The sequence below is a fragment of the Schistocerca cancellata genome, chromosome 6, assembly GCF_023864275.1.
Source record: "Schistocerca cancellata isolate TAMUIC-IGC-003103 chromosome 6, iqSchCanc2.1, whole genome shotgun sequence".
Taxonomy (NCBI): Eukaryota; Metazoa; Arthropoda; class Insecta; order Orthoptera; family Acrididae; genus Schistocerca; species Schistocerca cancellata.
The window spans coordinates 147,600,110-147,667,474 of record NC_064631.1 but is presented as its reverse complement, the minus strand read 5'-3'; the positions used below and the strand labels follow the sequence as shown (position 1 = coordinate 147,667,474).

At 43.1% G+C, this 67,365-nt stretch overlaps 1 protein-coding gene across 1 annotated transcript; it reads left to right on the top strand.

The window, feature by feature from the left end:
* Positions 1-11,579: 11,579 nt before the first annotated feature.
* LOC126088209 (ejaculatory bulb-specific protein 3-like) lies at positions 11,580-34,469 on the top strand. The gene is made up of 2 exons (XM_049906335.1): positions 11,580-11,775; positions 33,531-34,469. Exons 1-2 carry the CDS (start codon positions 11,580-11,582, stop codon positions 33,716-33,718), a joined length of 384 nt encoding a protein of 127 aa, XP_049762292.1. The 3' UTR covers positions 33,719-34,469.
* The last annotated feature ends 32,896 nt before the right edge of the window (positions 34,470-67,365 follow it).

The following is a 67,365-nucleotide window of genomic DNA, read 5'->3' as shown; positions in this document are numbered from 1 at the left end:
GCGTTACCTACCGCCACCTCAAACACTGCCCTCCCTCCTTCCTTTCCCTCCTTGCCACCCTCTACAATGTCATCCTTGCCACTGGCTTCTATCCCGACCTGTGGAAAACCTCCCGTATCCTGATGTTCTCCAAACCCAATAAGCCTCCATCTGATGCCTCTTCTTATCGTCCTATCTGTCTCACATCAGTGTTCAGCAAGCTCTTGGAATCCATCCTTTCCCGGCGCATTGATCTCCACCTTCACCAAAACCACCTCCTCCCAAGCACCCAATGTGGCTTTCGACCTTCCTTCTCTGCTGATGACCAACTCCTCCGCCTCACTCATCTCCTCTCCCTCCAGCTTAACTCCCATCGCTCCGCCATTTTTGTCTCACTTGACCTCGAAAAGGCCTACGACCGTGTCTGGCATCCCGGTCTCCTGTTTAAACTCCAAACCTACGCCCTTCCTATCAACTACATCCGTCTGGTGGCCTCCTTCCTCTCCCACCGCCCCTCCTATGTTACCATCCATAATGCCAATTCCCACACCTTCTACCCCTCTGCCGGTGTGCCCCAGGGCTCTGTCCTTTCCCCTCTCCTCTACCTCCTGTACACGGCGGATATGACCCAACCCCCCCCCTCCAGTACACCTCTTGCAATATGCTGATGACACCGCATTCCTCGCCCTCGCTCCTACCCTCCAACGGCCCCAACGCCTTCTCCAGAATCACCTTGACCTTTTTGCTGCATGGTGTAACCAGTGGCTCCTGAAACTCAATCCTTCCAAGACCCAGGCAATCATCGTAGGTCGTACCACTCGCTCCTTCCGGCTCCTGGATTTCTCCCTTACTGTCTGCGCACGTCCTGTCCGCCTCACCCCCACCCTCACCTACCTTGGCCTCACCATTGACCGTCACCTCACCTGGATACCTCATCTCTGCTCCATCCAATCCAAAGCCCACAACCGCCTCCGACTCCTCAAACTCCTCTCTGGCCGGACGTGGGGGTTGCACCCACCCCGTTTAGCTGGCAGTATTGGCGCTCGCTGTATTGTAGTAGTTCGAGTAACGAAGATTTTTGCGAGGTAAGTGATTCATGAAAGGTATAGGTTATTGTTAGTCAGGGCCATTCTTTTGTAGGGATTATTGAATGTCAGATTGCGTTGCGCTAAAAATAAAATAAAAAAAAATATTGTGTGTCAGTTTAGTGATGATCAGAATAAGTAAAGAGAGAAATGTCTGAGTACGTTCAGTTTTGCTCAGCTGTTTGAAAATCAAATAACGTAAGAGGTTTATCAGCATAGTTATTTATAATTTTTCTAAGGTGACGTTACACATATAAATTAATAACTTTTGTAAGAAATCTCACTGCCAGCTTAGCTTACAGAGGTTGGCGGCATTGCTTTTTCACCTCAGATGGGGTCATTGACAAGCAAATTTTTGAATTTGTTAGACTTTTACTTTCACATCAACAGGACGGTTGGGAGGTAATAGGTTGCAATTATCACATACGTCTGTGTAAATTTTAAACGTCATTAAAGATTACAGCGAAACAATCCTCTCATCAGTGAAGAGCACTGGAGCAAGTTTCTTGGCGCACTGATAGTTGATAGAGTACTAAAGGAATTTAAGGATAAGAATGATGGATCCTGCTCACTCTTACAGAAATTTAAAGAATAACTTCAATGGAGATAAGTTCTTATACCTGTTTACTTCCATGTCATGCTTAGAGTTTCTTTCAGTAGCTCATATGCAGTACCGTTTTGTATACATACACTCAGGGAAAATGCAGTTGAAGACTTGAAGTTAGATGAAATACGGATGTCGACTTCGCGCCAACAGAATGACAATCGATTATTTTTAATCGAGAATGATGACGCCATCCAGAGATACTCACACGGTCGACATCACGTGACTTAGGGTATCTTGGTGCCGTCTATACACTCTATAACCTCGGAAGTTGGAGACGAAACGTCAGAGAGCAGTTTTATACGTCGACAATGGTTTCTCAGGCCGGAAGTTTTAACTGAAGAAGACGCCGGCCGTGAAAGCCTACATTGTATGATTTGTAAATATGTTACTATGTTGACTCGACGTGATTTCAGCCTATGATGACCATTTTCAGACCCGACTACATTATTACGTTATTCGGTCACACTGAGCTAATATATTTAAATATAGTGCGTATGTTGGTTACATGTGATAGATTGTTTTTGCTCATATATGACGATGGCCATGACAGACCAAAATAAATTACGTGATGCAAAGTATTGTGGTCTGTAACTGGAAATGGTTGTTGTGCAATAATATTTCTATTGCAAGACGCGGAATCGAGCTACCCAACCTTTCGGTCCTTTCCAATAATCTGCCCCAGTTACACCGATCGAGAAAGAGATTTCTCCCGCTGAACTCAGATGCAGAGATATACCGTTGCGCAACGGATTGAATAATGAGAAAGATCATTGTAAATGAGTCGTGGACGTCAATTATTACAAAATCACTAAGAGTTATCAGTTGGCGATCGGGGGGAGGGGTGGTGGTAGTCAACCATCTACTGAACTAAAACTTATTACCATCAGCTACTAAAACCATCATTCACTGTAGGAGCTACTTATAAAATTACCAAGAAATTCAAAAGGAACGGCATCAAAATAAGCTATTACACATCAAATAAAATAAAACATACCCTGTCTCACAGTTGCAGCAAACCTTACAAACATAAACAATGAAGTCTTTACAAGGTCACATTACCAAACTGTCCCACAACTTACATTTGTGGGAGAGGGTGATCATTTGCCGTACGATATACTGAACACATGTCAGCTCTTCGGTTAAATGTACATCATAAATCTGCACTCACAACTCACCTTTATGACGCCAATCACACCATTCCATTCAATAACAAAGATCTCACAATCTGTCATAGACAACTCAGTGTACAAGACGAATTTGAAATACACAGACAGAAGATTTTCCAACCCACTGCTGAATGAACAGACAGATAGTGAACACAACAGATTTCTTTCTGTATTTAGTAAAGGCTGTCTTTTAATACAACAGTCTCGAAAGAAATAATGAACTCAATTTCCTTATCCAGTATCGCGTCACATCACTGCAACACAGGTTAAATATGTGCAGATCGAGTCATGTACCACCGTCATAAACACGATGCAGTTTCAAAATGGAAATGCAAATGTGGAAGTTTTTCACTATTGCAGAAGAAGAATGTCATGCGGTCAGATGCAGGTAATGTGTCACTTGATTTTATTTCTCTCGTTAATACTCCCTCACGTATGGTTAATCTCTTTAAACCTGACAACTGCGTCGTTCTGTTACTCTTCGATAAAAAAGTGAAGCAGATATAACGCTCATTATATCCATACAGTCCTTAAAAACGGAGATGTAGCTTCGAAACGCGTGGAAAAATAGCTAGTGAATAATTGTGGCTGTACCATGCTACCTACATGAACTCATCTTCACGTTAAGCACACAATCAGGTAATACTTGAAGTATATTTGTCTTCGTCCGTGGTCAGTATGAAAATATTGCAGGTAACTAATATACATGATCACTTGTGCGAAATGGAAATCTGGCAGAAGAGAAAAACGGAACGACAAATTGCTGGGAAGGGAACAAGGGGAAAGGGAGACTGCATCAAGCCTGAGTACTTGCAACATTCCTCTGTTTGAATTTTTTTGGGGATTACCACTTTGGAGGAATCACAACATGGAAATTTAGTAATCTAATGTCTCGTCATAGTTCTTTGAAGTTGGACTTCAGACAGATATTCAGCGTGGAACAGAGGTGGCTTTCGATAAGGGAGCCTGTGTCTTCCAAGAAATGATCGAAGGGTTAAAAAATGAAGATATGCTTTTGATTTAGTTCCCTTTACGGTTAATATACTTTACCCAACTTTTTCCAATGAGCGTATGTTGGCAACTTAGACGTTTTTGCCTTAACGAATGTTCGCGTGCACCTCAACTGCCATTTGTTTACGCACTACTTCACCAATGTTTCTGAAGGAAATTTCCGGCATTTGACTGCTAACTTCTCATTTATTTTACACAAGCGCGGTTTCGGCTTCGTAGCCATTCTCAAATGCTTGTTGAAATGTTAAAATATGTCTGGCCTGCCTCTGACATCTCACCGTCAGACATATTTTTAACATTTCAACATTCATTTGAGAATGGCTACAAAGCCGAAATCATTATTGTGTAAAATAAATGAACAATTAACAGTCAAATTGCGGAAATTGCTTTCAAAAAATTCTATGTGACTGTGGTCGCCCACGAAGGAAATATCAGCAACTTCACTAATTATTAGACAGAGTCGGTTCGTGCTGAGGTTTAGCTTTTCTCACTATCGAATACCGTCTTCTTTATCTTCGTCGTGCTTACGTGTGTTACTGTGAAAGAGTGTCAGTGAACTTTTCCGGCGGCCTTACGGGTATCGTATTTTAGAACGAGAAAGGGTAAGCTATTCTCCCTTGTTAGTACATTCTTGGTTTTGTGAAAATGAAGGAGCTTTTGGTCTAGTCCATATAAATGACTAGTGTACCCTTCACATCATTTTTATAAACCACAGATTTTTTCTATTTACTATCGTAAAAACAACCAAATAACCAAGCGATGTGCTACATGAAGGCTGCTACAAGGTCCAACGTCCGATAATGCAGGATTTTATTTACGCAGTTCATGGACGAGCGCTAGACGAAACGAAGATAAGTGCTGCTGCAATGTTTTATTAACCAACACAGCTCAGTATTTTTGTGTTGTTCCCAGTATATCATGCACATGATGTAGAATCATACGAAAAATTCGTCTCTGTGACAAGAAACACACAGATGATGTAATTACCAATAAACGCCTTTGTTATAGATGTCTATAATTCTAGAGAAGCAGTTTGGTTACCACCGATTTTATTCACAGAAAAAAAGAAATAAGAAACACGGACGCAACACTTTAAATGTCGAATAAAAAAAAAGAAAAGAAAAGTTTCAGCAGTGTCGGGAAATACCTGAATGACTGAAAATATTAGGTAAAAAGAACCCAGTACGATGGCAACTCTTACTTCTTTTGGCAAACATAAATAAATGATTTCTTCCCATACTGCATAGTCATAGTAATGTCCATAGTACCCCTCGAAGTCATTAATAAAACGCAATATTTCGAGAAACTGTCAATATGCAGTATATTTAAAACCATACAGAGAAGCAGTTTATTGATTTGGCACTGGACTCGAAGTCGAGAGAAGCGAGGGTCAGATCCCAGTGTGGTCATTCAAATCTAGGTTTTCTCTGATTTCTCTAAATCACTTCAGGCAACTGATGAGATGATTCATATGAGAAGGTTACAACTGTGTTCTCTTCATCCTTCTGTCACCCAACTTTCTGCTCCATCTTAGTGACCACGCAATGTCATACATTACACTTCCTTCATTTCTTTGTTTGGATTCTTAGTATAATTCCTGGTAGTTACCTGCTGCAAGCATTTCTTCAGATACTTTAGTAGTTATATTCAATATCTTGTTTTCGATTGTCGACACAATGTGTTGTTGTAGGGGGTAAGGAGTGGGAAGGATGAGGTTTGATTTAAATCTCACTTTAAAGAAGAAGAGAATTGAAATGGAAAGTGTTGGCTACAGTTAGGATGGGAAAAGCCGACCGGTTAAAACCGATACTGGTAGTTTAGTCCTAAATAGCCGGTATTCTTTAAAAGAGTAATTAAAAACTGACACCATCCAAAAGTGACGATGCAGGGAAGTCATCGGCTTTTGATCTTATGATCTCGCTGTCAACTTGCCCATCTCCTTCACCTTCCCAATCTTTGCTGGAGACAATGAGACCGATTTCTACCGCAGCCTCAACCCCAAATCGATCATGACCTCCTACTCCTTCATCTCTAGTAGACATTTTCAGTACTTTTTCGAAATCTATGTTTATTACTGGAATAACAGCAATAAATTACCGAAGATAGGTTGTTTGAGAAACTAGGTTATTTTGAGCTGTTTCAACAATCAGGTTAAACTGGCGACGAAAAGAACTGGTGCATCCGAACACTGGTTGTATCAACGATGACCGCCATCCGTATGCGATAGCCATCCTACTCAGAAACGAATGCTACGTTAAACTAATTTAGAGAAATAAGTTAAATTTCCTTAGCTCAAAGAGCGTTCCAGTAGATTTTACGGCACATGTTCTCGCGCTAAATTAATACTGAAACTTAATTTTTATGTAGAATTTTTACATAATTTGTTTTGAGAAGATGATTTTATGGCGCTGTATGTGATTTACCCATCTATGTAAAAGTAAGTTTTGTAGATTCCGTACCCTGGCCAAATCGGAAATGAACAATATACTGACAAGCGCTGTGTAGTTAAAGTGCTGAGGAATTTCCATCTCAGATGTCTGGCGATGAATAAAAGGTAGTTGTATTCTTCTGGAACTGGTTTAGCGCAGAACTTGAATGGCAGTAGACGCGCTTTAAGCACAGTGTTAATAAAGTGTTGTTTACCACCAACTGAATGAGAGTCAACTGTAATAAGAAATACTTCTCCGCGCCTTTTATACCTGCCCCTGCTACCAGTGTTGCAAGAATCGGGAACATGTCCAAGCCGGTCAGGCTCGTCTGAACCTGCGCGCGGCCTTGAAACGGTTGCGCAATCGCGAAAACGCGTACTCGGCCCACAAGGAAGCTGATGACTGGTCGAGTCTTTGCGTAGCTGGTCCAACCTGACACAACATAAGAAGCCGGACTAGGTAATACACATGGTTGACGATATGTGGAAGTTTGCTGGCGCCGTGAGTCGTGCTCGGATAGCCTAACGGTAAGGCGAGCGCTCGAGATAAGCCGGAACTCCGGGTTCGAGTACCAGTTTGCCAGAAATGTTCATTATCGTCATTCCATTATACAGATGATGGTTGTCCATATTGGCAACTGCGAATACATTTCATAGGGCTAGACAATGCCCTCATCATTGTATAGCAACTATTATGATAGGATATTTGTATGGCTGCTCAGTGTAAGAAGGCTTCATGTAGTGTTCGCGGAGGTTGACATCACATTGTTCGAGACCGGCAGCGAACAGTTTAATAAGATATCGGATCAATAGTAATAATGTAGCAACAACATGTTCCAAGCCATTGGAAAAGAGCGCAGATTATCTGCGTTTTCTAGAAGTTATTAGACAACGCTAGTGATCTCTTGCTTCGGCGATTTGATGTGGCAATCGACTTCCCCCAGTTTAACAGCTTCGGCTTACTTCCTCTGGGTTTATGTGAGGGAAATGGTCTTTGCGAATCGTTTTCAGACAGCTGAGTAAGTTTAAGATTGCTATTCGTCGTCAAATAAGCGCCATACAGCGGAATATATGAATTCGTGTTATGGAAGCCAACCAACGAAACCATCAGCAGTGCATCCAGGCAAATGTGGGACGTTTGGAGGAAGTCATTTTCAAAGTGTCATGAGGTCTGCCGATATATATATGCTGAAGTAGTATGTCGTTGTATGAAGGCTGCTTTCTTCAACCTCCGATCGGTCGCAAAATGGAAACCACAAGGAAAATCAGTTGAAGCTTTGTGTAGATGTGTTGCACAGGGCCTCTAGTATGCCCATCTATCGCATCACGTCTTACTTTTCAGTTGTGAGCGCACAGTGAGCACATAAATATGCCTAGGGTGTCAAGTGCCTGATTTCATGCAGCCCACACAATGTAACTGTCATGCATTCCCTTACTCATTACAATTCTCTGCCACACACTGCAGGAGCAACGAAGATGCTCCTGCAGCGTTTTCAATGGGATATGTTTGTTCATCCACCAGTAAACCCGGACTTGGCGCTGGTTTTCTTTCCTTGCCCCAAGAATCGCTAGATATGAGGTCAGCATTTTGGCAAAGATAATGACTTGTAGACCAGCGTCGAAATTGGCGGAAATCACAGGCAGTTGCCTTCTATGACGAGGGTACTGGGAAGTTGGTACCATGCTACGACAAATGTCTGAATTGGAGAGGTGACTAAGTAGACAAGTAACTGTTGCAAATAAAACAGTTTCGATTTTCATGGTGGATTCCATTTTGCCTTAGTATTTCCTAACTGTACTGAACACATAATTTTTGTGTCATCATTTGAGGCTGGTAGATGCAACACGTTTGTAGATGCATGCACATCCTTTTTGGTGTTGCAGTTTTCATAAATGTTAACAAGCTCATGAAAATTCTGGAATACAGAAATACAAGTTGCTGAGGAATGAAATAAATAGGTGGTGCAGGGAAGATATGACGAAATGCCTGCATGAAAAATGTGAAGAAATCGAAAACGAAATGATTGTCAGAAGGACTGACTCAGCATCTAGGAAGGTCAAAACAACATTCGGTGAATTAAAGCAACGGGAATTCCACTGTTAAATGCAGAGAAGGAAGCTGATAGGTGGAAAGAGTACATTGAAGGGCTCTATGAGGGGGAATATTTATCTGATGGGATGGAAGAAGAACAGGAGTCGATTTAGATGAGGTAGAGATACAGTGTTAGAATCAGAATTTAAGTGGGCTTTGGAGGACTTAAGATTAAGTAAGGCAGGGGGGATGGATAACTGTCCAACATAATTTCTAAAATTATTGGGGAACTAGCGACAAAACGACTATTCACGTTGGTATGAAGATTGTATGAATCTGGCGACATACCATCTGACTTTCGGAAAAATGTCATCCACACAATTCCGAAGGCTGCAAGAGCTGACAAGTGCGAGAATTATCGCACCATCAGCCTAACAGGTTATGCATCCAAGTTGTTGACATATATAATATACAGAAAAATGGGAAAGAAAATTGATGATGTGTTAGATGACGATAAATTTGGCTTTAGCAAAGGTAAAGGCACCATAGAAGGAATTCTGATGTTGCGGTTGATAATAGAAGCAAGACTAAAGAAAAATCAAGGCACTATCATAGGATCTGTCGGTTTGGAAAAAGCGTTCGACAATGTAAAATGGTGCAAGACATAAGAAACTCTGAGAAAAATAAGGGCAAGCTATTGGAGAGACGGGTAATATTTAATATGCACAAGAGGCAAGAGGAAATAATAAAAGTGGACGACCAAGAACGAAATGCTCGGATTAAAAAGGGTGTAAGAGAGAGATGCAGTCTTTCGCCTCTACTATTCAATCTGTATATAAAGAAGCAATGATGGAAATAAAACAAAGGTTGAAGAGTGAAATTAAGAGTCAGGGAGAAAGGATATCAATGATACGATTCGCTGATGACACTGCTAGCCATAGTGAAAGTGAAGAAGAACTACATGATCTGCTGAATGGAATGAATAGCCTAATGAGTACAGAATACGGATTGAGAGTAAATCGAAGAAAAAGGAAAGTAATGAGAAACGGCAGAAATGAGAACAGCGAGAAATTTAACATCAGGATTGATGGCCACCAAGTAGATGAAGTTGAGGAATTCTGCTGCCTAGACAGCAAAATAACCAATGACGACCGGAGCAAGGAGGACATAAAAAGCAGAATAGAACAAGCAATGAGGGCTTTCCTGGCCAAGAAAAGTCTACTGCGCTACTGGCCATTAAAATTTCTACACCACGAAGATGATCTGCTACAGACGCTAAATTTAACCGACAGGAAGAAGGTGCTGTGATATGCAAATGATTAGCTTTTCAGAGCATTCACACAAGGTTGCCGCCGGTGGCGACACCTACAACGTGCTGACGTGAGGAAAGTTTCCAACCGATTTCTCATACACAAACAGTAGTTGACCGGCGTTGCCTGGTGAAACGTTGTTGTGATGCCTCGTGTAAGGAGGAGAAATGCGTGACCTTCACGTTTCCGACTATGATAAAGGTCGGATTGTGGCCTATCGAGATTGCGGTTTATCGTAAGGCGACATTGCTGCTGGCGTTGGTCGAGATCCACTGACTGTTAGCAGAATATGGAATCGGTGGGTTCAGGAGGGTAATACGGAACGCTGTGCTGGATCCCAACGACCTCGTATCACTAGCAGTCGAGATGACAGGTATCTTACCCGCATGGCTGTAACGGATCGTGCAGCCACGTCTCGATCCCTGAGTCAACAGATGGGGACGTTTGCAAGACAACAACCATCTGTACGAACATTTCGACGACGTTTGCAGCAGCATGGACTATCAGCTCAGAGACCATGGTTGCGGTTACCCTTGACACTGCATCACAGACAGGGACGCCTACGATGGTGTACTCAACGACGAACCTGGGTGCGCGAATGCCAAAACTTCATTTTTTCGGATGAATCCAGGTTCTGTTTACAGTATCATGATGGTCGCATCCGTGTTTGGCGACATTGCGGTGAACGCACATTGGAAGCATGTATTCGTCATCGCCATACTGGCGTATCACCCGGCGTGGTGGTATGGGCGCCATTGGTTACACGTCTCGGTCACCTCTTGTTCGCATTGACGGCACTCTGAACAGTGGACGTTACATTTCAGATGTGTTACGACCCGTGGTTCTACCCTTTATTCGATCCCTGCGAAACCCTACATTTCGACAGGATAATGCACAACCGCATGTTGCAGGTCCTGTACGGGCCTTTCTGGATACAGAAAATGTTCGACTGCCACCCTGGTCAGCATATTCTCCAGATCTCTCACCAACTGAAAACGTCTGGTCAATGGTGGCCGAGCAACTAGCTCGTCACAATACGCTAGTCACTACTCTTGAAGAACTGTGGTATCGCGTTGAAGCTGCATGGGCAGCTGTACCTGTACACGCTATCCATATCCAAGTCCTGTTTGACTCAATGCCCAAGCGTATCAAGGCCGTTATTACGGTCAGCGTTGGTTGTTCTGGATACTGATTTCTCAGGATCTATGCACCCAAATTGCGTGAAAATGTAATCTCATGTCAGTACTAGTATGATATATTTGTCCAATGAATACCCGTTTATAATCTGCATTTCTCCTTGGTGTAGCAATTTTAACGGCCAGTAGTGTAATATCGGACATCGACGCTATCCTGTGGATGAAATTTCTGAGAATGTACGTTTGGAGCACAGAATTGTATGTTAGTGGGCGATTGTGGCCGAGCGGTTCTAGGCGCTTCAGTCTGGAGCCGCGGTGCTGCTACGGTCGTAGGTTCGGATACTGCCTCGGGTATGGATGTGTGTGATAGCCTTAGGTTAGTTAGGTTTAAGTAGTTCTAAGTTTAGAGGACTGATGACCTGAGATGTTAAATCCCATAGTGCTTAGAGCCTGCTGAACCTTTTTTTGTATGGTAGTGAAACATTTGTGGGAAAACCGAAGCATTTGAGATGTGGTGCTACAGAAAAAAAAAGAGTTCGAAATTCGCATTCTTCATGGAGTCGAGACACTGTGAAGCAAGCTGTGAAATACTGGACCTGCAAGCGGAACCAGCGCCTTCTGTTTTCATTTCCACAGGTCGTAGCGCGATCTCTGTGGCCGCATTCTTTTTTCTTGGGCGGGTGAGCCCTGAGGCAGGTCGTCGAGGCGTCGCTCCCTTCCAGCGTGAGCCGTGACGCGGCCCGGTGCGGTCCCCCTTGACCTGCTCCAGCCGGCGTCTATATGTAGGGCCGGTGTTTGGGCAGCAGAGGACGCAGACGGGAAGACATGGAACTCGCCGCCGCCGCCTTGTCCGTGCTGCTGCTGGCCACGCTCGTAGCAGCGGCTCCGCCTGAGAAGTATGACGCGCGCTACGATCACATGGACGTCGACGCCGTCCTTAGGAACCAGCGCATCCTCGCCTCGTACATCAAGTGCATGCTGGAGACCGGCCCGTGCACTCCCGAGGGTAGAGACCTCCGAAGTGAGTACTGTCCACCTCCCAGTGACGTGTAGGGTGTGCCATAAAGAATGCAATTTTTAATTTAATAATAAAACACATAATTTATTTGAAAATTAGCAAGAAACACAAAGACTGCGATTAAATGCGAAACACGGACTCATCTGCACACATCCACCCTGTGGACAAAATGTTCGACGACTGTAGGGCAAAGTTTGGTTTGAATTTGACCCATGACACGTCTAATTTCTGCCTTGAGTCGAGTGATGGTTCGTGGATTGTTCACATAAACACAAGATTTGACATACCCCCCCACAAAAAAATCGCATAGAGTCAAATCACACGATCTACTTGGCCAGTTCTAATCGCCATTACGGCTTCAGCTCCTGTGTTAGTTGAATCGTGGACCGTAAAGGGGTGCAAATGCAGATTCCTTTTTTTTTAAATTCGGTGTAAAACTGCTTCTCGGAATGGATGACTGTTGAGAACGGCGGCGAATTGACTTCGCTGGAGTCGTAGCTACTGCACGCTCTCACTGACGAGAGCGACATTTTTTCTACCGATCGACGAGGACAAGGACGTCCAGGGTTCACTCTCAATAATGTATTTTCAAAAAATGGTTCAAATCGCTCTGAGCACTTTGGGACTTAACTTCTGAGGTCATCAGTCCCCTAGGTTTAGAACTACTTAAAGCTAACCTAAGTACACCACACACATCCATGCACGAGGGTATTCTCAAACTTCCTTACCAGTTTTTGCACTGCCGACGAATTTACCCTACCAAAAATTACACGAAGTCTTCGAACGTTCTCTGCATCGTATTCACCGTACTTGAAATGCACTTTCGAAATCTGGGTGCGTTGATCCATCATGTATCGCTCCATTATAGCTGACAACAATAAGCACAAATGCCAGCTGACAATGACAATCAGTAAACGCAGTGTCAACAGATGACAGTCGCATAAATTTCAGGTCCGTCACTCTAAGAAACTGAAAGAGGAGCTCAATTTAAAAATTGCTTTCTTTACGGGATGCCCTTTACAAAATATTCCAAAAAGCTTCCTCCCATTTCACAACACTACGTAGCCCCCACCACACGCACGACAAACATCCATGCGATAGTCTGCTGCAGTGATGCAGATGTCACAGTTCACCTAGAGTTATTGGAACTGGACGCACGGTCTTTCGTTTTTGTTTTCTTCTTTTGTTTCTTTTTTTAAAAAAAAATTGTTTAAATTACATATAAAAATACTTCATGAAGAAGCAATGACGTACAATGTGAATACAACAGAAATGAGATTTACCCAACGAATACTCTATAGATACATAGTACAGGGTTACTAGATAGAACAGGGTTGCCACACGTTCAGGAAATCATGGAATATCGAGGAATTTCAAACGTATCAGAGCAATTGGGAAAATGTTGAAAAAAAAAACAGTGGAAAATCTCGTTTTTGGCTCGACGGGTGAAATAGTTTGTTTACACTGGACGCACTTGAGTAACTACTGGGTGCGAGTGGAAGTGACGAAGATATCGCCTGTCTCACAATGGAATTTTTACTGGTTTTCATTGATGATGCTAATTGCCTATTTTACTTTTTATTGTTTGACGAAACACTGAGTACTATTTCTTATTTCTGAAACTTTAATGTTATGTTTTGCAACATATCTCGCCTGGAAAGTTCGTAAGGACCCCCTTACGGGAGTCGGACGTCCATGAAATTGGCAGAAAACGTCAATTTTCAGTTCAATCTTTATTTGTAAGTAGAGCTCATGGATAATAAGTTCCCAAAATTTTCAGTTCAATCTTTATTTGTAAGTAGAGCTCATGGATAATAAGTTCCCAAAATTTCAATGATGAATTTGCATCCGAAGCGCTTGAAAAATAATTAAATATATGTCGCGACCTTCCTGCCACACCCACTTTTTTAAGAAATACTAGCTCGGTGAACAACGATTCCGTGGATTATTTTCTAACAAACTTGCACGGGATACATCTAGAAGACTGTGATATATACTTTCAAGTTTTATAGATAATTTGTGACTCTTTGTGCCGTATCTTAGGAACAATAACAAACCACTGCTTTGTTTGTGAAGAAGCAATTCTTGTTTTGCCACATTTTCATCTACTACAATCAGAATTGTATCTTACAACGCGGTTCTTGTATTTAATGATAGAAACATAGGGAGGGTGAAGGCATTAGAGAGACAGGGCTTCAATATAGGGAATTTCGCTCAAGATATTTTGTGCCCCTCCCTGCAACTGAAACGTCAGTTGAAGACCTGGTAAAGGAAGGGAGGCAGAAAACAAGAAACACGACGATAAGCTAAGAAGGATAAAAGAACCCTGAGTAAAAATCTGGGGCCTTCTGAACAGGTGACATAAGGAAAAAAGTTACACTGAACTCTGAATTGAATTATTTGAAACTTGTGTTTTTTTTAAATTTATTTACTTTCTTTCTCAGAGTCTATGAAGACTAGAGTTATGAAATTTTGTACACTAATTTTTATAAACCTAATAAGAATAAATGTTAAAACGCTGAGTGTAAGCTGAGATATGGTGCAAAGTACTTGGAGTTTTGCATGAACACCATGTTATACTTACAGTACTATAAGTAAAAAATATTAAAAACTTCATTAGAAAAGCTTACTACGTGCAAAGATATAAATAGAGAAAATTTTGTAGAAATCTAATGAATAGGGTCTGAGAAAAAGGTACATATCCTATTTTTTGAAAATAAAATTTTTAAATTCCATAGAAAAATAAATTTATATAAGCTAAGGAACATAACAGTAAATGTGTTACTTTCATGTAAAGCAGGATACCAAATATCATTGCCATATCTTCAAAATTGTGGATTTGGTGCATCTTTTAAGTAGTGTGTGTTTTTCACGGACGATCTCCCCCCCCCCCCTTTCCCTCCCAGCTATAAATGGCTTTTATTCACATATCTTACATGTTTACCTGCCGCTCGGATCATAAATCCTGTACAAGAGACAATAACTAGCTGTTCATTTAAAATTAGTGTTAAAAACATGTTCAGAAGTACAGAGGTGCTTACATTTTTTGGTCAACTTGCCTGTTAACTTACATTTCAGATCTCAAAATTTGTCAGGTAAAAAATACTAAAACGGTGTCTGTAAAATCAGGAAATGGTCAGGGAAATTCACTCTGGGAAATTTGTGACAACCTTGCAGTATCTCGTCAATGTAAAGCAGAAAAGTGAACTGTTTGGAATGCGCAACTAATAATACAAAGAGAGCAGTTCCGGCAAATGGTGCTCACACGTATCGCGATTCTAATATACAACGATTATATATATCTTTGTTTGAAAAATAATTTAGTTATGCTAATCCACGAACATGGAAGTATAAAGTACATTCCACGTCTTTGCTAGTTCTAGTCTTGTATTTAAAGTGTAGAAGACATTGCATGAGGCTGACATTTTCTGTACTGTTTTTGTGTGCTATTCCATAACAGCCGGGGCTGAAGTAGAATGATGCCTGCTATTATACTGAATACTCAAAAATTTACAAAAGTACAAGAAGTACAAGCAGACATATTTGGCACTTTTTTGCAAAAAAAAATAATTTGTAAAACCGTACATGATAAATATATATAGAGAATGTAAAAAGTGGGACAATTAGCTATACACAAGGCCCCAATTAAGATCAAAAAGTTACAAGTATACATATTCACAATGCTTTTTGCAACTTTTTTAGTACAAGCATGAAGCTATACGTGGAATCGGTATCAGCCACTGTTGTGAAAGGAGAAGGAAATATGGGCATTTCGATTCTGGTCAGTAGGTGAGCGAAACAGATGTACCATCGACTACCAAATTTTCGAGTGCTCTGATTCTGACAACCATAAACATACAACCGGAGCGAAGACCAAAAGCGTAAACACGTTTCTCACTTAAATCTGTATTTCACAGTATAAAAACAGAGCAGTGTATGGACATCTGATTCCATTTCACATATAACGACAAAAAATACAGAAACATATTAGAACGAAAAATTCAAAAACAAGAATGAATCAAATAATGCATAAAATGTGGAAGAAACATTACAGAATCTTTGTTCACATAAAAATGAAAAAAATGAAAACATAATCTTAAAGGTAAAAGACAATTGACTAGTAATAAGCGAAGACAGCAGGATGACTCGTGGGAACACCAACTAAAGATAGACAGACGTAAGCAGCAGTCAACCACAAACTTCCTCTTTTTTTTTTTTTTTTTAAATATATTAACACAGGTTAAGTATTCTGGTTATCGCTCATTTTCTAAAAATCAAATGTACGCTATCTACAACGAGCGAAAAATGGTATTACAATAGTTAGCATGCAGCCTTTGGCCTCATAGTAAGCGGTGATCAACCACAGGCTCGCTGTAGTTACTAGGCTATATAGACAAAATGTTAAATTTTTTTACTTTAATCCTTCATTTATAAAAGTAATTTGTACACTGTCTTTGACGAGCAGAGGAAGAGAGACAGTTTAGTGACGTCTATAAAGCTCGTTGCTAAGAGAGCTGGTATCGATACAAAGCATCGCATCAAAGTACTGTAACATCTAGTCATAAGATCAGTATGCATGAGATAAAAGAAGGCAAAGCTACGCGGACAGGGAACTGAATCTACAGTAATTAATTCAGATGTGAACGAGGTTCAGCGTATTTGTAGACTCTTTCCTCCTGTTATCATAGATTTCGAGTTCTTCAAAAATATTTAGGAAAGTTTCTTCGGAAACATCGTGCAAAATTGTAAGAGTGTCACCGACTGCGCCTAAACAGGGTCGGAATTTGAGGATAGGGGATGGGAAAACGTTCGAGCATTTTGGATTTGGGTATGTGACCCTTGAGTGGTAATCCATTCAGCCCATGTTAAATAATTTATTAAATAATCTATTAAACAACACGAAGAACAATTTCAACATTGGTTCTTCTACAATATTTTAACTAAATCTGACGTATGATACACTGCAAGACACAACAAGGTAAACCACAGTTAAACAAATAATTATTTGTTTTATGGAAGTAGACGATGAACAGTACACAGAAACAGGTCCTGTATACAGGAACTCATTGACAGGGCAACAAATCTTACCACAACTTCAGTAAATATTTTTCAGAAATGACGCTCCTCACACGATCAGTTAAATTATACAAAAATAAAAAATATTATTATTATTATAAGATAATAAGAAATAATTAGAGTTGTTTATATTAGAACTACACTAAAAGTATTTAGTTTAAAAGAAATTTCAATACAACGAAAGTATTATTCCACTTTATTAAACAGTAAATATATTAAAAAACAAACATACAGTTGAAGTTTCAGTTCTACAGAACTAGAATTGGATAAAGTTAGTCAGTGCAAATATCAGCTTTCAGCACAGAGACAAGGCATACATACATACATACATTAACCCTTGTTCCATAAATCATGAATACGACATTTCATAATGATGTGGAATGTGTCACTTTAACATAAGTTTTCTTTACACAAAATAATTAATTAATTAATTTTTTCATACAGTTACTACTTCATGCCTAAGAATTCACCTATTGAGTAGAAGGAGTTGTCATTCAGAAATTCTTTTAATTTGCTTTTAAGTGTTCGTTGGCTACTGTCAGAATTTTACTACTATTTCGCAAATGACCCAAGATTTTTGTGGCAGCATAATTCACCCTTTTCTGTGCCAAAGTGAGATTTATTCCAGAGTAGTGAAGATCATCGTTTCTTCTAGTGTTGTAGCTATGCACTTCGCTGTTATTTTTGAATTGGGATGGGTTATTAATGACAAATTTCATAAGTTAATATATGTATTGCGAAGGTACTGTGAATACCCCGAGTTTCTTAAATAAACGTCTGCAAGGTGATCTTGGATGAGCTCCAACTATTATTCTGATTACGCGCTTTTGTGCAATGAATACTTTCTCTCTTAGTGACGAATTGCCCCAAAATATGATGCCATATGAAAGCAGTGAATGAAAATAGGCAAAGTAGGCTAATTTATTGATATGATTATCACCAAAATTTGCAATAACCCTAATAGCATAAGTAGCTGAACCAAACCGTTTCAGTAGATCATCGAAGTGCTTCTTCCAATCCAATTTCACATCAATGCACACACCCAGAAATTTTGAGTATTCTGCCTTAGCAACAGACTTCCATTCATAGTCTACATTTATCAATGCCATTTACTCTACAGGATGGTATAAACTGTGTTTTCTGAAATTTAGTGAGAGTCCATTTGCAGAGAACCACTTAATAATTTTCTGAAAGACATTTGAAATTTCCTCAGCTGATTCTTGCTTCTTGGGTGTGATTACTATACTTGTATCATCAGCAAAAAGAACTAGCTTTGCATCTTCATGAATACAGAGTGGCAAGTCGTTAATATATATTAAGAACATTAAGGGCCCCAAGACTGAACCCTATAGGACATCATTCTTGATACCTCCCCAGTTAGAGTACTCTGCTAGTTTATGCAGACTATCTGTACTGTTAATTTCAACCTTCTGCATTCCTCCAGTTAAGTATGAATTAAACCATTTGTGCACAGTCCCACTCATACCACGATACTTAAGCTTATCTAGAAGAATGTTATGAATCACACAATCAAAAGCCTTTGAGAGATCACAAAATATCCTAATGGGTGATGTTCAGTTATTCAATACATTTCATATTTGATCACTAAAAACATATATAGCATTTTCTGTTGAAAAGCCTTTCTGGAAACCAAACTGACATTTTATTAGTACTTCATTTTTACAAATATGTGATGCTATGCTTGAATACATTACTTTTTGGATAAAGCTGTCAGAGGTGAGATTGTGCAGTAGTTGTTAGCATCAGATCCATCCCATTTTTATGCAATGGTTTAACAATAGTGTAATTCAGTCTATTTGGAAAAATTCCCTGTTTCAGTGAGCTGTCACATATGTGGCAGAGAATCCTACTTATTGGTTGGGAACAAGCTTTTAGTACTCTGTTGGAATTGCCATCAATTCCATGTGAGCTTTTACTTTTGAGTGAATTTATTATTTTCCTAATTTCATTAGGCGAGGTGGGTTGAATTTCAATTTTATCAAATGACATAAGTACTGCCTCTTCCATATACTCCCTTGCATTTTGTAATGAACAGCTGGATCCTATTTTCTTTAAAAATGTTTTCTACTTTTCATTGTGTTTGATAGAAATACAGTCTTCCTGTGCTCTCTGTTGCCCTGTTTCCCTTTTAACAATATTCCAAATTGTTTCAATTTTACTATTGGTTCAAATGGTTCTGAGCACTATGGGACTCAACATCTTAGGTCGTAAGTCCCCTAGAACTTAGAACTATTTAAACCTAACTAACCTAAGGACATCACAGACACCCATGCCCGAGGCAGGATTCGAACCTGCGACCGTAGCAGTCCCGCGGTTCTGGACTGCAGCGCCAGAACCGCTAGACCACCGCGGCCGGCTCTTAATTTTACTATCAGACATGCTAATCTCAAACATAATGCACATACATCTGGACTTTTTAATAAATTTTCTTAATACAGTGCAGTAGTTTTTATAATGTTTCATTGTTTTGGGATCATTACTCCTCCTAACTATAAGATACATTTCCCTTTTCTTGTTTACAAGATACGTTTATCCCTTTAGCAAGCCACGACTTTTTATATGGTTTCTTACAATTATACTTCACTGTCACTGTTTTCAAGTATACTAACAAAGGTATCATGAAATACGTTAAATTTTACATTAATATCATGTTCCCTGTACACCCCATCCCAGTCTAACTGTTGCAAGCTTTCTATAAAATTTTGAACTGTTAAATCGTTAATGGAATGTACTATTTTGGAGCACTATTTTGCATTACTGTATGGAGCTATATCACATACTGTAACTAGCTGTGCATCATGATCAGCCAGGCCATTCCTAACAGGAAAAGTTTATATTTGATTAAATTTATCTTGATCTATGAAAACATTATCTATCAGTGTGCTGCTTTCTTGTACCACCCAAGTAGGAAAATCAATAACTGATGTCAAACTGAAAGATCCAAGTAATACTTCAAGGTCAAGCTTTCTATCGGAGTCTTTCAGAAAATCTTCATTGAAATCCCCGCAAACAATAATTTGCTTTCCTTTGTCTGACAGGTAGCACAACAAGTAATCCAAGTTTTTCAAAAATAGTTGAAAATTTTCCAATGGGGACCTATAGATGGCTACTGTAATAAAAGTGCCATTATTTAGTTTAAACTCACATGCTCATGCTTCTATGTGTTGCTCTATGCAAAATTTTTCACACTATGACTGATTTTATCATATATGGCAACTCCTCCTCTCTCCATAGTATCTCTACTAACATGTGCTAAAAGCTTATATCCACCTACACTTACCATTTCCATGCCTGAGACTATATGATGTTCAGACAGGCATAGTACATCTATTCCACAAGAAGCTCATCTACTTTGTTTTTTAATCCCCTGATTGTTGTTGTGGTCTTCAGTCCTGAGACTGGTTTGATGCAGCTCTCCATGCTAATCTATCCTGTGCAAGCTTCTTCATCTCCCAGTACCTACTGCAACCTACATCCTTCTGAATCTGCTTAGTGTATTCATCTCTTGGTCTCCCTCTACGATTTTTACCCTCCACGCTGCCCTCCAATACTAATTTGGTGATCCCTTGATGCCTCAGGACATGTCCTACCAACCGATCCCTTCTTCTAGGCAAGTTGTGCCACAAACGTCTCTTCTCCCCAATCCTATTCAATACCTCCTCATTAGTTACGTTATCTACCCACCTAATCTTCAACATTCTTCTGTAGCACCACATTTCGAAAGCTTCTATTATCTTCTTGTCCAAACTATTTATTGTCCATGTTTCACTTCCATACATGGCTACACACCATACAAATACTTTCAAAAACGACTTCCTGACGCTTAAATCTATACTCGATGTTAACAAATTTCTCTTATTCAGAAACGCTTTCCTTGCAACTGCCAGTCTACATTTTATATCCTCCCTACTTCGACCATCATCAGTTATTTTGCTCCCCAAATAGCAAAACTCATTTACTACTTTAAGTGTCTCTATTTCCTAATCTAATTGCCTCAGCATCACCCAACTTAATTCGACTACATTCCATTATCCTCGTTTTGCTTTTGTTGATGTTCATCTTATATCCTCCTTTCAAGATACTGTCCATTCCGTTCAACTGCTCTTCCAAAGCCCTTTGCTGTCTCTGACAGAATTACAATGTCCTCGGCAAACCTCAAAGTTTTTATTTCTTCTCCATGGATTTTAATACCTACTCCGAATTTTTCTTTTGTTTCCTTTACTGCTTGCTCAATATACAGATTCAATAACATCGGGGAGAGGCTACAACCCTGTCTTACTCCCTTCCCAACCGCTGCTTCCCTTTCATGTCCCTCCACTCTTATAACAGCCATCTGGTTTCTGTACAAATTGTAAATAGCCTTTCGCTCCCTGTATTTTACCCCTGCCACCTTTAGAATTTGAAAGAGAGTATTCCAGTCAACATTGTCAAAAGCTTTCTCTAAGTCTACAAATGCTAGAAACGTAGGTTTGCCTTTCCTTAATCTTTCTTCTAAGATAAGTCGTAAGGTCAGTATTGCCTCACGTGTTCCAGTATTTCTACGGAATCCAAACTGATCTTCCCCGAGGTCGGCTTCTACTAGTTTTTCCATTCGTCTGTAAAGAATTCGTGTTAGTATTTTGCAGCTGTGGCTTATTAAACTGATTGTTCGGTAATTTTCACATCTGTCAACACCTGCTTTCTTTGGGATTGGAATTATTATATTCTTCTTGAAGTCTGAGGGTATTTCACCTGTCTCATACATCTTGCTGACCAGATGGTAGAGTTTTGTCAGGACTGGCTGTTCTTTTATGTGAATCTTGTGACATACTAACATTATTTTTCACTGTACTGTTATAAGAATCTTGTGATATTTTCACATCTCCAGTACCTGCCTGTCTGAACTTCTCATTAACTTTAATTTCAATCAATGTAGGATGATTGATCTTAGCCTAAAAAAGTACTCCCATGAGTTTCAGTGCCCCTGTCTCCCCTTAAAGATTTTGCTATCATCCCAGCCAGTTTACCCTTCCCTTTCCTACTGAGATGCAGTCCATGTCTAGTGAAGTCCCACCTACCAATACTATCAACAGGAACCAAAACTGTGCCTGACAAAGTAGCTGCCCGAAGCAGCTGATCTAGCTTCATATTGATCCTCCTGACAGAGTTGTTCAATTGGGGCTGGTCATACCGTATGAAAGCAGGAACCAAGCCAACAATTGATTGGTTCGTTGCAGATGCTATTTTTACCAGGTCACACTCAATATTGTAGCCCTGATCCCTATCAATATACTGTTTCCTGCTCCACCCACTACCACAACATGATCCTACTTTGTGGAAACCTTGTACAATGATCCTACATTATCACTGGGCTTGAAAATACTTGTAACCTGGTACCTGTCACCTAATTTTTCCTGCAAGATCTGGCCCACACCTCTTCCATGGCTACTACAAAACAACAGAACTTTCCTCTTACATTCTCCGTTGTTTGCAACAGTTGGTTTCCTAGTGAAAGCCTGTTGATTGTTGACTACACTTACATCTACTTGTGCCTTTTCCTCAGCTGACTGAGGTAGCAAGGCAAATTTATTGTTTGTGCTAAAGATGAAACTGTCTGATGCTGTCCTCTTTCTGTGGCTCCTGTTCCTTGCTATAACTTCCAACCTGTCTTCACCCTCCTCCCACCTTAACCTCGTCAGTTCCTGCCTAGCACTATCCAGTTCAGCCTGAAGGGCTCTAATCTTCCCTTCCTGTTCCGCTAATTTCCTATCCCTTGAACATAATCTGCAATACCAGGGAAGAGACCCATTTACTTCCCTGATTCCAATGCCATTACTTTCACCCCAATGCAATCATCTGCCACAACAGCTGCACAGAACCACAGAACTGACTTTCTGTGGCAGCTCAAACACTTCTCGCTCATGGTGTTTACAATATTTTTTACAAAATTCTGATGTTTTCTTCCACGTCGACCAGCCACCGCTTACGTTGTCTTTCTTCCAATCTTCTTCCTGTTGCTTCCCACTGGGAGACCTTCTTTGTAGTTCTCGTGTCCTCCATCCTTAGGACAGTCCCAGCCAGGCTATTCTTTTACTTTTAATTAGCCTTACAATATCAGCTCCTTGTATGAGATGATCCAATTCATAACTGGTACTTGCTCTCCTGGAACTATCATTATTTCTGATCCCTCGATAACTTTTCCGTAGTATTCTTCGTTCAAATACTCTGAGTTGTTGGTCATCAGTGCTGGTTAGCGTCCATGCTTCACATCCATATGTAACCACTGGCCTAAATATAACCTTATATGTAGTCTTTTGAGCTGTCGGTTTACTATCCTAGCCGTCATTAGCTTTTTAAATGTATTGTAGCTGCTATTACCACTTAAAATTCGGACTTTTATTTCAGTGGAAATGGAATTTAGTGTATCACTATTAGCCCCTAGGTATTCAAAATCTTCTATATGCTGAAAATTAAAACCTGCTGCTGACATTTTATCCTCGTTATTGTTCCCTGTTCTACGGAATTCCATACATTTAGTTTTGGAATCGGTAATTTCCAGTGCAGTATGCTGTGGGGCTTCTTTCAGTTCCACCACTACTCTCCCCAATGAAATACTTCGTTTACCAATATCTGCAACGTCATCAGCATATGTAGTCGACTGTGTGGTTCTTATACCTATACTGCCAGAAATTTGCAGTTTTTGTATAACTGCTTCTAAGATCAAACTGAAAAATAAAGCTGTTGTGAAACAGTCGCTTAATTCCCTGTCCACTCTCACCATTGCCCTGGAACCTGTCTTGTTTGCCTTAATAAGCGAAATATATTTGGATGGTACGATAAGCAGTTTTATATCTTTTAACACCTCTTCCCTATTTTGACTATCAAAGGCCTACTTGAAGTTACATTGATATTGTTGAGTTCTATATTACACAGATGATCCAAAACATTATGACCACCTGCTTCATAGCTTTTTCGTCCGTGTTTGGAACGAAATACATCACTGATTCTGCGTATCAGGTATCCGACAGTTTGTTGGTAGGTTTGTGTAGGTATGAGGCATCAGATGTCTAAGCACAGGTGATGTAACTTGTGTAAATAACGGCCGGCTGATTTGCGCACGCGGTGATGACGTCCGATAGCGACTCAGATGGGTTCTATAGGATTTACATCTTGCGAATTTGGCAGTCGAGACATCAACGTGAGTTCATTATAACGCCCCTCTAACCACTGTAGCACGGTTTTGGCTCCGAGACATGGACAATTACACTATGAGATCAAAAACATCCCCAAAAACATACGTTTTTCATATTAGGTGCATTGTGCTTCCACCTACTCCATATCAGCGACCTCAGTAGTCATTAGACATCGTGAGAGAGCAGAATGGGACGCTCCGCGGAACTCACGGAATTCGAACATGGTAAGGTGATCGGGTGTCACTTGTGTCATACGTCTGTACGCGAAATTTACACACTCATAAACATCCCTAGGCCCACTGTTTCCGATGTGATAGTGAAGTGGAAACATGAAGGGACACGTACAGCACAAAAGAATACAGGCCAACCTCGCCTGTTGACCGACAGAGACCGCCCGCAGTTGAAGAGGGTCGTAATGTGTAATAGGCAGACTTCTATCCGGGAATTCCATACTGCATCAGGATCCACTGCAAGTACTATGACAGTTAGGCGGGAGGTGAGAAAACTTGGATTTATGGTAGAGCGGCTGCTCATAAGCCACAAATCACGCCGGTAAATGCCAAACGACGCCTCGTCTGGTGTAAGGAGCGTAAACATTGGACGATTGAACAGTGGAAAAACGTTGTGTGGGTGACGACTCATGGTACACAACGTGGTGTTCTGATGGCAGGGTGTGGGTATGGCGAATGCCGGGTGAACGACATCCAACAGTAAAATTCGGATGTGGTGGTGTTATGGTGTGGTCATGTTTTTCATGGACGGGGTTTGCACCCCCTGTTGTTTTGCGTGGCACTATCACAGCACAGACCTACATTGATGTTTTAAGCACCTACTTGGTTTCCACAGTTGAAGAGCAATTCGGGGATGTCGATTGCATCTTCCAACACGATCGAGCAGCTGTTCATAATGCACGGCTTGTGGCGGAGTGGTTACACGAAAATAACATCCCTGTAATGGACTGGCCTGCACAAAGTCCTGACGTGAATCCTATACAACAGCTTTGGGATGTTTTGGAGCGCCGATCGACATCGATACCTCTCCTAAGTGCAGCAAGCACTCCTTGAAGAATGGGCTGCATTCCCCCAAGAAACCTTCTAGCACCTAATTGAAGGTTATGCCTGCCAGAGTGAAAGCTGTCGTCAAGGCTAAGGGTGGGCCGACACCATATTTAATTCCAGCATTACCGATGGAGGGCGCCATGAACTTGTAAGTCATTTTCAGCCAGGTGTCCGGATACTTCTGATCAAATAGTGTATATTGCTGAAAGATGGCATCGCCGTCGGAGGAGACATCAGGCAAGAAGGGAAGCATGTGGTTCGCAGCTGTCAGCGTGTCTTCGGTTACTACTACAGGTCCTATGCAAGTTCAGGAGAATGTCTCCCATAGCATAATACTGTTGCCACCAGCCTGCGTCCGTGGCGCGCTGCACATTTAGAACCGCCGTTCACCTCGACGACGCCGTTTGTGGAGTCGACAAGGGACCTAGTGTAACAAAAATGTCAGACGAAGAACCGACACCCATCCACTGATCTACGGTCGAATTCCGATGGCCCCTGCCCACTGCAATCGTAACTGGCGATGTCGTTGGGTCAACATAAGGACACGTAAGGATGGTCTGCTGCGATGTTCAAGAATGTAGGATGAACGGTGTGCTCCAAAGCACTTGTGCGTGCACCAGGATTGAGCTCTTTCGGCAGAAATACCACAGATCACCATCTCTCCTACTTTACAGAGAAGACAAGGGTCCGAACCCGTCGCTCCGTGAAGAGTCGTGGACGTCCAACATTTGGCATCTAGTGATAGTTTTATTGTCCTTCTACTTCTTTCCGTAGATGCTCACGACAGTAGCACGCGAACGTTCGGCCAGCTTCGCCGTTTTCGAGATACTCGTTCACAGGCTCTGCGTAATAATAATCTGTCCTTTGTCGAAGTTGGTTATCTCTACGGATTTGCCCATTTGGAGCCCATATCTTCGATAGGGTGGTCTCGCGTCCGGGTCTGTTTCCGCTTACATACCGCTTACCTTGACGACAGCTTCCACTCTCGCAGGCATACATAATTTTACTACAGTCGACATCTCTCAGGCGTTGACACAAAGTCATTTGATCCTGTTTTCACTTTTACGTAATTATTTTTCATGTATGTTAACAATTCCTTTTCTGATTGAATAAGTGCTGGATATCGTGCATTGTTGTTGTTGTGGTCTTCAGTCCTGAGACTGGTTTGATGCAGCTCTCCATGCTACTCTATCCTGTGCAAGCTTCTTCATCTCCCAGTACCTACTGCAACCTACATCCTTCAGAATCTGCTTAGTGTATTCATCTCTTGTTCTCCCCCTACGATTTTTACCCTCCACGCTGCCCTCCAATACTGTTGCTACACACTAGTGAAATCAAGGACACAGTAAAACTTCTGCTCACACACACCTTTATTCTCACACGTCCATTTTACAGTTACCGTTGAAATATATCCGCTGCAGAGGGCAGCACAATGTACAGACTTAACAGAACACCAGCAGATGGCGTAGGAGTCTTCATTCCCCGACATCCTCCCCACCCTGGTCCATCTCGAGGGGGATGACCAGCTGGACCGGTCGACAGATCTTCATACCATCTGGCTGGCGGAGGATGATGCACCGTACTTTACTGTGTCTGCCATGCCGCACTTCTTCTACCACAGCCCTCTTCCACAAGTGCCATGGTTTGCTGTCTTCTAGGAGCAGAACAACCTCTCCAATTCTCGGTTTCCTTTGCGAAGGGTATCCCTTCACCTCATGATATTGTCTTAGCAGCAGGAGGTATTCTGTCTTCCACCTGCGCCAGATGTCATCATTGATCTTTTGTCTGAGTCGGAACTCCTTGGCAAGGTCTTTTCTAGTTGCTGGCTCTGGCCCACATGGAATTGTTACTAATTTCCCACCATTTAGAAAGTGGGCTGGCGTCAATGCAGTGTCACTCTCTCCTTGAGTGATGGATCGTGAGTTTATTGCGGCTTCTATGCTGATCAAGGTGGTGTTTAAACTCTCTTCATCCACCTGAGAGCGACCAAGAACTTTCCTCAGGCAGCGCTTGACTGAGCCTATCATGCGTTCCCACCAGCCTCCCCCTCGCAGCTTGTTTTGTAAGGAGCGAAGACGCGCTTCAGCAGTTGTGCGGTTGCAGGAGAGAGGCATATCCTTTCGAGGCAGAGATACAACTCTGCGGCCATATTCCACACAATATGATTCTCGGAATTCCTGATAAATAGGGTGGTCCATGGGTTTTAATGCTCGCTCTTGATGTCCTGTTATCCCGATTGTCTCCAGGTCCCAAAATCGGCGCACTGACTCATCAGATATATCACTGCAGCTGCCCTGAATAAAGTTGACAGTTGCTCTGTTGATGGTGGTGCTAGATCTGTTTCCACTGAGAACATATCCAAAGATTGTTGGGAGAAGAACCAATGATGGTGATACCTTGATTGGTTGGATGTCGGGGAATGAAGACTCCTACGCCATCTGCTGGTGTTCTGTTAAGTCTGTACATTGTGCTGCCCTCTGCAGCGGATATATTTCAACTTCCGCGACCTTTAGTAGTGGTCGCTGTTGCTAACAGATGGCGCTGCAGTCTACCAATACTTTAGCAAGTCCTATTTGTGCTTTGCAAATAATACGCCAACTGCCCTCTATTGCTCTGCCACCAACAAACATGCACCAAGTAACATCACATACAAATCAATCGTCCCGCAGTGTCCTTTGCTACAGTTTCAGAGCAATGCCGCAACTTATCTGTGTGAGCTGAACGTGGCGTGACGTGACCGGATTTTGAGATTGAAGTCGCTCAAAACCTTCTCCGCCGGCGTCGAGTCCTCTTTAATGTGTAGTAGCACTCTATCTCTTCATGTTCTCCCGGGTTTCGGCACCAAAATGTTGCTACACACTAGTGAAATCAAGGACACAGTAAAACTTCTGCTCACACACACCTTTATTCTCACACGTCCATTTTACAGTTACCGTTGAAATATATCCGCTGCAGAGGGCAGCACAATGTACAGACTTAACAGAACACCAGCAGATGGCGTAGGAGTCTTCATTCCCCGACAAATACTAAATTGGTGATCCCTTGATGCCTCAGAACATGTCCTACCAACCGATCCCTTCTTCTGGTCAAGTTGTGCCACAAACTTCTCTTCTCCCCAATCCTATTCAATACTTCCTCATTAGTTATGTGATCTACCCATCTAATCTTCAGCATTCTTCTGTAGCACCACATTTCGAAAGCTTCTATTCTCTTCTTGTCCAAACTATTTACCGTCCATGTTTCACTTCCATACATGGCTACACTCCATACAAATACTTTCAGAAATGAATTCCTGACACTTAAATCTATACTCGATGTTAACAAATTTCTCTTCTTCAGAAACGCTTTCCTTGCCATTGCCAGTCTACATTTTATATCCTCTCTACTTCGACCATCATCAGTTATTTTGCTCCCCAAATAGCAAAACTCCTTTACTACTTTAAGTGTCTCTATTTCCTAATCTTATTCCCTCAGCATCACCCGACTTAAGTCCACTACATTCCATTATCCTCGTTTTGCTCTTGTTGATGTTCATTTTATATCCTCCCTTCAAGATAACATCCATTCCATTCAACTGCTCTTCCAAGTCCTTTGCTGTCTCTGACAGAATTACAATGTCATCGGCAAACCTCAAAGTTTTTATTTCTTCTCCATGGATTTTAATACCTACTCCGAATTTTTCTTTTGTTTCCTTTACTGCTTGCTCAATATACAGATTGAATAACATCGGGGAGAGGCTACAACCCTGTCTTACTCCCTTCCCAACCGCTGCTTCCCTTTCATGTCCCTCCACTCTTATAACAGCCATCTGGTTTCTGTACAAATTGTAAATAGCCTTTCGCTCCCTGTATTTTACCCCTGCCACCTTTAGAATTTGAAAGAGAGTATTCCAGTCAACATTGTCAAAAGCTTTCTCTAAGTCTACAAATGCTAGAAACGTAGGTTTGCCTTTCCTTAATCTTTCTTCTAAGATAAGTCGTAAGGTCAGTATTGCCTCACGTGTTCCAGTATTTCTACGGAATCCAAACTGATCTTCCCCGAGGTCGGCTTCTACTAGTTTTTCCATTCGTCTGTAAAGAATTCGTGTTAGTATTTTGCAGCTGTGGCTTATTAAACTGATTGTTCGGTAATTTTCACATCTGTCAACACCTGCTTTCTTTGGGATTGGAATTATTATATTCTTCTTGAAGTCTGAGGGTATTTCACCTGTCTCATACATCTTGCTGACCAGATGGTAGAGTTTTGTCAGGACTGGCTCTCCCAAGGCCGTCAGTAGTTCCAATGGAATGTTGTCTACTCCGGGGGCCTAGTTTCGACTCAGGTCTTTCAGTGCTCTGTCAAACTCTTCACGCAGTATCGTATCTCCCATTTCATCTTCATCTACATCCTCTTCCATTTCCATAATATTGTCCTCAAGTACATCGCCCTTGTATAGACCCTCTATATACTCCTTCCACCTTTCTGCTTTCCCTTCTTTGCTTAGAACTGGGTTTCCATCTGAGCTCTTGATGTTCATACAAGTGGTTCTCTTATCTCCAAAGGTCTCTTTAATTTTCCTGTAGTCAGTATCTATCTTACCCCTAGTGAGATAAGCCTCTACATCCCTACATTTGTCCTCTAGCCATCCCTGCTTAGCCATTTTGCACTTCCTGTCGATCTCATTTTTGAGACGTTTGTATTCTTTTTTGCCTGCTTCATTTACTGCATTTTTATATTTTCTCCTTTCATCAATTAAATTCAATATTTCTTCTGTTACCCAAGGATTTCTACTAGCCCTCGTCTTTTTACCTACTTGATCCTCTGCTGCCTTCACTACTTCATCCCTCAAAGTTACCCATTCCTCTTCTACTGTATTTCTTTCCCCCATTCCTGTCAATTGTTCCCTTATGCTCTCCCTGAAACTCTGTACAACCTCTGGTTCTTTCAGTTTATCCAGGTCCCATCTCCTTAAATTCCCACCTTTTTGCAGTTTCTTCAGTTTTAATCTACAGGTCATAACCAATAGATTGTGGTCAGAGTCCACATCTGCCCCTGGAAATGTCTTACAATTTAAAACCTGGTTCCTAAATCTCTGTCTTACCATTATATAATCTATCTGATACCGTCTAGTATCTCGAGGATTCTTCCATGTATACAACATATCGTGCATAACCTGTTTTTAATTTCTCTACAGTACGATGTACATTTCTGGAATGAGTGGCACTATTACCTGTCCTTCCTAATGATGGTTTCTCGACGTATGATGTATACTACTTGTTCACACCTTGTATTTTAAATTTATTTCAATAACACAATTAGAATTATAGGTATTTTTAAGTCTGCTTTTATTTCATATCGGTCCCACTGCTACTATAAGTTATGTAAAATCAAATTATTTTTATTAGTATTTAAAACCGGTTGCTTGTCAATTTTATTACTGTTTTATCAACATGTGAATGTATGTATGGGCTCTGACCCAGTGCTGATGTGGAAGCGTGCAACCAGTGTTATAAAAAATGTTAGCTTGTCCAAATGGGACGAATGATATGTACATCATCGCGTCGTTAAATATGATAACAAAATTGTTAGTCTACACCCTCAAAACTTTTTTTGTTGTTGTAATGCATATTGTTTCATGACATTTGAATTGTTACTTAGTGGTATTTTTCGTACTATTACTATTTCTTATATATTTGACTCCTCAGTTTTAAAGTAATATTTTACGTAAATCAAGAACGATATACTTATAACTTCCCACGCCAAATTGTGGGTGTTATGTTTTACATTAAGCAACCGTGTATGTTTGATGTCATGTATGTATGGGTTCTGACCCAGTGCTTATGCGGAAGCGTATAACCATTGTTATAATAATGTTAACTTGTCCAAAGGGACAAGCGAGATGTACATCATCATGTCGGTTAAATATGATAACAAAATTGTTTGTCTACACCTTCAAAACTTTTTATAATGAATATTGTGTTTCACGGCATTTTAATTATTACGTAATGGCGTTTTCGTACTATTACTATTTTTATATATTTGACTCCTTAGTCTTAACGTAACAGTTTACGTAAATCACGAACGTTGTACTTCTAACTTCCCACGCCAGATGGTGGGTACTATGGTTTTTTTTTTAAAAAAAAAACCTGTGTTACACCTCATTTCATGTTATTGATATATTATTCTTTTTCCTTTTCTTTTTCTCTTTTACTTGTCCTGCACTCTGGCAAGTTATTATCGATCTGTCTTATATTTTGTAAGTATGTTTTTTTAAAAAACAATGCGCCAGTGTATTTTAGATGTTTCCTCCCCCCTTCGTCTGCTATGTTTCTACATACATTTTAAATTTGAATTACTTCATGAGTCACAAATGCACAAGAGGTATTTTGTGTTAATATCTTGCAAAACCAGAAATATTAAGTCTTCATGTGACACATGTCACATAGAGGGCGTTCCAAGCCCTGACACACCGATGTCTGCTGTACAGGTGCATCTAAACAGCGGCCTCAGTTTATGTGATCGCTCTAAGCTTGTGGTTATAGCTTGATACCGGTGCCTACCAATTTTAATTGTATATTACAGGTATGTTCCTACCAACTGTTATGTTCATACGCAGGTGTAGTTGTGGTTTTCGGTTTTATACTCTCTGATCGTTATGTGAACATTTTTAACTTCTAGCACTGAGGATGGTCACTAAGTGACCGAAAATCGATTTTGCTGACAATAAAACAACAATGCTGATTTTCCTTCCAATTCTTTGTTACCATGTTACGTGCCGGCAACTCCACCAGGCGGCATCCAACCGAGACCCCCGGGATAACAAGGCCGCCCAGCAGTGTTAGTGACGTCACACCAAGCGGCCCATAGCCGACGCAGCAGTCCACAGACACCTCCGTACAGACGCACCTGATGCTAACGATCTTCTGTCCGTCATACAGAAAGGAGCGAACTATAATTCGAACCAAAGACCAAATTATATATATTCTTGTAAACAGCATAAAGGTTCATAACGAAATACCGATTACATATATGGGCAGGAATAGGTTCTAGAACTCCTCTGAAAAGTGTTTATCTTCAGTACCAGAATGAACATCAAATTGTCAGGTTTTCTAAATAGAAAAGCACTTTGTTAGTAACAGACAGCAATAATGAGACTTGCAGTTGGTGATTTCTACGTGGAAAAGGAAATAAGCTGTAGAGAGATTGAAAATGGTAAATAAAGTGAGCCTCAGCCTTTTGCTCACATTCATATATGTAATGCACTTGGTTGTTTTTCATTTCCTTACCTTCCATAACATTTTTAATATTGTTTCAAGAAGTGTATCTTCAATAGCAGAGTGAACTTCAAATTGTCAGGCTTTTCTTAAAGGAAAGAGCAGTCCCTTAGTATCACAGTCCAAGACAGAATCTTGCGTTCAGTGATGTCTATGTTAAAAGGAGAATATTTGATATCTATCTTTTGTTTCCATTCTTTATTACTGGGGATACACTTGTAAAAATTCTTGAAAAGAGCTGTCACCATGAACATATGAGTAAATTCACAATAGTCATGTGTTTTATGAGATAAAGCGAACTCTTGTTACCTTATTGTAAACGAAAGTTGTGAGGGTTTTGCTATGTATGACAGTGTTTAAGATAATTTACTTTCAGTGTAATAGCTTGAAAATGTTAAGTCCTGCTGTCAGTTGGCATTTGTCACCACCTGTATGCGAGTTTTAAAGCTAAATAGTGTTCTGACAATTATAAAATAGTGGCAAATTTCCTCAATCGATTAAACTTATTCCTGCCCGTATATGTAATCGGTATTTCGTTATGAACCTTTATGCTGTTTACAAGAATATATATAATTTGGTCTTTGGTTCGAATTATAGTTCGCTCCTTTCTGTATGACGGACAGAAGATCGTTGGCATCAGGCGCGTCTGTACGGAGGTGTCCGTGGACTGCTGCGTCGGCTATGGGCCGCTTGGTGTGACGTCACTAACACTGCTGGGCGGCCTTGTTATCCCGGGGGTGTCGATCCAACTCCACGCTGGGCAGTGGTCATAATGTTTTGGCTTATCAGTGTGTATACGTAGGCCTTTCCCTATATTTGTCTCAGTACAAATATTTCGTCCACAGTTGCTCTATTAGGCCTAAAGCCACACCGATAATCACCCAATATATCTTCCACATATGGAAATAATCTATTGTATAGGATTATGGACAAAACCTTACACGCCACATTCAGCAGTGCGACCACTTTGTAGTTATAGCAACATGCCTTATCACCTGTCTTATGTATGGGCTAGATTACACCTATAGCCCATTCTTCTGGAATTATTTTTCGATTCGAAATCAAACAGATAATGTTTCCATTTGTGTAAAGTAATAGCTTAGATTGTACCAAGTTCCAACATTTACTGTTGATCTCCATTTTCTCGTGCTACATTCACGAGTGCACTATTTTTGCAGAGCACATGCCCGAGGCGCTGAGGACGAACTGCGACAAGTGCACGGACGCGCAGAAGAAGATCGTGCGCAAACTGTCGCTGCATGTTCGGGAGCACCAGCCCGTCCAGTGGGACCTGCTCAGCAAGAAGTACGACCCGGAGCACCGGTACCACGACAGCTTCGAGAAGTTCCTCGATGCCGCTGCTTAGCAGCGAGTTCTGCTCGCTACAACTCTGCATCGCACTGCCATTCCCGCTGCACACTGCACACATCTGACCCATGTTTGCATGTACCTGTTACTAGTGGCACACCTGGCTTTACGCTGGCACATTCTCTCCTTTCTCTCTTGTCGTCCTTTCCATTGCTCAGCATTTTATGCAACAAGAATCTCTACAAAACTGCCCCATGTAAACTTCTCCACCGCCCGCTGCACATCTTACTTTGTCTCTTACTTCCAGCGCAAAATCAACATCTGCTGCTTCACACGAACTGTTATACAGTTCGCCGGCCGGGGTGGCAGAGCGGTTCTAGGCGCTAAAGTCTGGAACCGCGGGACCGCTACGGTCGCAGGTTCGAATCCTGCCTCGGGCATGGATGTGTGTGATGTCCTTAGGTTAGTTAGGTTTAAGTAGTTATAGGTTCTAGGGGACTGATGACCACAGCAGTTAAGTCCCATAGTGCTCAGAGCCATTTGAACCATTTGTTATACAGTTCAGTTGCAGCCCTTCAACATAGATGTGTTCTGCACTAATCCAGATTCAAGAATTATACGTCACCTGGCGGCTAATTTTATTGGTTCCAAGATATATTCACTTCAATTGCGGATCATATACTATCAGTACCCAAAGATTCAACAAGTTAACTATTCATTTTTTTATCATGAAATAACACGCCAATTTGTCCTCTGTCTGTGCGTAAACCATTCTGCATATTTTCATTTTTTCGCTTACGTAATCACTAGAGAAGTCGTTATTTAAATTGCACTTTTTATTTTGTATCTATTGTTCATTATGGTTGTGAAATAAAATATTTCTATGCACAATTACTTTTTTTTGATAACCTGAATGAATGCATTAAACTGTGCACCCTTCAAAATATTGTTCTGTGAAATCGTTATAGAACTCCATATTCTGGTAAAGCCATTTATCACTGCTACGGCAAGAAGGATCAAATATAAAATGATTTGACAGGGATTCGAAAGAAAGGTAAGGGTCACTATTTTTGACGTATTGGCAAAATACTAAAAGACGAAGTGTTAAGTGCAACAGATGGAAGGAAATGTCATTGTGATTCACACACAGATAAAAGCTGCCCAGGCAAGTCCACCCTTACTGGGTCAGACGCCTATCTTTACACATCGGTAAATTACTATTACGTCACAACGAGGCTTGTTTACATATTTTAAAACTTTTTTCATATTATGGTATATAAATTTCATTACCTCATCTGGATTAGCATAATCAGCCACACGTGTTCTATCGTGAACGATATCGCAGCATAATCTAACAATAACTCACATGTAATTTACTAAAGCGTAAGATGTAATAACAGTGGAAACGTAAAAGTAATGCATCATTCATATACACTCCTCGAAATTGAAATAAGAACACCGTGAATTCATTGTCCCAGGAAGGGGAAACTTTATTGACACATTCCTGGGGTCAGATACATCACATGATCACACTGACAGAACCACAGGCACATAGACACAGGCAACAGAGCATGCACAATGTCGGCACTAGTACAGTGTATATCCGCCTTTCGCAGCAATGCAGGCTGCTATTCTCCCATGGAGACGATCGTAGAGATGCTGGATGTAGTCCTGTGGAACGGCTTACCATGCCATTTCTACCTGGCGCCTCAATTGGACCACAGTTCGTGCTGGACGTGCAGACCGCGTGAGACGACGCTTCATCCAGTCCCAAACATGCTCAATGCGGGACAGATCCGGAGATCTTGCTGGCCAGGGTAGTTGACTTACACCTTCTAGAGCACGTTGGGTGGCACGGGATACATGCGGACGTGCATTGTCCTGTTGGAACAGCAAGTTCCCTTGCCGGTCTAGGAATGGTAGAACGATGGGTTCGATGACGGTTTGGATGTACCGTGCACTATTCAGTGTCCCCTCGACGATCACCAGTGGTGTACGGCCAGTGTAGGAGATCGCTCCCCACACCATGATGCCGGGTGTTGGCCCTGTGTGCCTCGGTCGTATGCAGTCCTGATTGTGGCGCTCACCTGCACGGCGCCAAACACGCATACGACCATCATTGGCACCAAGGCAGAAGCGACTCTCATCGCTGAAGACGACACGTCTCCATTCGTCCCTCCATTCACGCCTGTCGCGACACCACTGGAGGCGGGCTGCACGATGTTGGGGCGTGAGCGGAAGACGGCCTAACGGTGTGCGGGACCGTAGCCCAGCTTCATGGAGACGGTTGCGAATGGTCCTCGCCGATACCCCAGGAGCAACAGTGTCCCTAATTTGCTGGGAAGTGGCGGTGCGGTCCCCTACGGCACTGCGTAGGATCATACGGTCTTGGCGTGCATCCGTGCGTCGCTGCGGTCCGGTCCCAGGTCGACGGGCACGTGCACCTTCCGCCGACCACTGGCGACAACATCGATGTACTGTGGAGACATCACGCCCCACGTGTTGAGCAATTCGGCGGTACGTCCACCCGGCCTCCCGCATGCCCACTATACGCCCTCGCTCAAAGTCCGTCAACTGCACATACGGTTCACGTCCACGCTGTCGCGGCATGCTACCAGTGTTAAAGACTGCGATGGAGCTCCGTATGCCACGGCAAACTGGCTGACAGTGACGGCGGCGGTGCACAAATGCTGCGCAGCTAGCGCCATTCGACGGCCAACACCGCGGTTCCTGGTGTGTCCGCTGTGCCGTGCGTGTGATCATTGCTTGTACAGCCCTCTCGCAGTGTCCAGAGCAAGTATGGTGGGTCTGACACACCGATGTCAATGTGTTCTTTTTTCCATTTCCAGGAGTGTATAACGTGAACAAAACATTAATAATACAAGTTATTACATCACAACAAACGTTACAATAAAATATAAAAAGTTTCAAAATATCTAAATAACACTCACTGCGAAATTTGCTACCGATACGTCAACTACACATCTGAAGGTTTTTTGTTTGCCTCTGATCTACGGTGGGTGTCTTACACGACAACAATCCGACTGCTTTGTAATGCAGTGCTACTATAACTGATTAATTCAATTTCCAAGCTCTGTAGTTCTCAGAATATTACGTGTACAAGTATGATTGTTACATGAATAGAGCAGTAAATTCACCAAGTTTGTTTTTTGCACCCTAGAAATATTCCATAAGAGCTCCTCCGGTTAAACGAGACACGTCCAAGCGGTAGTCAAGTTCGTTCCATACCTTATGTGGCAACATCCTGTCAATGCTGATCGCAGCGGCACTAGTACGTTATCTGAGCTGCTAGTCCTTAACGTACCCACAGAGGAAAAAGTCACAAGGTCTTAGGAAAGGCTACCTTGGAGGGCAAGGGAACAGAGCACACATCTCCTTCACCACTATGCCCAACCCAGCGTTCGGATGTTCGCAGTTCAGGCAGCGACGAACATCGATGCTCCAAGATCGTGGATGAAATTCTCACCATCGTCTGTCAGCTGTGGAAACAATCACAACTGCAACACAATAAAGAAAAGAAGTACCCCTCACAGTCTTCTCACAGAAGAAAAACGGCACAAAGCTTCGTTTATGACACTGCACAGAAATCATTAACCTTCGGCGAATCTTACTCATGCGCCACAATTTCACGAGGATGTTTAGATGTCCATACTCTTACATTGTGTCGATTAACCTTTCCAGATAAATGGAAGGTTGCTTCGTCTTTGATTATGAACTTCGAGGAGACATCCTCAAGTTCTTCCTGCACTGTGGCGAAAATCTGAAGGCGCCAGCCATAATCGTCCGGTTTTAATAACTCTTGCACGAGATACAAACGATAGTGTTTGTATTGTAACCGCTGTCACAAAATCTTTCGCACAGTTTGCTCACGGCATTTCAATTTCCTGGCTTGCACGAACCATTGGTTCTTTCGGACTGCGTGCGAAACTTTCCCTCGCCCTCCGTACGGTTGCATCTGGCACACTATGTCAACCGGCACTTTTCTGTTTACAGATGCAATCAAGTCGATAACAACGCACAATACTCTCTTTAGATGGCGGTTATTTTCCATAATTCCTTCTGAATGCACGCTACTCTGATGTAACAGATAAACTTATCGCATATTACATCATACAAGATACCCTTCTTGCTTTGTCGCCATTTTGTGAAAGCTCTGCACGCGTAATGTCAGCTGATGGGCACAATAGAAACTTGGTCAGTTTACACTTCTAATCATGCATCAATCATATTTGTACATTTAGAAAATACTGAACTTTGAAAACAAATGAATTATTTGTAGTAGTCGTTACCCTTCACCATATTTGTTCACAACAGTCTCCATAGCTAAGACGCTTATCATAGCCTGGAACTATTTTTTGCTCATGGTGCATTAAGCGAGCGCAAAAATTGCAGCTGAACCACAATAATTTCACAATTAGGTAACAAAACTTATACTTAGAAGGGCCTATCGTCACTCGTTGTCTGCACAGAGAGCTCCTGCTAACTAATAAGAGTGATGTTAAATGTAATTCTGTGATTTAAAGGACATAATACAACTGATATTTCTAGTAGTTAAATAATATTTTAACACACTGTGAGTAGGCTGTTTAGGTTTTTATGTTGGTATCGCTACGTAGCGCTCTGTATGAAAATCACTGACTCTGCTGTGTGCAGTCTGTGGCTGGTTTGCATTCTTGGAATATTCGCTATTATAGCGTTGGGCAGTTGGATGTGAACAGCGCGTAGTAGCAGTGGTGGATTTGGGGAGAGAGATGACAGAGTTCTGAGAGTGGACGATCTGGACGTGTGTCCATCAGAAAGAGTAAATTTGTAATACTGGATATCATAAACTGATATATGATGACTTTTGAACGCTATTAAGGTAAATACATTGTTTGTTCTCTATCAAAATCTTTCATTTGCTAACTATGCCTATCGGTAGTTAGTGCCTTCAGTAGTTTGAATCTTTTATTTAGCTGGCAGTAGTGGCGCTCGCTGTATTGCAGTAGTTCGAGTAACGAAGATTTTCGTGAGGTAAGTGATTCACGAAAGGTATAGGTTATTGTTAGTCAGGACCATTCTTTTGTAGGGATTATTAAAAGTCAGATTGCGTTGCGCTAAAAATATTGTGTGTCAGTTTAGTGTTGATCTGAATAAGTAAAGAGAGAATGTCTGAGTACGTTCAGTTTTGCTCAGCTGTTTGAAAGTCAAATAACGTAAGAGGTTTACCAGCACTGTCATTCATAGTTTTTCTAAGGGGACGTTTCAACACTGCCGTACAAGGATTTCAAGATAGAATAACCCACCAGTATATTGTTTTGTTCCCCTTGTCATAAATGTGGTTGCTCCCGGCTTCTTTCTCGGAGTGTTAGCCCGTCAATGCATTGGAGATCGTGGGAGGGCTAGGCTGTCACACCAAAAAGCCGAGAGACACCTGCCCAGGTCTGAACTCAGTGAGTATCCTCCTGACGCACCGACTGAGCTCCTTGCAAATGGTTCAAATGGCTCTGAGCACTATGGGACTTAACATCTATGGTCATCAGTCCCCTAGAGCTTAGAACTACTTAAACCTAACTAACCTAAGGACAGCACACAACACCCAGCCATCACGAGGCAGAGAAAATCCCTGACCCCGCCGGGAATCGAACTCGGGAACCCGGGCGCGGGAAGCGAGAACGCTACCGCACGACCACGAGCTGCGGGCAGCTCCTTGCATCAGACCCCTTTGCCTACTAAGCAAAGTGATTCTCTCTTCGCTTGGACACCGTTTCATCGGATACAGGAAGGGTGGCTAAGGTACAACAATCGAAATAATTATTTCGGAACAAGGTCCCAATGCTAAGAAGAAGTAAACTGCCACTTTCAGAATACAGAGATACTACAGACTTGTATATTGAACATAATACAACAGTGTAACACTCATTTAATTAATCGTAAAGTTACCGGTAATTATATTCCACAACTGTGTTTGATTGCCAGAAACAACTATAGAAATTTAAGAAAGTAAAGTCATAAAAAAACAAGTGCTATCATAAAAGTCCATGTCATGTCACAAAGTACACTCCTGGAAATTGAAATAAGAACACCATGAATTCATTGTCCCAGGAAGGGGAAACTTTATTGACACATTCCTGGGGTCAGATACATCACATGATCACACTGACAGAACCACAGGCACATAGACACAGGCAACAGAGCATGCACAATGTCGGCACTAGTACAGTGTATATCCACCTTTCCCAGCAATGCAGGCTGCTATTCTCCCATGGAGACGATCGTAGAGATGCTGGATGTAGTCCTGTGGAACGGCTTGCCATGCCATTTCCACCTGGCGCCTCAGTTGGACCAGCGTTCGTGCTGGACGTGCAGACCGCGTGAGACGACGCTTCATCCAGTCCCAAACATGCTCAATGGGGGACAGATCCGGAGATCTTGCTGGCCAGGGTAGTTGACTTACACCTTCTAGAGCACGTTGGGTGGCACGGGATACATGCGGACGTGCATTGTCCTGTTGGAACAGCAAGTTCCCTTGCCGGTCTAGGAATGGTAGAACGATGGGTTCGATGACGGTTTGGATGCACCGTGCACTATTCAGTGTCCCCTCGACGATCACCAGTGGTGTACGGCCAGTGTAGGAGATCGCTCCCCACACCATGATGCCGGGTGTTGGCCATGTGTGCCTCGGTCGTATGCAGTCTTGATTGTGGCGCTCACCTGCACGGCGCCAAACACGCATACGACCATCATTGGCACCAAGGCAGAAGCGACTCTCATCGCTGAAGACGACACGTCTCCATTCGTCCCTCCATTCACGCCTGTCGCGACACCACTGGAGGCGGGCTGCACGATGTTGGGGCGTGAGCGGAAGACGGCCTAACGGTGTGCGGGACCGTAGCCCAGCTTCATGGAGACGGTTGCGAATGGTCCTCGCCGATACCCCAGGAGCAACAGTGTCCCTAATTTGCTGGGAAGTGGCGGTGCGGTCCCCTACGGCACTGCGTAGGATCCTACGGTCTTGGCGTGCATCCGTGCGTCGCTGCGGTCCGGTCCCAGGTCGACGGGCACGTGCACCTTCCGCCGACCATTGGCGACAACATCGATGTACTGTGGAGACCTCACGCCCCACGTGTTGAGCAATTCGGCGGTACGTCCACCCGGCCTCCAGCATGCCCACTATACGCCCTCGCTCAAAGTCCGTCAACTGCACATACGGTTCACGTCCACGCTGTCGCGGCATGCTACCAGTGTTAAAGACTGCGATGGAGCTCCGTACGCCACGGCAAACTGGCTGACACTGACGGCGACGGTGCACAAATGCTGCGCAGCTAGCGCCATTTGACGGCCAACACCGCGGTTCCTGGCGTGTCCGCTGTGCCGTGCGTGTGATCATTGCTTGTACAGCCCTCTCGCAGTGTCCGGAGCAAGTATGGTGGGTCTGACACACCGGTGTCAATGTGTTCTTTTTTCCATTTCCAGGAGTGTAGTTGCAAAAGGGGAAAAACTGACGACACTGTTTTTGTAATTGACTTTTGGTGAGTATGCCGTGCAGCCAACAGACAGTGGTTTGTAATAGATGGTAACACACAATGGTAAAGGGCAATATGCACAATTCCTTTATGTTTTTAAGAGAAAGAAAAGGTAAGCAACAGTACGAAATCACTAATTTGTTCTGAAGTGATGTTACGATATTACCTTCTGGCTTTCAAAGGTAAATGTGGCACCTGAAAGATACTGTAGTCCGTGGTATGGTGCGACAGCTCTTCGTGGGATTCAACATTCAGTTATAAGGGCAGATTACAATCTCTTAAGAAGCCTATAATGATTCTGTATTTTGCTAAACTTTGTGATGCGAGGATACTAGTGAGAAATTGGAATGTTAGGTTACTTCGTATCTTGCCCAAGTGACATGCTGATCGCGATAACGCTTTCACGAAAATAATTCTTGATTTTAGTCATCTTTTGATGTTGAGTTATACAAACAAGTTGGGGAGTCTCTGACTCCCGGCCTGTATAAGTGATTGGGGAGCCGCCATGGTGGAAGCTCATCCTTAAGACGCACATTATGTACAGCGCATGTCCAGCCGGTAAACCACTTTCTTTATTGGGCTAGTAGATTGCAGGCTACAGTAGCGGTGGCTTCTGTGTCGTCACGTTTCTTCACACTCTTATTTCCAAACGTCATATGCCTCACAGATGTAGCGAAAAGCACTACAATTGAGTATAAGAAATTGCCCATCGCATGCTGTGTCCACTGCGGGGATATCCACTTACTCGTTTTGATGGAGGCTTTGGTGCACTGGAATCCGCTGAAAATTTGAAAGGTGGCTGTAGGTTCACAAACCTTTCATCGCTCTAATACGCACATCAAAATAAGTTTTGCATCACATCGGTTCCGGGAGTTCTGGAACCTGTACAGAAAATTGGAATAGAGGTCAACATGAACATCATTTCCGCCCTTTTTATTGCTCATGGAAACCACACATCGTATGTTGTACCACCATACAGTGAGACCTTCAGAGATGGTGGTCCAGATTGCTGTACACACCGGTACCTCTAATACCCAGTAACACGTCCTCTTGCACTGATGCATGCCTGTATTCGCCGTGGCATACTGTAAGTAGGCTGTTTAGGTTCTTTTATTGGTAACGCCGCCGCCACGTAGCGCTCTCTGTATGAAAATCACTGGCTGTGCTGTGTGCAGTCTGTGGGTAGTTTGCATTGTTGTCTGCCATTGTAGTGTTGGGCAGCTGGACGTGAACAGCGCGTAGCGTTGCGCAGTTGGAGGTGAGCCGCCAGCAGTGGTGGATGTGGGGAGAGAAATGGCGGAGATTTGAAATTTGTAAGACTGGATGGCATATTATATTATGATTATTAAGGTAAATACATTGTTTGTTCTCTATTAAAATCTTTCATTTGCTAACTATGCCTATCAGTAGTTAGTGCCTTCAGTAGTTCGAATCTTTTATTTAGCTGGCAGTAGTGGCGCTCGCTGTATTGCAGTAGTTCGAGTAACGAAGATTTTTGGTGAGGTAAGTGATCTGTGAAAGGTTCAGGTTAATGTTAGTCAGGACCATTCCTTTGTAGGCATTTCTGAAAGTCTGATTGCGTTGCGCTAAAAATATTGTGTGTCAGTTTAAGCACAGTCTTGTATAAATGTTCAAAGGGGACGTTTCATATGGCATACTATCCACAAGTTCATGAAGGCATTGTTGGTCCAGATTGTCCCACTCTTCAACGGCGATTCGGTGTACGTCCCTCAGAGTGGTTGGCGGGTCACGTCGTCCATAAACAGCCCTTTTCAACCTATCCAAGACATGTTGATAGCCGGCCTGGTGGCCGAGCGGTTCTAGGCGTTCAGTGCGGAACCGCGCGACTGCTACGGTCGCAGGTTCGAATCGTGCCTCGGGCATGGATGTGTGTGCTGTCCTTAGGTTAGTTAGGTTTAAGTAGTTCTAAATTCTAGGGGACTGATGACCTCAGACGTTAAGTCCCATAGTGCTCAGAGCCATTAGAGCCCATGTTCGATAGGGTTCATGTCTGGAGAACATGCTGCCCACTCTAGTCGAGCGATGTCGTTATCCTGAAGAAAATCATTCATAAGATGTGCACGATGGCGACGCGAATTGTCGTCCATGAAGACGAATGCCTCGCCAATATGCTTCCGATATGGTTGCACTATCGGTCGGAGGATAGCATTCACGTATCGTACAGCCGTTACGGCGCCTTCCATGACCACCAGCGGCATACGTCGATCCCACATAACGCCATCATAAAACAGCAGGGAACCTCCACCTTGCTGCACTCGCTGGACAGTGTGTCTAAGGCGTTCAGCCTGACCGGGTTGGCTCCGAACACGTATCCGACGATTGTCTGGTTGAAGGCATATGCGACACTCATCGGTGAAGAGAAAGGGATGCCAGTCCTGAGCGGTCCATTCGGCAGGTAGTTGGGCCCATGGGGTCGTGGTTGCAAAGATGGACCTCGTCATGGACGTGGGGAGTGAAGTTGCGCATCATGCAGCCTATTGCGCACGGTTTGAGACGTAACACGACGTCCTGTGGCTGCACGAAAAGCATTATTCAACATGATGGCGTTGTTGTCAGGATTCCTCCAAGTCTTAATCCTTAGGTAGCGGTCATCCAATGCAGTAGTAGCCCTTGGGCGGCCTGAACGAGGCATGTCATCGACAGTTCCTGCGTCTCTGCATCTCCTCCATGTCAGAACAACATCGCTTTGCTTCGAGACGGCTGGACACTTCCCTTGCTCAGAGCACTTTTTGGCACAAATCAAGAATGCGGAGCGGTCGAACCGCGGTAATGACCACCTAGGCACGGTTGAATTACAAACAACACGAGCCGTGTACCACCTTCCTGGTGGAATGACTGGAAGTGATCGGCTGTCGGACCCCCTCCGTCTAATAGGCGCTGCTCATGCATAGTTGTTTACATCTTTGGGCGGGTTTACTAACATCTCTGAACAGTTAAAGGGACTGTGTCTGTGATGAAATACCCACAGTCAACGTCTGTCTTCAAGAGTTCTGGGAACTGGGGTACGCAGAACTTTTTTTGACGTGTGTATTAACCATGAAATAACAAAATACATGTACACCGTAAGGCGATAACATATACACCGTCCTCGAAATACACTGCGCAGCACAATTAAAGTGTTACTGTTTCTAAACTCCGTTAATTATCTCCTATTGAGATGCAGAAGCTTGAAATATGGCTCAAAGGTGACTACACCCTTCCTCCGTAATTGCGGAAAAGCGTGGAGCCAGGCAGCATCGCCTTCGGGCTCGGCGACGCTTTAAACATCAACGTGTCGACACAATAAGAAAAAAGCCACAGTTCGGTAGTTCAGTTGAGATGTAGATGAGTTTGGCACCAAATTTTACCACAATTCTGCCCTACACCCCCGAGGACGTGTCACACGATGGGAAGGTCGTCACACGCCTTCTGATCGACACTTAACCCTATCTTTCGATGCCTCTGCGATTGAGGTCAGAAACGCGACGCCCACCGTTGAAATCAAGCGTTTTTCGTATAGGTGGCCGACGAAAACATTCATACACACCGCCGATCAGTATCGACACTAAAATGCTCTGGGAATGTATAAAGGGTGTCAATGGAAACACCTCTTCTTTTAGGGCATTGATTCACATACATTCCGCCGTCGAAATCCATACCTCGCAAGCTATACAAGAAGACGACGTTGTACAACTTTTGACACAGCCCTTCTCTACGGACATGGTTGGCCCGACCACACTGAACGAACCGTATCCTCTTGGAGTGTAACGCAAATGCAATTTTTGCTCTGATGTACAGGGTGGAACCACTAGAGACCCTTCAAAACCATTCGATGAAATTTGAGCGTGATCCAAAGTAGTGACTTCAGTGCTCATGCTTTTTCAGGCCTCCTGTTTCGCACACTTCGGTGGCGTGATCATGGGGGGAGGGGGGGTATCACATTGACACCCTCTACTGCTTCAGATCACGTTCTAATTTCGTGGAATGGCTTTAAAAGGTTGCTAGTGGTTGCACACTGTTCACCAGAGCAGAAACGGCGGTGGCGCTGCTCTCAAAAGGGGCGAGATCACGTTCAGTGCGCTTGAAGGGCCACGTTGTCCTTAGAAATGGGTTGAATTGTCCGGGGGTATTAGCAGTGTCAGAGGTTGTTAAGAACGTCATCCTGTTACTCACTGGACTATGAACTATTGCTTTCGACCGGGAAATGTGTGGGAACCAACGTCTCAAGGGGAGAGATAGTTTCATTGATAACCTTTACGCCATCCAAGAGGCCCATCGATGTCGACACTGAACGTCAGAGTGTCTGATATGTTTTCCTCGGCCACCCATAACAAAAGTTCATGATTTCATGGCTGGGCGTCGCAGCTCTAACGTCTATCGTAAAGGTGTCGAAAGGAGTGGTTAAACGTGGGTAGAAATGGTTGACAACTTTCTCAACGTGTGACAGGTCCACAGTGGTGTCGGGCAGAATTTTGGTGAACTTTGCTACACATATGACGTCATTACCCTACCTTATACCTCACATGAACTTCTTCGCCGCGACCTTTCTTTCCCATGTGTAGCACCTTGTAGTCTGAAGTGGCGTAGAGCACGAGACTGACGTCGCACGGCACCACGCTTTTTACCATTACAGAGGAAGATTAGAGTTACCTTTGAGTCAAATTTCAAGCTTCTGCGACGTAATGGAAGGTAATTAGAGAAAATGTGACCCTTTAATTGTATTGCACAGTGTATTTACGAGACAGATTTTATTCCTTAACATACACTACTGGCCATTAAAATTGCTACACCACGAAGATGACGTGCTACAGACGTGAAATTTAACCCACAGGAAGACGATGCTTTGATATGCAAATGATCAGCTTTTCAGAGCATTCACACAAGGTTGGCGCCGGTGGCGACACCTAAAACGTGCTGACATGAGGAAAGTTTCCAACCGATTTCTCATACACAAACAGCAGTTGACCGGCATTGCCTGGTGAAACGCTGTTGTGATGCCTCATGTAAGGAGGAGAAATGCGTACCATCACGTTTCCGAAATTGAAAAAGGTGGGATTGTAGCCTATCGCGATTGCGGTTTATCGTATCGTGACATTGCTGCTCCGGTTGGTCGAGATCCAATGACTGTTAGCAGAATATGGAATCTGTGGGTTCAGGAGGGTAATACGGAACGCCGTGCTGGATCCCAACGTCCTCGTATCACTAGCAGTCGAGATGACAGCCATCTTATCCGCATGGCTGTAACGGATCGTGCAGCCACATCTCGATCCCTGACTCAACATATGGGGACGTTTGCAAGACAACAACCATCTGCACGAACAGTTGGACGACGTTTGCAGCAGCATGGACTACCAGCTCGGAGACCATGGTTGCGGTTACCCTTGACACTGCATGACAGACAGGAGCGCCTGCGATGGTGTACTCAACGACGAATCTGGGTGCACGAATGGCAAAACGTCATCTTTTCGGATGAATCCAGGTTCTGTTTACAGCATCATGATGGTCGCATCCGTGTCTAGCGACATCGCGGTGAACACACGTTGGAAGCGTGTATTCGTCATCGCTATACTGGCGTATCACCCGGCGTGCTGGTATGGGGTGCCATTTGTTACACGTCTCGGTCACCTCTTGTTCGCATTGACGGCACATTGAACAGTTGACGTTACATTTCAGATGTGTTACGACTCGTGGCTCTACCCTTTATTCGATCCCTGCGAAACCTTACATTTCAGCAGGATAATGCACGACTGCATGTTGCAGGTCCAGTACGGGCCTTTCTGGATACAGAAAATGTTCGACTGCTGCCCTCGCCAGCACATTCTTCAGATCTGTCAACAACTGAAAACGTCTGGTCAATGGTGGCCGAGCAACTGGCTCGTCACAATACGCCAGTCACTACTCTTGAAGAACTGTGGTATCGTGTTGAAGCTGCATGGGCAGCTGTACCTGTACACGCCATCCAAGCTCTGTTTGACTAAATGCCCAGGCATATCAAGGCCGTTATTATGGCCAGAGGTGGTTGTCCTGGGTATTGATTTCTCAGGATCTATGCATCCAAATTGCGTGAAAATGTAATCACATGTCAGTTCAAGATAATATATTTGTCCAATCAATATCCGTTTATCAACTGCATTTCTTCTTGGTGTAGCAATTTTAATGGCCAGTAGTGTATAAGAAACGTTAGCGCAGTAACTGTGGTGGTAACTTGAAGTAACATTTGTAAATAACAGATGTGCATTGGACCAGTCAGTTGTGAGCTTAACTCTGCGGTTGCACAAGTGCTGAATGTGGTATAATACCAAAATATAGGAGCAGAAAGTACGATGTAGAACTTTATAGTCCATTCAGTAGATGTTTATGCAACACCCAGGGCATTCAGTGAAGACATATGAAGATGTCTGGTTTTGATCCAAGCGCTCGGAATTATCCGAGCGCCCTGGAGTAGTCCAGCAAGGAATACACTATTGAGACCTCAAGGCAGGTTTTATTGGCAACAAACGCGGTTTATAATTACATAATGCAGTATAGTTATTATAATATCTATGTCATTTCATCTTCCAGACCATCACACTGCTCATCTGCGGGTACTGTTTCTTCATCTGCGTCTTCTCCGTGGATTTCACTGTCATTAAGCAGATTCTTGTACCACAGGAAACGAGCATCCATTGCACAATCCCTTCCAAATTGCTTGACCAGCAAACCTCGCACGTCATGTTTCTTGGCCGCTGTCACACTATGCCGTACATGTACGGTCTCCAATGTCTGTGGATGGTTTCTGCGGCCCTTTAAAATACAGATCAGCTTCCTTTCCCCAATAGTTTCATGCTTGTAATTCCTGTAGCATTTTAATTGGAATAATGTTTTTGCCTGTCTGTTCTGTCGCCCGCATCTCGTGGTCGTGCGGTAGCGTTCTCGCTTCCCATGCCCGGGTTCCCGGGTTCGATTCCCGGCGGGGTCAGGGATTTTCTCTGCCTCGTGATGGCTGGGTGTTGTGTGTGTTGTCCTTAGGTTAGTTAGGTTTAAGTAGTTCTAAGTTCTAGGGGACTTATGACCACATCAGTTGAGTCCCATAGTGCTCAGAGCCATTTGAACCATTTTTGTCTGTTCTGTCATTTCCCTGAATGACAATGTATTTCTTGAAGATACATCGTTTTACGTCCCTTAATTCAGGGACCTTTTTGTAGGATTCTACAAGGTATTTAATATTTTGTAAGACATAGTCCTGTCCTAAGGTTCGTACAGTAGCATGCTCCTTGTATATTGTTTGATATTAGTCAATCTGTATAATAACCAGCGTTGTCCTAAGGTGCTTCTCAACTCGAACGAACAGACGGTGTGCCGGGAGAAAGCTATGGCCTCTTACTTGGAAATGTCAAATTTATTTTCACTAATTGTGCAGGTGATTTGTTGACAAGCCAAAACATGATGGTGTGTATGATGTGGAAATTTTTGTTTTGATCCCCCACAGGCATCACAAAATAGTCTTGAAATTCTTGTTCCGTCTGTTGCCAACGAATCCAAGTAATGCAAGAGTGCTGTACCAACCTCCGCAGCCCCTACGTCCTCGGTCCATTGATAAAACGTTGGATTCCTCGAGTCCATTCCGATGAAACAAAAAGTATAGAAACTGATTTGTCGTGCATAAAATGATTCTTGGATAGGTGTTCGTGGCAGGGTTGGACTTGTTGTAAATCAAAACAGAGTGACACTGAATCAGGATCATTGGTTATACACAAGTTAAAAAATACTTTTACACGTAAGATATGTACTCGTTTCTCCGTCATCAAGACTCTCTTCCTATGAGGATCGGTTGCATCCTTTATTTTTTGTGCTAGTACGATGCATGTACTCCAAGCATCAGAGCAAGGTGACCGAAAACCAATATTAAACGAGCGCGTAAGTACCTCGTGAAACATAGAATTCTTGATCTGAAAATGCGGAGGAACCGAATCGTTGTATAGTTCCTGTAGTTTCCTCTGACTTAGTTCACAGGGCAAATAAATACGTTTGGATTTACGTCTGTTTTGTGGCTCTCGGTTGCTGGAAGTTTACCTAAAATTTCTCTCAATTTTGCCTTCTTCTCCGCTGATTTTACGGACTTGTTGTTCCCACCTCGTCGTTCTGTAACCCGTCCCTCAAACACTGTCTTAGCTATTGCGTACACGCTATCCTTTTTGACAGAACACACCTTCATAAACAATTCCTTACATAAAGGTCTATTTTGTCTTACGTCCGTTAGGTAATATGTGGTACTAAATGCACGTCCTCTCCTTTCCTTTCCTGGTGATTACTTTCTGCCGGCCGCGGTGGTCTAGCGGTTCTAGGCGCTCAGTCCGGAACCGCGCCACTGCTACGGTCGCAGGTTCGAATCCTGCCTCGGGCATGGATGTGTGTGATGTCCTTAGGTTAGTTAGGTTTAAGTAGTTCTAAGTTCTAGGGGACTGATGACCACAGATGTTAAGTCCCATAGTGCTCAGAGACATTTGAACCAAGTCTATTTTCTCTTCGCCGTCGTGGTACATGTGCTGCAATTAAACGAGTAAGGAACACGTCCTCTGCCACTTTAGAATGATTCTTATAAAACCTTTGTCTGTTTCGAAGAAGATATTTCATCGATATTCTTGAACATTGTAACTTTGCTGAAGTATGCTTGCAAGGCCTAACCCTAGAGGATCAGCATCACGATACCTACAAAAATAAAGCAATCCTTATAACCCATGAAGGCCACATGCCCCATTAATGTAGTACGACAATACGTTTACCATACATACAGGTTTGCTCGTTCCACTGCTGTTTTCCTTTCTCGTCTTCTAGGTCGCCGCACTCCTATGTTAATATCTTTCACTATGCGTCCCTCATCCATTTTACACCCCACAATACCACAACCCCAACGTGTTATGTGTAGGTATGACGGAGCCGTATTACCGTCTGGATGTTTGCCTCACTTGACTGGCAGCAAAAGGCCAGTGTCGAAACATTCCTATAATCGCAGTACGATAGTATCGAACAACGCTGCCTACACAAGACCCGATATATCCTATACGGTCGGAGCACGATCCGATAACTCCAAGCGCTCGGGTCACAACGCAGTATCTCCCTTTTGTTGCGTTTAATATCTGCGTAGTAGAAAGAGAAATCTGATAATCGGCTGGAAACTCTCAATAGTGTTTCATGTTACTGCATCGTGGTGTGTTTCTTCTTCTCATGGCTTGTGCAACCACAAAGAGATCACTATTTGTTACTTTCTGTATGGCTCTAAGCACTATGAGACTTAACATCTGAGGTCATCAGTCCCCTAGACTTATAACTACGTAAACCTAACTAACCTAAGGACACCACACACATCCATGCTCGAGGCAGGATTCGAACCTGCGACCGAGCAAATGTGGATTTATCGGTGTTTGTTTCGGCTCTCCTCGGGTCCCATCGTTTATACACTTCAGACTTCATCCAACCTCATAAACAGTATTCCAATGGCGTAAAGTGTGCCGATATTGGTGCCCAGTTAATTGTACTACCACGATTAATCCAGAGGTTGTAATCGCGCTTGAGATGTTTCCTCGCACGTTTGGTAAAATGTGGAGGGGCTCTGTCACGCAAGAAATGTGCAAAAAAGCAAATTTTTCGAAAAATAATGCGAATAATTCTGTCCCGTCGTTCGCTCTTCTAAAATGACTGGACATATCGACATGTTACTGACCATGCCGCACGAAACAATGATCGAAAAACGAGCTTGGAAACTGATTTCCATTATAGCCTGTGGATTTTCCTGCGACCATCTATGATTATTACGCTTGCTGTTGATTCCATTCCGTTAAATGTGGCTTCAACGGCGAATAGTATCAATGGAAGCAAATGACGATTGTCATTTAAACAGTGACAGAATTTAAGCCTTGTGGCATCGTCGCCAATGTGAACATTCCGGGCACGCTGTACGTGAAATGTGTACAAGATTTCCACATGTAATGTTCGCCATACACTTGTCCGTGGAACACGTCCAGAAGAAAAATGGGAACTTGGAAGAATAGCTCTTTCACGCAATGCGCTGAAGACTCTGGTAAAGACTCTACGGTCGGCAATTCGGCATGATGGTAAGATCAGACGGTGTTCTTCGACAGCAGCATGACGACTACCATCGCAGAAGCCACAAATAAACACCATATCCTCGTATTGTTCATTAGTGTAGATCCCTGGTATTTTGCACAAACACAGTTAACCGATGCTTCTATGTGATACACTCTTAGTCCTTGGCTCTACTTCACAACACACCGTGAAGAGCTGTGTTTTAAATGGGCTAGTTTAATGGCAAGAAAATATTCCGAGCAAAGAAGCTGATAGCAGAGTGGTAGGTTCGGCTAGAATAACACGCGAAAGACACTGGGTGCGCGAGACACATACGTGCGCGCCGCTAGCCTAAAAATAAATGTACGTTAAATGTGTTCTATAATGGAAAGCATTCGGAATGTCCATACGAAAGTTTTTGATTCAAATGAGCTTTTCATTCATGTCCCTAAAAACTGACCATTCTTTCAGTGACACCACGTATAGAGACGAGTGTGATTGAAAAGCATAAAATTTACAAACCTTCCACTAAAATTACACACACTAATACCTGTAGTAATAACAGGTTTTTATGTGGTATTAAAACTTATGAAATAAGATCGACGGTAACTTCAGGGTCTCTCTAAAGTCACTATCCAGTTCCATGAAGACGCTGATTGTTTTTTCTTGTCTCTTCAGACACTGGTACCTTAGTGTGTGTGTCTCTAAGTCACTATCCATTTACATGAAAATCCTAACTTCTGTTTCTTTTCTCTGTAGATATTGGTACCTTCGTGCAAGATATTTTGCACAGAAGAACGGGTTGCTGTTGTTTGTGCACGGGTACGCGGATTGTCATATGAAGACGCCACAGCAGAATTTACTCGTAAATTTCACAAACCATCCCCCTCAAGGACACACATTCATCAGGTTGTAAACAAGACCGGCAGTGTACGTGAAGAGGTACGTCACGCACGACCACACGTATCGGCAGAAACAATATAATAGGTTCAAATTACTAGTGATAGGAGCCCGAAAGCATCAACTCGAAGCTTCAGCAGGGAACTGAATGTTCCTCGCAACGTAGTGCGGAAAATCCTGTTCCACTCTACGGAAACGTCATTATCACATGCAGTTTCTGCACCGTGAGGACGAGAATTTCTCCTCTCGTCGGGCAATGTGTTATTACCACCTGGAATATGTAGAGAACGAGAATTTAATGGACAGCATTTTATTCTCCGATGAAACCACATTCCACGTTTGTGGGAAAGTGCACAGATACACACCCGCCGGCGGTTCGAGTCCTCCCTCGGGCAAGGGGGTCTGTGTTGCCTTAGCGTACGTTAGTTTCAGTAGCGTCTAAGCCTAGCGACCGACGACCTCAACAGTTTGGTCCCTTAGAAATTCACACACACACGCGCACAGACACAACAGCGGAATACGGGCGTATGAAGAACAACATGAGGTATCGGAGTGGGAACGTGATACACCGAAGGTCAATGTTTGGTTGGTTATGACAAAGGCAAAACTGTATGGCACGTTTTCCTTTGGCGAAAGGTCGATAACGAGTAACGGCTACCTCGACATGTTAGGACTATTCCTTGAGCAGCAGCTTCAGGATGATGGCATACGGGATACAGTTGTTTTTCAGCAAGATGGCGCTTCTCCACATTTTGCACGCATCGTGATAGCCTGAACAGAACCTTTTCAGGGAGGTGAATAGGCAGAGGGTCACCTCGGCTATGAGCTTCCCTTACTCCTTTAGACTTTTTTGCATGGGGGTATATCAAGTCCAAAATGTACACTAGCGAAGTAAATGTTCTGCCTGACATAAGGAATCGTGTCAGGGAAGCAGCAGGTCACATTATGGTTGAAATGTTATGGTCTACATTTCGTTGCGCTGCTGAAAGATGGAGTATATGTTTTGATCTGATGCAGAAGAGCAGTAGAATATGTGTAAAACTTCACAATAAAATTGATTTTTCACTCACTGTCTTCCTTCATTGAAGTGCATAGTGAGTTAAGAGACACCCCGTAGAAAGAAACTATAATACTACGGCAGACAATTTAGTTAACTGATTGATTACCACTGAAAAAGTCTATAAGCCACCAATTTCACAACACAGAAAGCTTAGATTGCAGGTTGGTTGGTTGGTTGTTTCGGGGAAGGAGACCAGACAGCGAGGTCATCGATCTCATCGGATTAGGGAAGGACGGGGAAGGAAGTCGGCAGTGCCCTTTGAAAGGAACCACCCCGGCATTTTCCTGGAGCGATTTAGGGAAATGACGGAAAACCTAAATCAGGATGGCCGGACGCGGGATTGAACCGTCATCCTCCCGAATGCGAGTCCAGTGTCTAACCACTGCGCCACCTCGCTCGGTTAGATTGCAGTCCAAACTATATATAGAATTGTAAAACAGGTATCTCATGGTCGAGAGTTAAAAATAGCGCAGGTTCTTAGTTAAATATACTGCTGTTAGCTCCTCAGAGTACCACATTCACTCCGACAAAAATTTTTAGCCAATGTCGAGCAATCAAAAGAGTTGCTCTTTGTTGACCCATCTGTAAATTTAAGATAAAAATAAGATGCTCATCTTAAAACAAAATGTCATATTTGAAGTGCTTTCTTTTCTAAAAAGCCGTCAATCAGAAAACAATCCTGTGCCTCTTAAGAAACAACGGAGGTGCTTTGCACTAACCTTAGTATTAAATATTAAACGTTAATATTCGATATACTGATTTCCAAAAGACAATTTCACTGACGGAAAAAAATCTCAATACCAAGAAGGAGTTGTAGGACGTAAACGAAAGTTGGTAGGCGTATTTCTAAGTCTGAATTTCACGCCAGTCGCATAAGAGTTGCGCTGCTATGTTGGTGCAAATAACGTTTGCTTCAAATATACGCTGCAGCGGTCGTGAGCGTTAGTTACCTTTGAGATTGGATGTGATACGTTGATGTTAGTCAAGGATGCCTTTAAGGCGACCAAGACGCCGTGATCAACAACTCACTGAGTTTGAACGAGGTCGTGTAATAGGATTACAACAAGCTAGACGTTCCTTCCGTGATACTGCAGAAAGACATGGCAGGAATGTACTTCATTGCTGGCAGCGGTGATCACAAGAATGTATGGTCGCATAAGACTGGGCTCCCGGCGTCCACGTGTCACTACCGAGAGGGAAGAACATCGTATTTAGCGTTGGCAATCACGCCAACGCATCACACTGCACCTGCAGCAGCTGGCGTCACAGTTACACAACGAACTGTTCCAAATAGGTTACCTCAAGGACAATCCCGAACCGGACGCCCTGTAGGGTGCATTCCCAGGCCCCCACAACCGCACGAGTGGTCGACTGTGAAGAGCGGACAAATTGAATAGCTGGCCGGCGGCCATTAGAGTGGTAAACTGACGCGCGGATTTCGAATGTTTATACATCGCTTTTGGTTATAAAATGCCTTCCCTAGAGTTAGGGTCACAAACATAATGCCTGATTTAAATACGTTACTACAATATAGTTTTTAATTTATGAACAAACAGCAACTAGTCACTGTTTATGAATTTATGTTACGTAGTACATGGAATCTGCCGTAGCTAAAAGTTATGCACTGGACCCCTAGCATTTTTCGTAGTTCATTTGCGATAGATGTACGCAAAATGCATCAAAATACTCGAAGATTTGCCCACAATGTTAATAGATATTTTCTGACTCTACCTTGCTTTAGATTTTATGACGAAAAGTGCGTTATATATGGCGTAGTGCTTTGGCAACTCACGACCAAATTATCAAGTTTCAACCTAACCTAGACCATGAAAACACTACCGATCAGCCAGCTACAACAAACAAGACTTCAGGCAGGCATCCAGTATCGCATTAGTCACAATATTTACTTTCGAAGATGTACACTTCAGTTTATATGTGTGGTTTTTTCATATAATAAATAAAACTCAACAACTGTTCCATCGAGAGAAGTTATGAAATCAGATTACAATTACACATATTCAGTTGCATTTTATAACGATAAAAAGCCTGCTAACACAAATTTCGTGTTGCTTGCAACTCAACTTTTATAGTTAAAATAAAATGTGGTTCACAAAGAAAAATTTATCTTCTGCTGCATATGGTCTGGAAAACGAAAGATGGATGGAACAGCATCATCTTTCAGCTTTCTGCGATTTACGTAATTTTTAAGGAAACAACTTTCTTCAAAATGATCGGAACATATAAAATGGTATTCTGTCGGTCGGAAATCTTGCCTCCTGACAGCGTGTAACCATTTTTGTAACAGCTATGGTTTTGAGAAAGGAAACCTGCAAATATATGCAAAGACATTATGCTAATACCGTTACAAAAACATTTACTAAGCAAGTGCACTGACATACAAAACAACTTAAAATATCCACATACCTGTGAAATGTAATATTCGTTCCTTTCTCGAATTTATTTGTACAATTAATCGCTGCACAACTCTTCACCATTGTACTTCTTTTGATTGGAACGTACAGACAGTACAATTACGAGTAACAAATACTGTATGTACGCCCCAACAAATATACAACGTTGAATCAGGGTCTTCATAAACAACAGTACTACACAACACATCAGACTACAACCACTATAATGGCGTCCAGCCGAAGGTTCAAATTATCCCGCGACTGCAGCGCCATCAGTGAGTCTAGTTATTTTTTACAAGGTCTTTGTGCATTCCACTGACGACAGACCAGCGCCATTTATGACTTCAGTAGGGTCAAGCAAGAGCTCATCGGAGGGCGGGGTGGAGGACTGTTGTATTTCCTGATGAAAGCTTGTTCTGCCACGGTGCCAGAGACGGCTGCGTGTTGGTTAGAAGGAGGCTCGTTGAGGACCTGCAACCGATCTGTCACCGTCCTAGAAACACTGGAGCTACACCTGGAGTTATGGTCTGGAGTACGATTTCGTATGACAGCAGAAGCACTGCCGTGGTTATCCCACGTACCCTGACTGCAAACTTGTACGTCAATCTGGTGACTGAACCTTTTGTGCCACCATTCATGAACAGCGTTCCAGGGGGTGTTTTCCAACAGGATAACTCTCGCCCACATACCACTGTTGTAACTCAACACATTCTACAGAGTGTCAACATGTCCCTTGGCCTGCGCGATCAGCTGACCTGTCTCCCGTCAAGCACATATGGGACATCATCGAACGATAACTCCGGCGTCATCCACAAACACCATTAATCGTCCGTGAACTGACCGAACAAGTGCAACACGCGTTCAGCTCCATCCCACAAACCGACATCCGGGCACCTGTACAGCACAATACATATACACTGCCATGCCTGCATTCAACCTTCTGGTGGTTATACCGGTTATTAATATACCAGAATTTCACATTTGCAATGGCTTACCTCTCGCTTACTTCAGCCTGAGATCTTGCAATGTTAATCACTTAAATATGTTACCTAGACAAACGTATTCATGAAATTTCATTAATCTACGTTAATTATTTTTTAGTGTTGCGATTTTTTTCCATCAGTGTACTTGCATGAATCAAAATGATTCTCGTTCCTGGCGAACAGTTACTGAAAAATCATTCCGTGAATGGCCTTACAACAGTATGGTTTGCGGGCGCCTGGGAAGCGTTTTGTATTATTGTCTTACCATCAGGAAATGCCGCCTCGTGTACAGTGGTGGCTTACTAAACTCGACGCAGAGACTGGGAATCGTGCTGCTCTTAAATGTCTCTACGCGCAGTCTAATTTCCTTATGAAGGACTCCAGCCGATACGTTGAGGATGATGATGTAGAAGATCTGTAAGCCGTGAATCAATAAACAAGTTAAGAGGGCAATGACTCGGTCCGCTCACGATATCTTATTCGTAAACTATTTTATAAGATTAAGCGCACTGAGGACCTGAGTGATCAGCTCCCTCGGGTGTGACCTGCCATAACTGACCTGACCTTACGCACGTAGCTACTGACGGACTCACTAACGGACATCTTCCATCTCTAGGCGTAGGAGGAGAGTTAAAACAGCTTCCTTCTGTGATTCGGGAAATTGTTCTGTTTCCCACATTAAATCGAAAAGATCTTGGAAGATTTCCTCGGTAACTCCGGTAAGTTGCGTAACATATTGCATGGGATTCTGTTGTGACGTGGTATAACACCATCTGTCTCACCTACCTTCTACGTCCAGAAAGGATGTCGTAAGCTGGCGTAAGTGAAATTCCAATTAGCGATCGCTCAGTAACAATGTGTCTTAGCAGGTAGCAGCAATTATGGTTCAAATGGCTCTAAGGACTATAGGACTTAACATCTGAGGTCATCAGTCCCCTAGACTTAGAACTACGTAAACTAACTAACCTAAGGACATCACACACTAGCAGCAGTTATTCGAGCCAAATGCTCCACCATTATCTTAACAATGTCTCCCTCGTTGCGATCGGAGACTGCATTATTACATCTTCTACACTTGAGTTAGTGATTTTTTTCCAAGTTCTGTTACCACAGTCCCTTCTTGGTACCTTAATAATTCTGTTACATTATGCACTTGCCACCTGAAACGCAGTTAGGTATTCCGCAGTCACTCCACTAGCAGACAGGCTTACTTCGCCGGCTAACGTGACCGAGCGGTTCTAGGCGCTTCAGTCTGGAACCGCACGACTGCTATGGTCGCAGGTTCGACTCCTGCCTCGGGCATGGATGTGTGTGATGTCCTTAGGTTAGATAGGTTTAAGTAGTTTTAAGTTCTACGGGACTGATGACCTCCGATGATAAGTCCCATAGTGCTCAGAGCCATTTCAATTTTTGAACAGGCTTACTTCGTCGTTGGTTTGGAAACTGCAAATGGTTGCTGCACCAACATGCGTAAGTAATATGATAGACACGTTCCTGTATACTTTCGCGATGTTGGAACACGGAAAGCTGCCTGTAGGGCGTTCAGCTTGCTTTTCTGAGAACAGATTATGGTATATAAGTTTCAGGCGCTTCTCTCCACATCGGAATGTGAATATAAGAGTGCAGATCATAGACCACGCCAAACCGAGCGGTGTGTGTGAAGAGAAGAGGAGAAATCGAGAGGTCGATGTCAGGTAATAACTCCCTTAGCACAGTTGAAATGTGTTATCTCGCTCCTCTTCTGACATGATGAAACCCTGGGGCATTTGATTGCTGAACCGCCTAACATCTGATGTAAACGGAAATCCCTACAGTGGAAACAAAGCGGTTGCTATCATAGAGAGAGTGGTGGCAGACACATCTTCACACATCCATAATTACATCTGCGGCTTGCAAATTGGTGATAAATAGGAGATGTGAGAAATAACATCAACCAGTAATGAAGACAGCCATCTCTCCTATATAATTTCCCCAGTGAGACTTTTCTATTGAAGGATATAGACCGTTAGCACAGATTCGTCAGGATCATCAAAAAGTGACACCCGCAGACAAGTGCGGAAAAGTCTTTCCTGTATAACGAGTCTCAATTCTTTCATATGTGACATTAATCATGGTTGTATGGGCAACGGTTTCACCATTCTTTTTTCCGATAGAGCTTATAGCAGTTGGGGTAATAGAGAAGGGACGGATAATGTGTGTTACTTTTAGGTATACGTTTGTCTTTCAGTGATGTAGGTACATGTTTGTTGTTACTTCTTAATTTTCATTTGATTTTGCCTACTGTAGCGAAATGATGGACTAGGATGCACTGTTATCTTATGCATCTTTAGGTGTAACGATGGAGACAATCAACTCCACAGCAGGCGAACTGTCGCAGAAGCTAAAATAAATTTTTGTCGCTCTAGAAATGCTTCACAAAATTTAAAAGCAGAGCAGCTGAGCAAGACAAGGCACAAATTAGAAAAAGAAAAATTCGTCTGATAACAGAACAGACGCGAAACCCCATTTCTTTCCTACGTTGCAACACTGAGATGTTCCTCACTTACATCAGATGAGCTCGGGAGACAATAGGCATTACCACTTTCCGAGAAACAGAGCACCTGGAAGTAGATTCTCGGGGCTAGAACTGTCTTTATAGTACTGTAATGTAATAACAGTTGAAGTTGTTCTACATTATCAGATATTTTGTAATATTAATGAGGACTTATAATATTGCGAAAGTAAGTTCGCAACCATGGACGATTATCTGCTTTTGCACAACATTTTTTGAGTAGTAACTACGCTTTCTTAAGATAACTATGTTTACATCATAGCTCATCCGCACCGGTTCAAAGATATGTAGACAGCACTTTACAATCTTACGTAATCGTATGTTGAAGTATTTGCACGAGATATCAGCGCAAAACGGCCTTGGCATAGATTAAGCCTCAAGTTGTTAGTGGTGAGCTTTCGGTAGCAGATCTGTGAACTCTTGGGGCCACCGTTTCCCCCACCTCTCCTATTCTGCATAGTCCGGTTTCATTTAAACTTTTAATTAATTATATTGACATACACCATGATTGGCATTATCCTGTTTCCTGTCTTTTCTCAATGAAAACCTGTCTTTCTTCAATGGTCATAATAAGGATAGAGGCGTATAGTTCCGCTATCAGGAGCTATACTCTGGGAAATTTCTGATTCTTGTCAGATTATAGCGATGATGAATCTTCTATTTTGAGGCTCTAAACCAGCTATGCACCGCATTAGAACGGAGCAATAATCTCGTGCATGGTATGTACAAGCAAATGTATTGAATAATAAAAGTAAAGAGAGGCAAATAGTTGATATTACTACAAATTTATGCTCTGTCACCTCGAAATGAACAATCTATGTAGTCTTAGAATGCACGCTGTTGGTAACCCTTAGGATGTAGACAGTCTCACAAGCTCCACATTTCTTCTACATTTTAACATAGGATCAATTTTGAGATTTCTAAAAAGAAGAGGAAGACGCAGAATTAGGTGACGAGATAACATCCAAGAGGATACAGCTAGGATCAACTTCAATACCAAATCGACAAATAGTGCACTCGACAGAAAGAAATGGAAGTAGCGTGTGGCGATAGGGCCTTTGGCGCTTGTAAAGTAAAAGTGAAGAACACACCCATGTCTGTAATCTATTAGACAAATGCACGAAATATTTCGAAAAAAAAAACAACATTCCGTTTGCAGAGACGATTGCTTTATGGTAGGGTACTGCTTTCTTATTTTTGACACAGTCCCTTTTTTATAATACAATCACAACCGGTTTCGGCCTTCCGAAGAGTTATTTTCTTGTTCATTACTCAACCCTGATTCTGAGAGCTCTTCGTTAAGATATTGACTCAATGCTTGTATCTAAATAACACCAAAATTGACCAAGGAACTTACACAACTAAGAGCTCCCGTAGACCTTCAGAAACGTATTACTTCGAAAATCTTTCTTCTTACAGATTGTGAAGCTTAGCACATATCTTCTGGCGAACTTTCAGGAGGTAGGGAGGAAGAAGGATTAGGGTTACATGTCTAGTCGATGACTAGGCCTTTAGAGGTGGAGCACACGTGTGGATCAGTTAAGAATGAAGTAATATGCGATCTTTTACAAAGGAATCGTCCTCTAATTAGTCTTAATCGAATCAGGGAAACCAAGGAAATAAAGATTACAGATAATATTTTTTTGAGGAAAATCAAATGTGAAACATTTCACATTCTACACTCCTGGAAATGGAAAAAAGAACACATTGACACCGGTGTGTCAGACCCACCATACTTGCTCCGGACACTGCGAGAGGGCTGTACAAGCAATGATCACACGCACGGCACAGCGGACACACCAGGAACCGCGGTGTTGGCCGTCGAATGGCGCTAGCTGCGCAGCATTTGTGCACCGCCGCCGTCAGTGTCAGCCAGTTTGCCGTGGCATACGGAGCTCCATCGCAGTCTTTAACACTGCTAGCATGCCGCGACAGCGTGGACGTGAACCTTATGTGCAATTGACGGACTTTGAGCGAGGGCGTATAGTGGGCATGCGGGAGGCCGGGTGGACGTACCGCCGAATTGCTCAACACGTGGGGCGTGAGGTCTCCACAGTACATCGATGTTGTCGCCAGTGGTCGGCGGAAGGTGCACGTGCCCGTCGACCTGGGACCGGACCGCAGCGACGCACGGATGCACGCCAAGACCGTAGGATCCTACGCAGTGCCGTAGGGGACCGCACCGCCACTTCCCAGCAAATTAGGGGCACTGTTGCTCCTGGGGTATCGGCGAGGACCATTCGCAACCGTCTCCATGAAGCTGGGCTACGGTCCCGCACACCGTTAGGCCGTCTTCCGCTCACGCCCCAACATCGTGCAGCCCGCCTCCAGTGGTGTCGCGACAGGCGTGAATGGAGGGACGAATGGAGACGTGTCGTCTTCAGCGATGAGAGTCGCTTCTGCCTTGGTGCCAATGATGGTCGTATGCGTGTTTGGCGCCGTGCAGGTGAGCGCCACAATCAGGACTGCATACGACCGAGGCACACAGGGCCAACATGCGGCATCATGGTGTGGGGAGCGATCTCCTACACTGGCCGTACACCACTGGTGATCGTCGAGGGGACACTGAATAGTGCACGGTACATCCAAACCGTCATCGAACCCATCGTTCTACCATTCCTATACCGGCAAGGGAACTTGCTGTTCCAACAGGACAATGCACGTCCGCATGTATCCCGTGCCACCCAACGTGCTCTAGAAGGTGTAAGTCAACTACCCTGGCCAGCAAGATCTCCGGATCTGTCCCCCATTGAGCATGTTTGGGACTGGATGAAGCGTCGTCTCACGCGGTCTGCACGTCCAGCACGAACGCTGGTCCAACTGAGGCGCCAGGTGGAAATGGCATGGCAAGCCGTTCCACAGGACTACATCCAGCATCTCTACGATCGTCTCCATGGGAGAATAGCAGCCTGCATTGCTGCGAAAGGTGGATATGCACTGTACTAGTGCCGACATTGTGCATGCTCTGTTGCCTGTGTCTATGTGCCTGTGGTTCTGTCAGTGTGATCATGTGATGTATCTGTCCCCAGGAATGTGTCAATAAAGTTTCCCCTTCCTGGGACGATGAATTCACGGTGTTCTTATTTCAATTTCCAGGTGTGTATAAGTAAGTTATGGTGACGAACCACATTGGACTATGAAGTAACATGTTTCAACTCAACAAATTTCCTTTTATACTTTAAACTTGAACCTCAACAATTACTCTGTTTGGTCACATTAATGTGACCCCACTTATGTCCGATGACGGCGTGCAGTAACCGCTCACAAACCGCAGGCGGCAGCACTAGCAGTGGCGGGTATACAAATTGTGTAGGGGGACGCGGAAAACAGTGTAGTCATTCTCGTAACGCAGAAACAGAGCGCGTTATCTTACGTCTAAAAGGGTATGATCATTGGCTTTAGAGCCAAGGGTGGAAGTATGAGGGGCTTTCGAAAAGTTGGTGCAAAAATAAAAACTACTTAAGTATTTGGGGTAAACCTTTTTTATTGTTCGACATAGCCTCCTTTTAGACTTGTAAGCTTCGTCCAACGGTGTTCTGATTTGTTGATCCCTTCCGAATAATAGGAATTGTCCAAGTCGGCAAAATAGCTATTAGTTGCTGCAATCACCTCCTTGTTTGAATAAAAGCTTTGTCCCACCATCCATTTCTTCAAATTGGGGAACAAATCGAAATCTGAGGGAGCCAAGTCTGGAGAATAGGGGGGATGTGAAACGAGTTGGAATCCTATTTCCGTTAATTTTGCGACCACAACTGCTGAGGTGTGTGCTGGTGCATTGTCGTGACGGAAAAGGACTTCTTTGCGTTCCAATCGCCGACGTTTTTCTTGCAGCTCGGTTTTCAAACCGTCCAATAACGATGAATAATATTCACATGTAATAGTTTTACCCTTTTCCAGATAGTCGATGAGGATTATTTCTTGCGAATCCCAAAAGACAATCGCCATAACCTTTACCGCCGAAGGAATGGTCTTCGCCTTTTTTGGTGCAGATTCTCACTTGGTAACCCATTGTTTAGATTGTTGTTTGGTGTCAGGAGTATAGTAATGTATCCATGTTTCATCCACAGTGACGAAACGACGCTTAAAGTCCTGCAGATTCTTCCTGAATAGCTGCAAACCATCCTTGCAACACTTCACACGATTCCGTTTTTGGTCACGCGTGAGCATCGCGGAACCCATCTTCCGGATAGCTTTCTCATGTCCAAATGTTTATGCAAAATATCATGTACCCGTTCATTCTAGATGCCCACAGCACTAGCAACCTCACGCACCTTAACTCTTCTGCCATCCGTCACCATATCATGGATTTGATCAATGATTTCTGGAGTCGTAACCTTCACAGGGCGTCCAGAACGTTCAGCATCACTTGTGCCCATATGGCCACACCGAAAATTTTGAAACTAATCATAAACTGTTCTAATCGAAGGTGCAGAGTCACCGTAATGTTTATCAAGCTTCTCTTTAGTCTCCTGAGGCGTTTTGCCTTTCATAAAGTAATGTTTAATCACCACACGATATTCTTTTTGTCCATTTTTTGACAATCACTCTACTTGCTTGATTCACACGAATGCCAAACACAAAGCAGTAGACCAATATGGCTGAAACTTGGTGTGCGTCTTTCCAAAGATGCTACTAACTAAACATGACCTCGATACGCGCCGGTGGTGCCATCTCTTGGACTTGGCACGGACTTTTTAAACGCCCCTCGTATTTCCGAAACGGCTATGTCTGTAAACTAAAACTGGAAAATAATTAAATTGGAAGCCATTAGAATCCCATTGTGCGCAACGACGTTAGTATTTCAGTATTAAGAAAAGGACAGCAATCTGTCCAAAATTCGTCGCTTATTGAAACAGATTTGGATTTCGACTATTAAATAGTCATCATCGGTGCTGTTGCCAACGGGTGACATAGTTCACAGCGTGTCGGAGTTCAAAAACTAATACACGTTGGCAGCTGCGCCGAAGATGACTACGTAATAGTCTAAACCTAGATCTGTTCCTATAAACGACGTATTTTGCAACTGGTAGCTATTCTTTTCTCAATATGGGAAAATAAGTCTCTTCTCCTTCCCGCTTTCCACCCTCTGCTATTAATGTGCGCTACACACATCTAATTTCGATACAAACAATCAGGAAACCTGCTAAGGTCAGATATTCCTAGTCAGGATTGAGCTCCACAATTTTCAGTGAAAGTAAGAAAATGGGCGAAAGCCAAGCTCCCATCCTTCACTGAGAATTCCGCCTTCACTATCTATGTCTTTTTTTCTGATCTCACAGTTGCTTTAATATCTTTCATCGCATTATCTGCAATCTTTTTATGATTTCGATCGCTTACAGTGGTTTAGCCGGCCGCCGTGGCCGAGCGGGTTAGGTGCTTCAGTCTGGAGCCGCGCGACCGCTACGGTCCTAGGTTCAAATCCTGCCTCGGGAATGGATGTGTGTGATGTCCTTAGGTTAGTTAGGTTTAAGTAGTTCTAAGTTCTAGGGGACTGATGACCTCAGATGTTAAGTCCCATGGTACTCAGAGCCATTTGAACCATTTTTTTGCTACGGACGCAGATTCGGATCCTGCCTCGGGCATGGATGTGTGTGATGTCCTTAGGTTAGTTAGGTTTAAGTAATTCTAAGGCTAGGTGACTGATGACCTCAGATGTTAAGTCCCATAGTGCATAGAACCATTTGAACCATTTGAAATTACAGTGGCTTCGAAAGTTCACTGTTACCGCCTTATTCAGACAGTGACGTTCCCAGTTAACAAAACCATCTACATCGCAGTGCACTTTCTGTCGTTCCAGCAGAACATAGGCTGCGACTGCTCCATCCTCTACACCCTCAACACATCATCTGGACTGTCTTCTTCCATAATTGAGTTTAAATGGTTGATACTATTGAACAGCGGGCAATAGGAGATCTGACAGGTTATTAGGAGGTATCCCACTACCTTTTGTCACCCCAGTAGATGCTGTGGAGTTTATGCGTGTGATGCACGAACAGGAGAAAAGCATTGCAAGAGTGAAAATCACAGACGATCTATTTGTGATCGTCAGCCGCCAGAGGATTTTGAACGAAAGGCGAGAGCCTTTGTTCCGTTATAGGTGCTACAGAAACTTTTAATTGGCGACGAAATTCCACATAGCATACATTTTGCAGCAGAGAGAGAGATTTATTGTATGTCATATGTATATCGGAATCGGAATCATTCCACGCTTTCATTTTCTAAATTACGCTTCTTACATTCGTGTGAAGAAAAGTTTTCAATGCCTTCCATAGATTAACATTAGTTCTAAGCACTATGGGACTTAACATCTGAGGTCATCAGTCCCTTAGACTTAGAACTACTTAAACCTAACTAACCTAAAGGACACCACAAACAGCCATGCCCGAGGCAGGATTCAAACCTGCGACCGTAGCAGCAGCGCGGTTCCGGACTGAAGCGCCTAGAACCGCTCGTCCACAGCGGCCGGCTAACATTAGTTTCACCATTTTCATTGGTTCTTTTGTTACTCATTCATAAACAACCGTAAGGTTAACCTTCATCCTACAACTACCTTTTAACGCGATGTAATTTATGTTTCGAAGTCTCTGTCTCAAAATAACTCTAAAATGTTTACGAGACTAATGATCGGCAACAGAAACCTGGTTTTCCACTTTACATTCCTAATAAGCAACCCGTGTAATATCTTTTCATGCGAGTTCCACTATCGAGAAACTGTTTACCCACAGACCACAGCCGCAATCGGCCTCGAAGCTGAGGCGAACGCAAATACAGGAGCAGGCCAAGGTCTCCGAAGATGGAGAAAGCTAGAGTTGGGGCCACTAGCCGGCTACAATTCTGCCTAGAGGCGCGCCTCCTGCAGTACACGCTTCTTGGAGCAACTGGGGCACTCCGATTTCTCTCAGCGAATAAATTAAATGTCGGGACCCTGACCATAGATATACAGGGTGTCCGAAAAGTCTTTCCCTGATTACATAAATTGATAACTCAGGCTAGAAGTAAGATACAAATATGAAACTGGTGTCTAATTGTTTACAAACTATCAAAGTTTTTTTCACACATCAGTAAACTTCCACATGAGCACCCTTAGTAGCACGTAGCACATTTACGTGATATTCAATTTCCGTCCACACCTTAGCCCACATCACTGGAGGGACCGATTCAACGACTGTGATTATCCGTTGCCGCAGGATTCCAAGATCTGGTACACGTGTTCGGTAGACCTCGTCCTTGACATAACCCCATAAAAAGAAGTCTAATGGGGTTATGTCAGGAGAGCGTGGAGGCCAAACCGTTGGCCCATCACGACCAATCCATCGCCCCATATCGAGATAGGCACGGACGTCCAAACCCCAATGAGGCGGTGCACCGTCTTGCTGAAACAAGACATCGGGGTGATACTGAAGCAGCCGAGGAACAGCATACAGTTGCAACATGTCCAGATACACTGCAGATGTGATGGTAGCCTCAGCGAAGAAGAATGGCCCGATAATTGGATCGTGCAATAGCGCGCACCAAACTTCCACCTCGCCAGGGGGTTGCGAACCCCAAATGCGCCGATTATGGCGATTCACTACTCCACTGACAAAAAAGGTCGCTTCGTCGGAAAAGGCAATTCGTCTGAGATAACCATCGTCGTCCTCAATACGGGACAGCATTTCGACCGCAAAGTCACATCGACGTGTACTGTCATTGGGCAACAAAGCATGAACGATTTGCACTTCGTAGGCACGAAACAATAAACGTTTGTGTAAAATGTCATGGAGAGAGCTTTTAGGCATCTGTAATTCACGGAAGATCAGCAACCGATCCTGTGTTCTTGAACTTCTCATACCAGGCTTTAATGCTCTTGACATCAGTTGGATTCCTTCCAAATGTTGTCTGGCCGTGTCTCTGCACTGTGGTTGGTGATCGTGTCTCATGGTACCACAGGACACACTGTGCCTTCTCCTGATTGGTTAACATGGCTTCTTGGGCACTGCACCTCATCCACTACTTACGTACTGCGAACCTAAAACAGAAAAAAACTTTAATAGTTGTAAACAATTCGACACAAGTTTCATATTTGTATCTTACTTATCAATTTATGTAATCAGGGAAAGACTTTTCGGACACCCTGTACAACATTGTCAAAACTGAAAGTACAAGTTTGCCTGGAATGAAAACCAGTATCGAGTATCTTCATCGAAGACCCAACCGCGGCAGTTTACAACAG

Coding starts and splice junctions, on each gene's coding strand:
- LOC126088209 (XM_049906335.1), top strand. CDS start 11,580: ATGGAACTCGCCGCCGCCGCCTTGTCCGTGCTGCTGCTGGCCACGCTC. Junction 11,776..33,530: donor CGAGGGTAGAGACCTCCGAA/GTGAGTACTGTC, acceptor CTATTTTTGCAG/AGCACATGCCCGAGGCGCTG.